At 54.9% G+C, this 70,319-nt stretch overlaps 1 protein-coding gene across 1 annotated transcript; it reads left to right on the plus strand.

Annotated features, from left to right (window-relative positions):
- The first annotated feature begins 24,054 nt into the window (after positions 1–24,054).
- Positions 24,055–29,796, plus strand: INHBB (inhibin subunit beta B). The gene is made up of 2 exons (XM_080668164.1): positions 24,055–24,616; positions 27,060–29,796. Exons 1-2 carry the CDS (start codon positions 24,169–24,171, stop codon positions 27,833–27,835), a joined length of 1,224 nt encoding a protein of 407 aa, XP_080524290.1. The 5' UTR covers positions 24,055–24,168; the 3' UTR covers positions 27,836–29,796.
- Positions 29,797–70,319: the final 40,523 nt, after the last annotated feature.

Here is a 70,319-nt window from a genome sequence, read left to right on the forward strand (position 1 = left end):
TGGGACCTTTCAGTCCGCAGGCCGACGCTCTATCCACTGAGCCAAATCGGCCAGGGCAATAGTGCCCATCTCTAATGAAAAGTGCCTCTCCATCTTCTCACTCAGGCATCTCTTTCTGTCAGTCTCAGAACTGATAAAAAATCCACTCCCTCTGCTTCCTTCCCTCCTCCTCCTCCCCTCCCTCCTGGCTGAGCTGTGGCCTCCTCACATCCCCTGCCAGTGCCTCAGTGACCAGCTTAGAGGCCCCGCGCTGCTACATTTGTCAGCATCTCCTCAGTTCCCACCCTCATCCTTTCTGTGGCCTGACACCTGCCCAGGCCTCTCTCTGCCACGTGCTGGCCCTCTCAGAGCGCCTCCCTCCCACCACTGCTGGTCTCCAGGCTGCGAGGAAAGCTCCTTGGTGCTTGTGCTTCGCCCTGTTGTCTTTGCCTAATGAGACTTATTTCTCTCAGGGCCCACCCACCGCCTCCCTGTTCCTCACCTCCCTCCCTCCCACCCCACCTCTCTCCTGCCAGCCTGGCAGTGCAGTCAATTGGCTGGCGGTGAGCGTGCAGGCACGTGGGCTCCTGGACGTGGCTCCAGAGTGGGAAGAGCGTGGGCTGTGGGCTTGGGCAGACCTGGATTCCTGTCTTGGCCCTGCCACCTAGGAGCTGTTGACCTTGGCAATGACTTAATCTTTCTGAGGCTCAGTTTTTACATGTAAAATGGTATAACACCTGCCTTAATAGGGTTGTTGTGAAGATTAAATAAAGAAGGTACTCGAAGCCCCCAGGGCACACAGCAGGTGTCCAGTGGCCCCTCCCTTCTCCCTCGGAGCTCCTGGGGCTGCGGAGGGGCGAGCCTGCCTGGGTGCGCTGTGCTGAGCCAGGCTTCTGGAAGCTGCTGGCCTTCAGCAGTCCCAGGTGGGCTGTGGCTTCTGCTCCAGGGCCTTGCTGACGTGGCAGAGAACCTCAAGGTGCCAGCTGCTTTTTCATGCTCCCCTTATAAGCTCCTTTATTTCTAGAACATTTACAAATAGTCAAGCCTCCCTCCAGACCTTACTCGTACTCCTTGGGAGAAAACCAGGCCACTGGAAACTCATTTTATCTGCTATAGAGGTGGAGGCGTGCGGGAGCTTTGATGAGCAAGATGCGCCTCTCCAGGGATGCTGTTGGCATTGGGGGCACTGCCAGGGGTCAAACGGGGGACATGGTACCTTAGGATGGCTGTCTGCCCAGAGCTGTGTCAGACCCGTGACGGGAGAGGGAAGTCCCACAGCTTTGAGATCTGCCGGCCTGAGGTCTGGGAGTCAAACCCCTAGGGGCTCTGGGAGGCAGCGCCAGCCCCATCCTCACTCTGCCACTAGTGTGGACGCAGTTAGGAGTTCAGTGGGCCATGTGCTTCCAGGGCTGAGTGAAGGCCTTAAACTCTGGCTCCAGATCCAATTAAAATACAAAAATAGCAAATAGGAGCGATCATGGAAACACCTCCTGAGGGAGACAGCAGCTTTTGCAGAAAGCCCCCCACCTGTCCTAGGGCCCTGGCCCGCGACACCATGCGCCCCGTCTAGCCAGGCCACGCCTCCTCTGCCCAGCTGTTGGGCGGTCTGGCTGGGGCAGCACACGCTGAAGTGCTGCTCTGGGCTCCACCATAGCTGCTGGGCCCAGCCCACGGAGCCCAGGGAGGCTCCGGCTTCTGTGTGCTCCATCGGAACTCATGCTGGTGGGGGTGTGGCCGCTTCGCCATCTGAGGGTAGTGCAGGCAGAAAGGCTAATGCCACCCTTGATGTGCGGGTGGGCAAACTGAGGCCCAGCAGGGCCTGGAGGGTCCAGTAGTGCTGACTGGGGCAGGCCCTGGGGCCGCATCCTCAGCTCCCCACCCCTCCCATCTCTCTGAGGTGGGGTGAGGCTTCACGATGTAGCTGATTTAATCCCGGCCGAGAGGACGCAGCCCTGCCTGCCACACACACTCCGTTCTTCCCAGCTTTGGATTCCTATGGAGAACTTCTAAAAATCCCAAACACCCCAACTCACCGACAGAAGGTCAGACAATGTCTGCTCCTCCTTTAGTTTTATCCTCCCCTCCCGGGACCGAGGTTCTTTTACCCTCATCCCACTTCCCTTGCACTTTGGGTCAGGGAGACCTGCCACCTGGCGGGCGCATCCTGCACTCAGAACCTGCCGCAGGTGCAGGTAGCAGAGGCATGCATCTCCGTGACCGAGGACAAGAGCTGCGAGGAAGGCTCTTGGGAAGTGGGGCCAGGAGGAGGCTCTGCACAGGCAGGAGCGCCTGTCTACACCTCCTTTAACAACTGGCTTTCAAACTCTTTAAGGCTGGTGCCGCCTGTGGCTGAGCTCCTGCTACTCCACTGTCAGCCACCACCTCTGCTGAGGCAGGCGCGTGGGGACAGGCGGGCGCCGTGGAGCCTTCCCGTGGCCTCTGCAGCCCTGGAATGCTCATCAGCAGCACGAAGCAGAAGCTACACCTTCGTACTTTCTCCATGTGCGCTTGTTTGAAAAGCGTTTTGCGAACAGGTACATTAAAGTAGTGGGTGTGGTCATGTTCCATCAGGGACAAGTCTGAACACAGGCCTCCGTCATGGGTTTGGGTCTCGCTTCTCATTTTGATGTCAGGACGGAGTGAAATCAGGGCCTCCTGGTAAATCGCCTGGAAAGGAGGTGGGTCAGGTGGGTGTCGTCATGGGAACTCCTGGCAGCCACTTCCCCTGTGGGTTTCCTGGGGAGCAGCCACAGGGCTGCAGGTGGGGCATGCTGGCCTGGGGACCCGTGAGGAATAGGGTCCCCCACATGAAGGTCTCCTGAGGCCGAGGTGCACCCCACACTCTGTCACTGTCACGGGAGCCTCTGGGCTTCGGGTCTCAGCTGCCAGCCGATCTTTGCTTGTTGGAGAAGGGCAGGACAAGAGGTGGGAACACGTGGGATTGGGGGCAGCTAACACAAGCCGGGCGCTTGTTCAGCAGGCAGGGCCCATGCAGCCTGCACGCCCGGCCCCAGGCAGGGCGCCCCCCGAGGGGCTGCCACGCGGAGCAGCGTGCAGGCGGAGAAGTGTGGGCTCTGCAGATGGCGAGGGGAGCCTCGCAGCTTTGGCACTGAGCAGTGCATTGGGCAGGGTGCTGGCCACGCTAGCCAGCTCCCCTGCGTCTCCTTGTCCTGAGGCACTCACAGGGACTCAGTGTTCCCGGGAGGGAAGTCCTTGTGTGGTTCCTGGCATGAAGCAGTGAACATTTGCTCTACTGTGATGATGGCAGCCCCATCCTCACCCCAGAGGCACCCCTAAACTGGGGGGAAGGTGGCAAGGCAGACAGGTCCGGAGGAGATGGAGAAAGGAAGGAGGTATTTCTGAGCACGGACACAGCCTGAGTTTGGCAATCAAATGGAAATATATCGAGAGGGAAGGGCATGCAGGTAGAGAGACCACAGCAGCTTGAGGGTCTGCACGTGTTTGGGACCAGCAGGGCTTTCGTGTGGCTGGATGCCAGGTGAGTCCACCGGGAGCGAGGTGGGCCCTCGGGCAGGTGGTCTCCCAGACTTAGGCTGAGAAGTAGAGGGGCTGGGGAGGCAAACATGCAGACTGGCTGGCTGTCACCATGCTCACAGGCAGGGTTTCCTCGGCTGAGTTCCTAATACTTATCCCCTATGTGCAAAGTCCAGAAATTCCCTTCCTTGAGGACGAGACCCTCTGGGTCGGAGGAGGGCTTTATGGTTTTGGTTTTGTCGGTGTTGTGAGAGAAAGTCTCAAGTGCATAGTAAAATAGCTGCCAACGTGGCCCCGAGTTTTCAGGCAGAGAGTGCAGTAAGAGGTGTGCTTCAGGGGCCCCGTGTGAGGAGTGGGGCTGGAGATGAGAGATGGCCGGGCTCACAGCCAGGTTTGAGGCGTGATAGTGAGGACCCAAACCAAGGCAGAAAGAAGAGGAGAGAGCAGGGAGTTGGGAGAGAGTATGAAGTAGAACCAATGGATTTGATGGACAACAGAATATTCTGATAATTCCATTACCCATTGGTGAGTATAGAGGAAGGAAAGGTTTGGGACAGGGCGTAAGTCCAACCACAGTCCTTGAAGCCCTGTGTGGCCTCACTTGGGGGCCATGATCACTACACTCCACCCCCTTGGCTGTCTTCTGGTTCCGTGACTGCAGCAAGCACTTTTACCCCAGGGCCTTTGCACGTGCCACTCCCCACCTCTGGGCTCCTCTGTCCTCACAGGTCACCCCCACAGCTCCCTCTCATCCTTTCAGTCTCAGCTCGAGTGGCACCACCACCGGGAGAGAAACTTATTCTTTTTAAAAACTTATCTTTATTGTTGAAAGTATTACAGATGTCCCCTTTGTTTTTGTTTTTCCCCTCATTGATCCCCTCCACCCTGCACCTTCCCCTCTGAGGCCTCCACCACCCTATTGTCTGTGTCCTTGGGTTATGCATATATGTATACAAGTTCTTCGGTTTATCTCTCCTCACCCACCCCCTTCTTCCCCCTGAGATTCGTCAGTCTGTTCCATGCTTCTATGTCTCTGGATCTATTTAGTTCATCAGTTTATTTTGTTCACTAGATTCCACATATGAGTGAGATCATGGGATACTTGTCTTTCTCTGACTGGCTTATTTCGCTTAGCGTAATGCTCTCCAGGTCCCTCCTTGCTGTCTCAAGGGTAAGAGATGCTTCTTTGAGAGTAGCTTATTCTCTCTTGTTTCTTTCCTTACTAACTGACCACAACACGCAATGCTTTGCTTATTTGATTACTTTTGTGTTCACTTTCCCTAGTGAGACTCCACAGCCGCCTGCATAGGGATGGATGAGTGGCTCTGGGTGGAGACTTCGGCAGAGCGGCTGGGCGAGGGCTGCAGTGAGCAGGGAGCCAGGGATGTTTCTGAGCAGAGGACGGACATGACGGAAGGCATGCAACGTAGGTCAGAGGCCAGAGTTAGTCATAGGGAACTCCCAATGTATTGTGGGAAGAGGTTTGAAAGAATCCGCTCGTTCAACAATTAATCATGGATACGGAGGCCTTTCTGAGAGGCTTAGAAGCATAGATTTTAAACACATGCTTTAAACTGAGCTAAAGTCGATAGATACATTCTTGTGTCTGCCATTCAACATGTGTATGTGCCACTGTATGTGCTGAGAACATGCTGAGAAATTCCTAGCAGCTAAGTACCCTGAGAGCTGCGAGGTTCTGAGGGCTCCACTTGGGGACCCCCACGCTGAGGAGCCTGGGAAACTGTGTGCAGAGGCTGGCAGCATCAGGGGAGCCTGTCAGCTTCCCTCTGGGCACTGCCAGGCAAGTCAGTGTGGGCACACCGCCTGCAAGCCTGCTCTGTGCTCGGGCAGTGGCACTTTTTTGGGTGGACACTTGGGTGGACACACACCCGCCTGCTCTGCTGTTGGTCTGCGTGCAGCAGTCATTTCAGAAACGCTTTCAGGAGTTTCTCGTCTGAGCAGAACCTTCCACAGCTCCCCACTCACTGGACATCTGGCCCTGGCTCCTCTCTACAGCCTTGGAGGACCCTCCCGACCTGTGTCCCACGGGGACCCTCAGCACTTGGCCTGCGTGGTATCTCCCTGCCCGTGGCTCTGCCACACCCTTGTTTGTGCTTCCCTTGGCTGAATGTTTCCTGCCTCCAGCACTTCAAATCCAAGCCTCCTGCAGGGGATCCCACACGCCCCTCATCCACAGAGCTGCCCTGACTGCCCAGCCTGCAAGGCATCTACCTCCTCTGAGGCCCAGTGCGGCTCCCCTCATCTATGGCTGTTTCTCTTGTGTTCATCTTTGTTCCCCACACCAAGCTCTTTGAAGAAAGGAATTTTTTCTTCCACATTGATTCTCCCATAGCTCAAGTGTCTACCCTTGAACAATGCATCGGGTTGATTGGTTGGCTGATTGATCAATAAGATGAGTGGGTGATTGGTAAAGTGCACTTTAAGAAGCCATCTGATTTCAGAAGTGGCTACAACAAAAAAGTTGCTTAGATTGATGCTCATCCACTGGGTTTAGGGAACTTGGCTGTGATCTTGTCTATTGTAGTGTTTCTTGTTGTTCTCTGTGAGACCCCGAGGGTCCCCCCAGCCCTTTGTTCCTTAGAGCTAAAGCTAAAGACATACAACTCATGATTGGCGCTATGATTCTTACCAGGTTTTTTGTGACCTGAGGGGAGAAACCTCCCAAGAACCTTCCCACCACGAATGCATACCCTGTGTGTGTGTGTCTGCGACACTTGGGTGGACACACACCCACCTTGTGCTACTGTTTCCTCTCAGGTTGAGCAGTCCCATCCACCTCTCTCTCTGTCAGTGGGTAATCCTGGCAGCTGCCAGACTTGTTGCTATTTGCAATTCTACCAGTTGGTTAGCTCCAGGTGGATTGCCCAGACCGGGCCACCCTGTTACTGCTGGCTCCGGGCCATTGGGATCTCTCAGCTACTGTCATTCCCTAGATGTTAACATCTGCCTGAAATTCCAGGGCAGGAAGGGACCCAAAAGGTCATCTGGTTCTCCCTCCGGCCTTCAGGCAAGACCACACCTGAATGGATCCAGGTCATTGAGGATGAGGCCTGTCGGTAAAACCTGCAGGGAGGTCTCCCCCAGTAGCTCCTTTTGGTATTTAACAAGCCCTCCCATCAGGAAGCACCTGGCATTTCTTTCTCCCAGTCCTGTACAGCTGGTCCCCAGCGGACTTTGGATGCCCACCTCATGAGCATCAGCTTGTGTGCTTGAAGCCCCATGTCTGCTGTTCTGGCTGCAAGGCAGAGAGAGTCAGCAACTCAGAGTGTTCCTGGGGATTGGCGGTTTTGCTGCTGAGATGTCTGACCCTCTGGGGCAGCCCAGCTCCATAGCGTCCTGTCCATGCTGGTAGATGGCTACAGAATTCTAGTCAAGTTTCAGCAGGAAAGAAATGAGGGCAGCCCAGGAGGACCCAATCAGTCAGAACTTGCATTTCATTCACTCATTCAGGACATTCTTGCTGAACCCACACTATGTGCTCTGCAGTGTGCGGGGGGGAGACATTAGAAGCAGAGGCCCCGGGTTCCTTTGGCCGCTGAAAGTGGCGCCAGCCCAAGGTTGCAGGGCCCCGGGAGGGCCTGGGAAGTCTGTGCTCTCTGGGATGGTTCAGTGGATGCTCCTTCTGTCTCTGTTCTCTCCCACCACGTGCTGCACACTTGGGCGCATTCAGGGCCATCTCACACCTACTGCAGCCTGACATGCAGCGGACACGCAGCAAAGCCCTGGGATGGTTCTGAGAGCTGCCCCACCATCCCACCACTGCCCCCGAGTGAGCCTAGCATGGGCCACTCGCTGCCCCGGGCACTTTACCCAGGCCACCACCTCTGTTATGGGCTCAGTTGTGTCCTCCCCAAATTCATGCTGAAGTTCTAACCCAGCACCTCCGAATGTGACTGCATTTGGAGATAGGGTCTTTCTTTAAAGAGAAAAATTAAGGTCACACGAGGTCATATGGGTGGGCCCTAATCCAATATCCTATAAGAAGAGGAGAGTAGGACACAGACACACACAGAAGAATAAACATGTGAAGACACAGGGAGGAGCCATCTACAAGCCAAAGAGACAGGCCTCAGAAGGTGTCAATCCGGTCGACACCTTGATCTCGGCTTTCCAGCCTCTGGAACTATGAAACAATGCATTTCTGTTGCGGAGGCCACCTGGTCGCTGATACTCTGTAATGGCAGCCCTCGCAAACAATACACCTCTGTGGAGTGGCTGTTATTCCCATCTGTAGAGGAGGCCCATGGCTCCATCAACTCCACACCTGCAACACCGGGCCAATTCCTGAACCTCCAAACCTCTGTTTCCTCATTTGTAAGACAGGAATGATAATAGATTTGCAGTGAGGATTCAATGAGATATGACAGAATGAATGTTTGTCCCCAGCATGCCTCCACCTGATTTGATTGAGGAGCCCATGGGCCTGGGGCAGAGGCTGGCTCTGAGTTCTACATGCTGATAACAGATATGTCAAGAAATACTCCCCATCTCCCGTCAAACAAAAACTTGGAGTGGGAAGGGCTCAGACTCCACTGGTGGGCAGAGTTCTCTGACTTGGGAACTTGAACGAACCACTTTGCACTGGCTTCTCCCACGGGTGTGGACAGTGCCTGCACAGGAAGGCGGGCCCTTCAGAGCTGCTGCTCTGTGGACTGGGAGTTGGGATGCAAGATCACAAGTCACATGACCAAGGAAACACAGAGACTGACTGTTGGCATTAGGACCTGTGATTTTTTTAAATTTATTTTTTAATTATAGTTGACATACAATATTACATTAGTTTCAGTTGTACAACATAGTGATTAGACATTTATATTCCCTAGACCTGTGGCTCTTGTCAACATTCTTCTACATCAGCCTCTGACCTGGTTGGGAGGCAGGGGGCATTCTCCCAGGTACTGCCAGCCTGGCATGAGCCTGTTGAAGGTGTAAGGGAGCCAGAGCCTGGGCACCACCATCTGCAAGCTAGGGGGCAGAGCCAGCATGAGCCTGGGAGCTGTGGGCCTAAGCCATGGGTGCAGAGTGTCAACCAGGTGGGCTGTCCTTTTACAGCCAGTATCTTGCTCAGCTCAGCTTGGTGTGGGTCCAGTCTGTCATCTGTCTGTGGATGCCAAGGGTGTCCTGTGGTCTGTCGTCTGTGGATGCCAACGGTGTCGAGGGCCATGTGCAGATAGCTACCTGCACAACTTCCCTTTTATTTGGAAGTTGTCTTTCAAGTGAAGTAGCCTTTGAACCTTCTTGACCTTCCTCCATTCTTTGAACAGTGACCTCCTGGAGGGCCATTGGAATCCTAAATGTCATTCTGTGGGAAGCTGGGTCTGTGGGAGGGGCTCCTAGGGTGTGGCAGGCAGGGGATGATCATTCTGGAACCTTCTTTGTGTTGGTCCAGGGACCTGCTCTGCATCCCTCAATTATATTTTAATATCTATCTATACTCTTTCACACCACAATTACTAAAACATTGTTAAGTAGGTCACACACACATACACACACACCCAGCTTAACAATGATAGAAAATGCCAAATTCCAGCTGTCAAGCAGCCAGCAGCCCAGCCTTTACTCTGGCTGAACAGAGGGCCCCATTATGCCGGAATATTATTTTCTCATGGTTTGGAACCATTACATCAGCCTTGATGTAATAACATTGTTTAACTTCAGAGCTGTGTTTATTTTGGTTTAGAGTTCAGATAGTTGAGCCGTTAGCCCGGGATTGAGCAAACCCTGGACAAAGCCACTCAAGTTTGAAATGAATCATTTTGCCAACTGCTCCCCCACCCCGCCTCCCCCCGCCCGAAAGCCCACCAGACTTCAGAGGTATTTTCATCTCATGGCACAGGTGCCATGGATTTGGGGGTGATTTTATTTTTCCTAAGGTGAACGGCTGGTGCAGTATCAACCTGGGGGCAATGAGTGGTGAATGTGTCTCAAACTAGTAAGAATCTGGAAATTCCCCCAGCAACTTGTCTAAAGACAGACCAGGACCTCTTACACTCCCTACCAGCCCGATCTGCGGAGATCAGTGGGCTGGAGCTGAGTGCCTCCATCGCTGCAGGCTCACAGGGTGGCTCCACACGTCACTCGTGTTAGTGTCTGAGCCCAGTGCTTGGGGATGCACACAGGTGGAGAGGGTCTGACATGGGGTGGCAATGCAAGCAGACAGGGACCCCTGGAGCCGGGCGATGGGTGCAGGGGCTCACTGTGCTAGTCTCTCTTCTTGTCTGTGCTTCAAAAGTCCTATAAGTGAGTTAAAGAACTGAAAATCCTGGTCCCAGGGACCTTTGCTTAGGCACTTTCTTCCTCTCCTAGTCATACTTGGGGGTGGGTGGGGACAGGCACTCGAAGGAGGGGGTAGGGACAGGATAGGGTGGGAGGAGCCGAGTCCTGAAGAACACACACCACTTGCCGCCAGGAAGATGCTTCCGTGGGTAAGTGTGTCCAGTGTTGGAGGGTGTTCAGGGCACAGCGGGAAGTGAACGCTCTTGCAGCCCCTTGTGGAGCTGGATGTGTTCGCTGGCTGCCTCCCCCCAGAAGCATGCTTTCGGGTTTCTGGGCACGAGGCGGAGCGAACTGAACAATTGGCCCCAGTGTGACCTCTTTGAGGGCGGGCTGGGAGCGGGCAGGCCTGGTGCCCCGTCCTGTTGCACGCAGGCATCGGCGGCTTTGGACATAAGCCTCCCAGCACAGCTGTCCTGCTGCTGAAGGAACGTGGGTGGCTTCTGGCATCTCAGCTGCTGAGCCGAGCTCAGGGGCCAGGGGTTCTCAGGCCGGCCCTGCATTGGAGTCAACGGTAAAGCCCCACGTGCCCAGCACCCGACCCTAATTTCATCAGGACTGTTGGGAGTGGGGCGCCCTGAGCACTCCTAGTGTGGAGCCCGGCTGTGGACCACTGGTCTGTTCCCCTGTTGCTGGGCTAGCTTTGGCTTCGGTGTCGCTGTGAGCCACTCGGCGGGATGAAGGAATGGGAGCAGCACCTTCTCGTTTGCTTGTGTTCAACTCTACTCGATGTCACCCCAAATCAATGCAGAGCAGGTGCCCACAACCGGGTGTACCGTTTGCCCAAACGTCCGTCATGACACAGGTTCCCGCCAGAGCAGAAACAACTCTCCAGGCAGAGCGGTGCCTGCCAGCCGGGCTGCTGTGCTGAGGCCGCCACCTGCGGGGGCGTGAGACCAGGGAGGCGCTAGAGGCCGTGCTTTCACCTCTTTGGACCTCAAACTCAGTGTAACGAATCCACTTGACACTGCAATCTAGAACACACACGTGCACGAGTATATAAACAGAGATGTCCCTGAAACGAGGGTCTTGAAATAGTATTCACCGTCTTATGTGTGATTGACTGATTGCCTGTTATTTTCTAATCTATTCCTTTTTATTGCATTAAAAAGTGAAGGTCCTAATGCACCAAATTTGGACTCATGATTCACCCATGGTTGACAACCTGCAGTTTGAAAAACACTACCATAGGCAGTTGGCAGAATGAATTCCAGGGCCAGGGTATCCCCTTCCTACACACCTACTGCTGCTTGTGGGGGGACACTTTTCTCTCTATTCTGGCCTGTACTAGTGTTTAAGAGTTTCTATAAGTGAGTGAAGATAAAATAAAACTCTGGCCCCTCATCTCAGCATAGCCCTCTCTCTACTCTAAAACCCAGGGAGAGGGAAACAGGCAGGCACCAGAGGAGAGTTTAGACAGAGGCCCAAGGAAATCCAGGTGACTATGAGGTATTGACTCTCACCTTCATCTCCCAGATTCAGGCGTACCCAGTTTAAAGCCAGAAAGAGACAAGAGGGATCAAAGTTCTTTGTGCCTCAGAGAGTGAGCAGCTCCAGAAAACTGAGCCGCTGCAGGCGATGGTGCCAGTACAGGGACTGGTGGACTGGAAATGACTCCTACAGCCATAAGGAGGTCCTCTGATTGGGTCTGACCGTTAGGCCCATGCCTGACCTCTTGCCTGTTTGGGGCCACCTTCTGCGGAGATCCTGCAGAGCAGGGGTGGAGCCCACTTGCTGTCTGGGATGATGCTGGCCATTGGATTGGAAGGTGGGGGCGCCCTCCGGGGACCTCCTGTCCCTCTCTCCACCCCAGCTCTACTTCCCCCACAGGGACGTGACACCATTGGGAAGTTTCCCAGATAATCCCTTTGTTCATCAACTATTCTTTTCAAGTCCCTCCTCCCCTCCACACCACCGACATGGCGCTTGGATCTTCATAGGTTGGCTGATGACCACCCGTTGTCAAAGTCGGGGTGAGTTCTCTGCTCTCACTGTAACAGGCACTCGCAGCACTTGGCCTTACCTCTGCTCCGTCCATTGCACTGGCCTATTCTCTCCTTCACTGGTATTGGTTCCAGCCTCCTTTGCTGACTCCTTCACCTCTCAAGACCAAAGTCGCCCAGGGCTCATCTTTGGCCCCCCTTTCCTCCCTTCGACACCCTCTCATTGCTGAATGCATTTCACCCTGGCTTCCAATACCATCTATATGCTGGAGGCTCCCATATTTGTTTGACCTCTGCCCTGGACCCCAAACTTACTCTGACTACCTATGTAGCAGCTCTTATTGGTGCCCAAGGGATCCCTCAAAATCAATATGCTCAAGCAGAACTTTTTATTGCTTCTGCTCCTCTTCTCTCCCATCTCCATAGATGGCACCATATCTTCTCTGTTGCTCAGTGCCAAACCTGGGATCTGTTTTCTTTTTTGGGGGGGTGAGGGGGGTGGGGACCCATTCTCTTAATTCTTTCTTTTCTTCATGCAACATCCACCAGCAAGTCTTGTCAGCACCAGCTCCCAAACAGAGGCCCATCCGGCCACTTGCCACCGCCTTTGCTACTGAAATGCTACCCAGCCACCACCACCTCTCCCTGGGATTATTGCAACACGCCTAACTCATCTCCCTGCTCCCCCTTGTCCATCTCCACTTCATTCTGCACCCACAGCTGGGCTGCTCTTCTCACCCAGTAAGCCAGATCAGAGCAACCCTTGATACCCCTACAGCTTCCCATTGCACTTAGAACAGCCCGGTTCCTTGCCGTGCCCCATGGCCCACACAGCATTTATTCTGTATTGCTAACTCGCGGACTGAACCCTTGTTAATTTGGAGCAGTGTGGTGCTCAGCTAAGTGTTTCTATTGTCCCAGCCTCCTTTACTTCAAGGGGTGGCCAATGAGATGAGCGCAGGGTTGTTGAGTGGGGCTTTTGGGATTATCCTTTCAACAAGCTGGCTCAGCTAAGAGGATGCAGGCTTTTGCTCTCCCACTTCCTCCCCCCTCTGCCCCCTGCTTGAAATGGAGGTGCGGTGGATGTGTGTTAGCAGCTGTTTTGTGGTTATGAAGCAATCTGGAAGATGGAAACTTCACGTTAAGGAAGATAGAAGGGGCAGGAGTCCCTGATAACCATGCAGCCGTGGTCCCAGCTTAGAATCCCTAAGTTTGAGCTTTCCTATGTAAGCAATACCTCACGTGAGCCGCCGAGGCCACGTCTAATCCTGAGTAGAACTCACAGAGCTCAGTGTGATCTGGCCTGGATGTCTCCCACCCTCTTCAGCCCCTCCCTCCTGCTTTCCCATGTTCCCATCACATTGGCTGTCTCTGTGCCTGGAACATTCTGCGCGTGGTCCCCGCGTGGAGCCTCCCCCAGATCCAGGCTCCTCCATCTTGCCTTTTGCTCACCTCCTGGGAGAGGCTTTCCTCACTTACGTAGCCACTGCCCAGTCAGCTTCTGTCAACGTCCTTTTAAAAAATTCACTTTCCACTCCTTGAAATTATTTACTTTTAAAGACATATTTATTGTCTGCTTTGCCCTTAGATTATAGTCCTGAGAGGACAGAGCTTTTGACTGTCTGGTTCACTGCCATATCTCCCGGGCCTGAAGTATGATAGGTACTTAGGAGGGATTTGCTAAATGCACGAGTGGAATGAGATGGCTTTTCAGAGATTGTGTAGGAATTTATCCTGGGTATTGCCACACATCACCGAGTCCCTCCCCACCCGCCACATTTGAAACTAGTCCAGCAAACACCATGGCTGCTGGGCTTCGTGACGGCCACGGGGACCCCAGCTCCTTCAGTGCAGCTGGAAGGGCAGACGGCTGGGCTCGCCAGGCAGGAAAGTGCTGGCCCGCAGTGCTGGGCTCTGTGTGGGCCACCAGGACGGCACCGGGACACGTGGCAGGTGCTCTGGTTTTGCTGGGGGCAGGACTGGTTAGGAGAAGGTTCCGGGGGCAGTAGGCTTGAGCGCAGTGTGGGCAGAGTGGAGCGTTTTCCTGGTAGACAAGGTTGAGGGGAAGGGAGGGCTAACTGCATAAATCAAGATGTGAAGGGGCCAGGCGTGCAGCGTGACACACCTCCTGGTTAGTCGGGATGGTCCCAGTTTTGTCATGGAAAGTTCCACGTCCTGGGGAACCCTTCTTTCCCAGGAAAGCCAGGACGATTGTTACCGCTTAGATGCACAGCCTGCCAGGGCCACTGAAGCGGTTCTCAGTGTCTGGCAGGAGAGAGGGGCTGGGCGCAGGCAGGGGGCCCTGTGGGAAGCTGGAGCACCAGTGCTGAGAGGCCGGAGGATCGAGGGCTCTGAACTACTTTCCAGACCGGACAGTGGAGAAGCGCTGAGAAAGGTCAGAGCAGAGGAGCGAGGTCGTACAACAGGGTTGACTGTTGACTAATGGAAGAGCAATTCTTCCTGCTGAACCTGCAAGGAGCCACAGTGCAGCAGCTTGCATGTCCCATGGGGTGTGCCTGGTTACCGCGGCCCGTGGCCAAAAGCAGCGCATCTCCCCCCACCCCCGCACCCCAGCCAGGCACAGCCACCTGGCCAAAGCCGCCTGGAGCAGTCAGGCAAGGGTGCTGCCCACACAGTGCCCCCATCTCCTCCCCCTCTGAGGACAGAGGGGCCTGGGCAGTTCTGGGAGAGCCCCTGGCTTCTCGCGGCTCCGTGGGAACCTCTGGTGGAGGAGAGGCTGCAGACCACCTTTTCCTGATGTTTCTGGGGCATCATCCCAGGGCGACGGGGGCACATGTTCTTTTCCTGGCGCTGGAGAGGCAGGAGAAGCAAGTGTGCTGGGCAAGTCTGCAGCTTCCAGACCAGTGGGGCCACCAACTCAAAGGACCTGTCTCTCATGTCCAGCATCCAGGGGGAAACTCGGACCCAATGCCCGACACCTGCCACTCTTGACATTCTTTCTTTTTCTCTTCCTCAACCAACCACAAACTCCTGTGAATTCTGCCCGTCTCTCCTGGAGTCAGCAGTACATTTTTATAGGGAAGCAAAGGGCTTTAATATTCTTCCCCTTGCTCCTAATCTTATTGGGAAAAGCATGCTGAGACAGGTCACTGTGTTCCTGTATTTAGGTGCCTTTGCCATAGATCCACACGCCGCCACCACCACCCATACGAACACTGGCCAGGGACCATTCTGCAGCACTCCCCCAACACACACATCTGAACATACATGTACACATACCCAAGCACATACATCCCAACACACATACGCCCAAACACATAACACATATGCCTCAACTTATACATATTCTAACATACACACCAATACAAACCCTAACATGTACCCCAAAACACACCCTCCCAACACACACATTAACACACACATAGACCCATACCCAACACACATATACCTCAAAGCATAAGTACACACACACACACACACACACACACACACGCCCAGTCCCTTGAATTAAGTTCTTTCATGGACTGTCTCAGACCCACCACCATCCATGTGCCCCGACTCATCGGCCGGCTTTAGTTTGGGTCCCCATTCCACCTTTCAGTCTAAGGAACCCGGGGCCTGGGGCCCTGTTCCTGCACTGGCTTCAGGGCTGGCCTGCAGAGCTCCCATGCAGTTTGCTTGCCTCCACTTGGGGATGTCAGCCATCCCTGGCTCCCACTCTTGCAGGCTGCCCTGTGAAGAGACCTTCCCCACCCCTTGAGGCTCTGCACCCCATCGGGCTGGGTGCCCTGTACCTCCTCCTCCCGTCTTCCTTTTCCCTGGGCAGTTTGTTCCTTCAGAGGCCTCTCGCCTCCCCCCAGGCTGCGCCTCAGCGGCCTTTCCAGCCTCCTGCTGGGACCATTCTGCAGCACTGGGCGCCCTTGCCCACCCTGCTCTGTAGCCCCTCTGGCTGTGTGACAAAACCCCATCCTGGATTTTCTTCCACCTTCCTGACTGTCTTCTTTTTCCTCCTGCTCCCTAACGAGGTGGTCACCCTCTCAGGAGCAAGTCTCCTCCATGAGTTCACATTAGGGTTCACTGCATGTAAAGAATCCCCCGGATGACGGCCACTTAGACTCCCCTGGGTTTCTTCTGTCGTGTAAGAGCAGAGCAGAGCAGAGCAGGGGAAGTAGCTCAGGACTGGTGGCCCTGGGAAGTCACTGACCCGCTCCACAGTCTCTGCTCTGCCATCCTGAATGCTCTCGCTGGCTCGTTGGGAGTCTGCTGTCTGGAAGGCCCCTGACAGATGCCACTCCTGACCCTGACTGGCTCTGCCCTACCCGCTCCAAGGCTGCTCCAGCCCTAGCCCTGCCCCAGCAGGCTCTCCTCCAATCTCCTCTTTTCCTGCCACCCTGTGCAAATCCCACAGATCTGGGGGCTCCTAACATCACACCACCTTCTGTGTGTCTGAGTGCTTGCTGCCTGGGGCCTGGCCTTCTCTGCTAGCTGAGCTGAAGGCAGGACAGTGCCACAGCCCGCAACCCTCTCATTGCTCACAACCCAGTCCTGCCCTCCCAGGTCCTCCTTGCACTGCACAATGAATACAAGAGCACTTCTTGAACAACAGATGGAGGCATCAGGAAGGGTTGCAGGTGATGATGAGGGGCCCTGAATCCAGAATCTGCCCTGTGGTTGCAGAGGGTTCGTCATCCCCAGCATGTACAAGAGAAGTGAGTGTGTCAGTGTGCACGCTCAATTAAGAGAGGAGTCATGTTAGTTGAGCTCAGGGAAACAACAGTTTGATCCCAGGTACACATTGTCATAAACAGATGCTATGATATTGCAGAGCCTTAGCTTCTTCTGACTAGTAAATGTCAGCCGATAAGGCTTTTAGTACCTGCGTCCTTGATAAAAGCCATGTCATTGGCAAATTCTTTTATTTTTAATTAAATTTCTTTGCTTTGTGCTGCTATTTCTGAATCAGTAAGAGCTTGTGGGGGTATGGAAAGCATCAGCCATTCTAAGGGAGATAAAGGTCAGATGAAAGTTGAATGTTTGTAGTTCTTCCTCCTTAAGATGCTTATTCCTTATGGATCTATCCTCATATCTTTCTTTTCCTTGTTCTTCTTTTGGAAAGGGTTTTCCACCTTTTAAGAGCAAATCCTTAAATCCCTGGTGTGAGACCAGCTTGCATGAAAAAAAGTCTGGGCAGACAGCACCGCTGGGAGTGGGGCCCCAGGGTTCTGCCTGTAGCCTGGCCTCTGCTCACGGTTCTATTGTGGGGGCTCTCACAGACTGACTGGGAATCTTTACCAACTTAAAGAGTGAGTGCACACTCCTTCTCCTCTCTCTCTGAAATCAATAACAATAAGAGAGTGAGTGCACAGTTGGTATTTGTCCTCCGATAGGCCAGAGCTAAAGCACTGTACCCCTTCGCAGTGGGGTCTCCTATTAGCTACAAATGCATTTATCCATTAAGCAAAAATCTGACCCTTCTCTTTCCTTCTTTTTTCCCTCCAGCATTTCAACCCATAATCTAATGTATGGGAGAAGAGGGCATGACGGAACTCAGTGCTGGGGCCCAGCAGGTGTGTGACAAATGCCTCCTTTCTGGGATTAGCACTTGACTCACAGGGCCTGGGTGTGGGGACAACAGAGGGACCACAGGCAAGCGAGAGCAGTGGGAACAAGTGTGCCTGCCCATGCCCGAGGGCAGGGCCAGAGAGACAGGGCACAACAATGACAGGCCCTGAAATCAACGCAGCCAGCGTAGGAGCCAGTCCATAGGCCTGGACTGTGGGGGAGATTAAGCTGGTAATGACTCTGTTTTTTTTTTCTTCTATAACCACAGTGTTCCCTTGCAGAGTTCCCTTCAATGGCAAGACAGAGACTGGTTTACTGAATTTGAAAATTAGAGTTTTATGTAAGGACAGGGGAACTTTAGTAGAGCATGTTATGCTGGCCCTCTTTCTGAGCTACGTTACTGTGGGAGTCTCCCAGGTACTGATCCGCAGGGACATGGGGTACACAGGTACGTGGGGGACACATGGGAGATACAAGTCCTCAGCTTTCATATACATAAGTGTACTGACACGTTCACTAATTTTGTTTACACAGCATAAAGGATATCTTGTCTATCCCTGTATACAACAATATCCTGGACTTTTCCATGCTGTCGTTATCACACAGTGGAACCTAAGAAATGCGACCTTAGGTCAGCTGGGAGTTCTTCTTTGCTGGTGGCTCACTGGATAGCCAAGCCATGTCTCATCCTCTAAGCCTTAGATGCGAAGGTCAGCTCTGAAGTTCAAGAGTGGCTGAAGAGTGAGGAATGCAACTTAAGGGGAGTTTGGTGCTTGGACCCAGGTGTCCCAAAGCAGACACAGTTGTATTGGAGACTCAAAGCAAAGAAACCTTCAAAATGCTCCACTTTTCCCTTGTTGGATGCAAAATAACCAGCTCAGCAGGCTCGTGCCACACGTGGGCATCTCGGAGCTGCACACAGGACCACTCATCACAGAAATGGGGTAGGGTACTAAACTCTTACTGCTCAGCCCCCCACCTCCTATTAGCTGCCCAAGGGGAGGCGTGCATCCTTCCCCGCCTTCCTGGGTCCTCACTGCTACCACCTCATCTCCTCCCCGATGGGCTGGGTCTCTTAGCTGTTGCCATGCTGCCAATGGCCTTGTAAAACCCTCTTTCAAGGGGTCACCTGCTCTCCTGGCCTTCACACCCCTACTGGTCTGACAAGGTCCCTCCGGGCCTAGCTGCACTCGACTTGCCCTATTTCTCACCAAGGCCATGTTCTCACACGTGGGCTCCTCTCCTGGGTGACCTCCCTCTCTCATGTCCATCTGCAAAATGCCTCCTCCAGCCTCACGGCTGATTCTAATCCACTGCCTCCTCTGAGGCTCCTGGCAGGTACAGAGGTTCCTTGCTCCCAATGGATGGCATGGTCCCAGTTACCCTGAACCAAACCTGTTTTTGTGTTGGTCTCCCCAGGAGACTATGGGGGAAGTGGCGGTACTAAGGGTCAGGGACTTTTTAACACATGACTGATATATCCCCAGTCAGCAACTAGTTCAGCGTGGCTATTGCATAAATGGGAAGGAATTCTGTGCGAGGAATAGTTTGTGATTAGCAATCTGAAGTGAGACAATAACCACTTACCAAAAGCTGTGTTTAGTGTCTTTATTTGTCTAGAAAATATATAAGCTTGGACAGGTGTCCCTATAGGGCCTGCTGTTGAAATATTGCCTGAGTCTTCAAAACATGTTCAGTCCTCCTCCTGCACAGCCTCCAATACTCCTGGCCTAGTCCTTCCTCAGTTTTGGGAGGAGGATTCCCCAGGGCCCCTCGGCTAGTTTCTACCCAGCACCTTGGTCTGACTGAGAATGGAGCCAGGATGACAATGATTTGTATGGTCCCTGCTAACAAACAATAGGTTTTAGGGGTTCTGGAGAGGAGGGAGCCAGGTCAAAAAGAATGACTTGATGAGAAGCCCTACAGGAGAGTTTGTGATGAAGCCTGGTTTAGTAGCAGCATGGGAGCACGAGGCGGGACGTGCTGTGTCAGCATGCGTGTACCTGGTGGGGCTGATCGTGGAACTCAGGAGTCTGCATTCGAATCCCAGGCCACTGACCCTGTTGCATACGGGTGCCTCAGCTCCCTCCTCGGTATGTGTGATGATTGACTTTAGGCCAGAGGCATTCCCTGAGCAGGCACCGTGCTGGGGCTGGGCGGCTACAGATGAGTAGCATAGAGGGTCCCAGGAGCTCAGGAGATTCAGGGATGACAGGCATCCTCGCTGAGGCCTCAGCGGGCCTTAAGGATGTGGGGGCCCTCAAAAGATGGGCACCATCCCGCTGCCCTGGCGAGAAATACGCTGTCTTATCAAAATAACACTCTCATGCCCACTTTCTCAAGGACTTGCCTCTGTGACCTCAACTGCTGTAACTAGGCAGCACTAGAGGCATTGGTGTCTAGACTTTTACAAGGTCAGATTGGCCCCTTGCCCTTCAGAGCCCCCTCCGCTGGATCCTATTTCACACCTGGCTCCTGGCCTGTCCCTCTCTGTGCCTTGGGCTGCCCTTGGGTAGGACATCTCACCTGGTCTGGTAAGAAGCTCCTTCCATTCAGTGAGCTGTTCTGGAGGGGCGTGATGGGTGGTGGTGATTGGCAGCAGCAGCTTCTGGGACAGTGGTGCAAAAGGGAACAGCAGGTCCCTGAGCCAATCAACTCTGCCAAACAGGCCGTGGGCGCCCACTGATGTGAGAAGGACTCCTCTTCATCCCACACTCTGCAGACGCCATGTCTCCAGGAACAGTACCTGAGTTCTCAACTCTGAGCAAACGAGGCTCATTCTTACGGTTTGCTTTGTCACTTTGGACATTTCCATCCTCCTCAAACTGACACTTATCTACGGGTTATGCCAAAAAACTTGTAAGAGCAAGTGCTCTGAGCTCCCCAAGGAAGCCTTCTCCATGCTCCATGTGCCCATATCCACAATGTCGTGTTTCTTCCTGCCTTCCCCACTGGGCCTGTGCTCCTTGAAGGCGGCGGGGAGCTGGCATTGTGGGTGTGGTGGCCCGGCCCTGTAGCCCATGTCCAGGGCGTCAGCTGCAGCATTGATGTGCATTACTATATTCAAAACTGACAGGTGCAGTCACATCCCTGACTGAGATTGAAGGCTGAGGTCACCAGTACAAGGAGAACTGAGCCCAGTGCTAAATGAAGCTTCGAAGCAACAGGAACAGGTCCTTGCCCCTCCATAGGGGATGGGGGCTCCCCCCACCAAAGCACAAGGTGATCTGGAAGAACTCAATTTACACCCTTAGCTCCCACAGGCTGGGGGATCAGCAGAGGGCGGGATAATCTCAGCTTCTTGAGCAGATGGTTTCTGACTACCGCTTGACCCAGTTCCCTCCCAGCAGATGACCGGCAGCAGGGCTGACGGCTCCTCCACCAGGGAGCAACATGTAGACCCTCCTCTCAGCCTCCTCTTCCCTCCTCCTACCAGCAAGGATGCGGTGGATTTTGCCTCTCCCCAGCACCAGGCCAATGGACAGGATGTCCCCAAAGGCGAGGAGCCCTTCTCCCTTCTTCTAGCCCTGTCTGGCCCAGGTGGGACTCGCAGGAGGAAGTGCTGTCACTAGGCAGGCAAGGAAAGTGCGAGGGCTGTGCTGGGGAGTGAAGGGTGTTAAATCCTTCACTGGCTTAATGACTTCTCTTGTTCATTTATTTAATCAACCAACCAATGGAGCATTCGTTCAAGAGCTCCCCAGAACTTCTGCCAGGTCTGGCATCGGACAGGCCCACAAGGCCTAGTTGAGGCCCCAGGTAGGAGACAGGCAGGTGTGGAGATAAAAGTCAGGCCCTGGGGTGAGGGCCTGATCTGACAAATAACCATTCAGTGCACAAAGCCATGGCAGGTTTCACCAAGTAGGAGATATTGGGCTGAGCCTCTAAGACTGAGAATTTGGCAAGTAGCTGAAGGCTGTGGTGATGGAAAAAGACAGAGGACCAGAACCTGTGTGCCTGGTGGAAGATACAAGCAAAACCACAGAGGTGGGTCCAGCCTGGCTCAGGGCCACTGGGCAGAAGGGGCTGGCCCAGGCTTCCCAGGAGGCAGAGCACTTCCTTCCTGCCCAGGGATCACAGGCTCTGGGACAGGGCAAGGGGTGGAAACCTGAGGACACAGAGGCTGTGTTTGGGAGCATCAGGGAACTGGGCTCTGGACAAAGCCATAAGCAGGCAGAAGGTCTGTCATCCCAAGGGCCCTTCTGGCACCTTGCTTCTTTCTGCCTTCTGGTTGGTAAACCAGACCGGGCTAGCCTCATTTTTGCCTCTGGGGAGCAGCTGGGCATCTTTGGTCCATTCCTCTGATTGGGAGGGAGGGGGCGCTCAGCCTCCAGATTTGCAGGCCTCGGCGGGGCTGCAGTCCAGCTGAGCTCCAAGGCAGCCAGGGTGGCCTGAGATGCTCGTGATGGCACGATGGCACGCTCCGCCTCGGTGGTCATAGGTTTTCCAACATCATAGAAAAGCCCAAATGACCTCCCACCCCGCCTGGGGCCTCCAAGTCCTATGTGCTACGGGGTGTGGCCATGGTGGGTGGGGGGTTTGGAGGAGGGAGGGGAGAGGGCAGGGAGTGTTCCTGGCCAGGGCACTGCGCCCTGTGAGCACTGAGGTGCTGCTCCACTCCCAGGTGGGGGTGTAAGAAAACGCAGAGGAACGGATTGCACTCGGGGGTCTGGACGTGGCTGGGAGTTCAGTTTCCAATGACAGCGCCTCTTGTCTGGTGGCCGAGAACGGTGGCCTTGGAATTAGAGTTGATTGGGTTCTGCGAGGAACTTGGCCCAGTTGCCTCCTTTGGGGTTCCCAACCAGCCGGTGTGATATAGGTGTAATTGTCCCCCCTTTACAGATGAGGAGTTAAGAGACTAGAGAGAGTGAAGGCTGTACCCAAGGTCACTCTTACAAAGCTGGCAGTGGCTGCGCCTGGACTGGAACCCGGGTTTGTCTGAGGCCAAGGTTTGCCAGTTGGGTGGTGGGTGGATGGTGGGTGGTAGTGGTGTTGGATCCCTGTACAATCGCAGAGTTCCTCGGGGCTCGAAGCCAGCGAAAGCAGCAGCTAGCCAGGCCTCCAGCGGCCGCCTCCTGCCCCAAGCCTGCAGGTCCCTCACCTCACACAGTGCGCCAGCGGCCAGGGCGCCCGGCTAGGGCTCTGCAATGCAGCCCTGGAGCGAAACCATCGACGGAGCCAGCCCCGCGGCCCGAACCCGCCTCACCGCCCCCGCCTCGCCAGATCCCAAGGGAGCACCCCGGGAGGGCCGGGGGCGGCCTCCGCAGGGGAGAGCTGCCTCTTCTGTCTGGGAGGGCGGCGGTAGGGACGAGGGCAGGGCCTGCGCGGCCGCAGGGCGGGGGCAAACGCTGGGATCCTGAGCCTCGAGACCGTCGGTGCCGCCCGCTGCCCAGCTGGGCGAGGGTCCGGGGTGCCCACGTGGTGGGAAAGTTTCGAGACAGCAAAAGTGGCTGGGCATTGCAGGGGTAGGGGGAAGGGAGGACCGGCTGGCCCCTCCTTCTCGCTCAGGCAGAAAGGAAAAAATAGGAGGGAAACAAGGGCGGGGGGGGGGGGGGGGGGTTGGGGGAGCCGGCAGCACCGACCTGAACAGATTCCGCCTCTTCCCACCCCCCTCACCTCCCCCGTCACCCTACCCCCACGTCGGGAAGCCGAGCGGGGAGGCACCGACGGTCTCCTCCCGCATGGCCAGGGCGAGACTCCCTCACCCCACCCCCCCTTTTTTTGCCAACGTCTATCTCAACGCGCGCGCACTTACGGAGATTGTGCGGCTCCCCCCCGCCCCCCCCCCCCACCGGGAGAAAAAACGAGGAGAGTAAAAGAAGAGCGGGCAAAGAGAAGAACTCCTCTTCGGAGGGCTCTACACTCCGTGTCGGCCTGGCGCGGGGACGCGGCCGCCCCCCGCCCGCTCTCTCCGGCCTGCGGCGAGTGTCAGCGGGAGAAACTAGAGCACCCGCACCCGGCAACGCTGCGAGACTTTTCGGCGCTCGAGCCGACATCGTCACCGCCGCGGCAGGCAGCGGAGCCAAGGGCGATAAGGGCCCGGTCTCTGCCTCTTCTTCCTCGCCAGGCGTCCCGCGCCCCGCCGGCCCGCGCAGGCAGGCAGAGAGAGGGAGGGAGACGCGAGGAGGCGGGCAGAGCAGAGGCCCGAGCGAAGCGCGCAGCGGTCGGCCCGCCCGCCGGTAGATGGATGCGGCGCCCCGGGAGCCTAGAAACAACTTTGCCGTGTGACGCGCCGGGAGGACTGCAGGGCCCGCGGCCGGGGATTCCGCGTCGCCTTTGAGCGGACCGCGCTCCCCGGTGCCACCCGCACTGCGCTCGCTCCGCTCCGCCGCCCGCCGGCCCGCGGCGAGGACGACCCGCCCGTTGCCGCCACCGGCGGCTCTTCCTCCGTGGGAGGCGGCGAGAGCGAGGCGCTCAGGTGCGAGCGTGGGGCCCCGCCGCAGAGCCCGCCGCAGCGCCGCGCCCGGCTCCGCTCCGGGGGCTCCGGCGTCTTCGCTTCCGTCTCGGCCAAGTTGCGTCCACCGGCCCTTTGGTCACCTTCCCTGCCCCGCAGCCAAGCCTCCGCTTTCGCTTCATCTGAGCGGGGACTGCGGGGCCCCGACGCGGAGAGGATGGGGAGAAGGCTGCAGATACCGAGGCGCCCCGAGACGCCCGGGCGGCAGTGACCCACCCCCCCCCCCCCCCCCCGGCTCTCGCCTCGCCTCACTCGCCTCTCCGGTCTCCGCGGCCCTCGGCGCCCCTTCCCCACCGCGCGGAAACCCCGCGGCCCGGCCGGCCCCCTCCCCCTGTGAGCCGGCGGCGCTCCCGGCAGGCGGGCGGAGGCCCGGGAGGGCGCGGGCGGGGGCGGGGCGGGGCGGCGCGCCCGGAGCCCGGAGCCCGGCCTTGCGCTCGGCTCGGCTCGCCTCGCGGCGGGCGCCCTCGTCGCCAGCGGCGCACCATGGACGGGCTGCCCTGTTGGGCGCTGAGGGCCGCCTGCCTTTTGCTGTTGGCGGCCGGCTGGCTGGGGCCGGAGGCCTGGGGCTCGCCCACGCCCCCACCTTCGCCCGCCGCTCCGCCGCCGCCCCCGCCGCCCGGAGCTTCGGGAGGCTCACAGGACACCTGCACGTCGTGCGGCGGCTTCCGGAGGCCTGAGGAGCTGGGCCGGGTGGAAGGCGACTTCCTGGAGGCGGTGAAACGACACATCTTGAGCCGCCTGCAGATGCGGGGCCGGCCCAACATCACGCACGCTGTGCCTAAGGCCGCCATGGTCACGGCTCTGCGAAAGCTGCACGCGGGCAAGGTGCGCGAGGACGGCCGTGTGGAGATCCCGCACCTCGACGGCCATGCCAGCCCGGGCGCCGACGGCCAGGAACGCGTCTCTGAGATCATCAGCTTCGCTGAGACAGGTGGGTTGGTTCTGCTGGCGGCTAGGAGTGGCCCTCGATCCCTCCCCCATCCCCTTCTCCTCGCCCACTCTGGCCGCAGCAGCCAGCGAGCCCTCCTGTACTCGACTCCCGGCCCGGCCGCTCGCCCATGGCCCTATGCACTCAGTCCTGGTTGCCCTCTTCTTAACCCAGGGAGCAGATTCCTTCCTATGCCCTCTACCCCCACCTCTAACACCTTGCCTTCCACCCCTGCTCTTCGGAATCCGACCCCCGCGCCTCTGGGCGCGCGTCCCCCTCCTGGCAGATGCGTGCGGCCCTGGCTCCGCGGCACTTGCTTAGTGATTGCTTAATGTTTTTGTTTCCCACGATCGGAGTGTAGGCTTAGCAGTGTGGCTGGAGATGTGTGTTCTTGTTGATATCAGTGGGCCGGAGGAGTGTGTGTGTGTGTGTGTGTGTGTGTGTGTGTGTGTGTGCCTGCGTGAGAGGCCCCAGGGCTGCTTCCATCCCCAGCGGCGTGGGCTTGCCAGGATTGCTGAAGCCTCACTAGGGAGAGCTAGGCAACCTCTCTTCCGATTGTGTGGGCACCGGAATCGAGCGGAAGGCGAGCTTCTCAACAGGTCCCATCATTTACGCAGAGAAAGCCGCGCAGGGGACAGCCCCATGCCTTTGGGCTCGCCTGGCAGCAGCAGCAGCAGCCCCCTCGCCCCAGAGCCATAGAGTTTGTAGTTAACAAAGGGTAGGAGTCCTTTCTGGAATTTTCTTATGGTCCTGGAGTGCCAATTTCTACCACTGTCTAAATATGAAAATCAAGAGTGAGAGAAAAAAATATTTCCAAACTTTAAAAGAAGAAAATTGTGTTCACGTTAAACTGCTGCAAGTGTTTTCAACTTCGCTGTCCTTTTCAGGACTTCAATGAGCCAGGCTGCCTTTTGTGCCTGGGGCTCAGCCCCACTTGCACGGTGGGGACTGCGGAATAGGTCCAAGAGGGGGAAGCCCTGGTATGGTCAGGGTGGGGGTGGGGAGGGAGCCTAGCATGGGGGACCGATTGTGTCCCAGGCTGCAAATGCCTCCCCCGGCAGTCGCCACCCTCCCAGGCAACAGGCAGACTGGGCTGGTGCTGCCCAGGGATGAAAAGTTTTGCATGGCCGGGTGTAGAGAAAAGCAGAGACAGTCGGGGCTGGTCTGGGCTTAGAAAGAGACGCATTGCTGTTTTAGCTGTCCAGCCGAGTGGGGAAACTCTACATGCAATTAGAGAGCTTGGATTAAAAGGTGCTTTGGGGCCCAGAGTAGAAATGTGATTCTGGAAGGTCGAGGAGGCCTTTTGGTCCCTGTGGCACAAAATGACAGCGGGGGCTGTTATATTTCTGGTCCGTTTCGTGGAGCCAGCTCTTTGACTTATAAATAACAGATTCAGGTCACAGGCAGCTCGTCCAAGACCAGCTTCTAAGGCTGCACTTTCCCCCATTTCAAAGTCAGATGTCAGTGTTATTAGAGGAGCCGGGCGAGGCCTGAGGAGGGGCTGTGGAGGGGGAGACACTGGTAGGAGGTTTGATAAAACCAGCCGTGGCCATACAGTTGCTTTATTTGTTCTTCCTGAAAAAAAAAGAAAGAAAGAAAGAAGTAGAGATTGTCAGAGAGGAGTTGCTGAAATGTGGGGTGAGAGAGGAGTCACCTCTGGGGTGGCATTGGGACTCTTCTTGTTGAGCTGAGTTATTGAGAAAACCAATAAACCAGTTCCCCTTTTCCTTGGAGATTTTGAATGTGCTATTAATGGGGAGCCCGGGTCTCGTCAAAGGAATGGACCTCAAGTTTCAAGGCTGAATGTCCCGTCCCTTGGTGCTAACGAATCGGAAACGAGGGCTGCACTTTGCAGTCTGCAAGCACTTTCCTGTGTCAGAAATATGAGCAGGACTCACTTGTTTGCTGTGGAGGTCCCGGTGGGTTGGATCAGATCCTGCTTAGGTAAACACTGGAAAGAGGCAGTAGGTGGCTCGGCTAGATTTTGCAATGCCCTAAGTTAACAAAAACAAAACAAAACAAAACAAAACCCCCACTTTACTAAAACAACCTACCCCCCAATTTTCAGTGTGATCCTGGTTTTGTTTTTTAGATTTCACAGATACCCGTAACAACTGGTTAAGATCTTGGCTTCTTGACAAGTTCCTCTGTGGAGCTTTGAGGCCTGACGGCCTGTCTCCAGGGAGCCCTGGCCTGGGAGAGGTGAGGTAGGATTTTATAGGCCTGGACTATTCAGCTCCAACCTGGTCCATGTTTCTCAATGGGAAACGATTTTCCTTGCCTCTCCCAGGTTCTGGCCAGAGGCTTTGGCCTGAGGAATGGTATTTCTGGTCAATAACGTCTTCCAGCTGCGAGTTAGCATTCCAGCACCATGCAGCAGCCCATTTCCCCCATTGCCTCGTGTTCTCCTTGAATTAACTTGGCCTGCTCTCCCGCTTCTCTGCAGATGGCCTCGCCTCCTCCCGTGTCCGCCTCTACTTCTTTATCTCCAATGAAGGCAACCAGAACCTGTTTGTGGTTCAGGCCAGCCTGTGGCTTTACCTGAAGCTGCTGCCCTATGTCCTGGAGAAGGGCAATCGGAGAAAGGTGCGGGTCAAGGTGTACTACCAGGAGCAGGGCCATGGCGACCGGTGGAATGTGGTAGAGAAGAAGGTAGACCTCAAACGCAGTGGCTGGCACACCTTCCCACTCACAGAGGCCATCCAGGCTCTGTTTGAGCGGGGTGAGCGGCGACTCAACCTGGACGTGCAGTGCGATGGCTGCCAGGAGCTGGCTGTGGTGCCCGTGTTTGTGGACCCCAGCGAGGAGTCTCACCGGCCCTTCGTGGTTGTGCAGGCTCGGCTGGGTGATAGCAGGCACCGCATTCGCAAGCGGGGCCTGGAGTGCGATGGCCGGACCAACCTCTGTTGCAGGCAACAGTTCTTCATTGACTTCCGCCTCATCGGCTGGAATGACTGGATCATCGCGCCCACTGGCTATTATGGGAACTACTGTGAGGGCAGCTGCCCTGCCTACCTGGCCGGGGTCCCGGGTTCAGCCTCCTCCTTCCACACGGCCGTGGTGAACCAGTACCGCATGCGGGGCCTGAATCCTGGCACGGTGAACTCCTGCTGCATCCCCACCAAGCTGAGCACCATGTCCATGCTCTACTTCGATGACGAGTACAACATTGTCAAGCGAGACGTGCCCAACATGATTGTGGAGGAGTGTGGCTGTGCCTGACGCAGCGGGGCTGTGGCAGTGGGGCGCCAGGACAGCCCTGGATGGGCTTCTTGCAGCCCCCTACGGGAAGGGGGTGCGTGGTAGGCTGAGTGCTGTTGTTTAGTGGGCTGCCCAGAAGGTGCCAGGGTGAAGCCTGAAATATTTTTCTTCTACTTCATCCAGCAATCAGTCAAAAGCAGAGTAAGAACCCTCAACTGACATGAAATACTTTAAAATGCACACGTAGACACGCACAGCCAGACGCATCCTGCCACCCACACAGCAGCCTCCAGGATACCAGCAAATGGATGCAGTGACAAATGGCAGCTTAGCTACAAATGCCTGTCAGTTGGAGAGAATGGGGTGAGCAGCCACCATTCCCACCAGCTGGCCTGACCACTCTGAATTGCGCCTTCGGAGCACACATAAAAGCACAAAGACAGACACACACACACACACACACACACACACACACACACGCACACATGGTGGGGGAGCACCGGCGCACAGGAGCACCGAAGCCACTGGGAGCAAAGCAGATGCGGGGGTGGGGAGTGTGTGGGTAGGCAGAGGGGCTACATAGCTCCTTTGCTCGTGCAAAACCTGCTGTGCCTCAGCCTCTCCTGTTGCTTCCTCCCTGCATGGATCCTTCATGCTGCAGGACCAGGGGAGCCCGTCCTTTCCCTCCCAGAGCGGAAAGGAGCCCCAGAAAGCACTCAACCCTGCCAGAGACCAGAGCAGTGGCAGTGACCCTTTGACTGTTGCTGGGGTCCCTGGCCTGACTTACATGTGTGCTTGTGTTGGGAGTGGGGAGGGAGGGAGAGGAGAAGGGTCTTAATTTGATGCTTTAACTGATTGCTAGCAGTTGACAGGTCATTCATTCCAGTTGTATAATTGAAAAGGGACTTTTCTACCAAGTATGATCTTTTAAGTTAAAATCTAGATTGTTCTAAATGGGAAGAAAACAATTGCAATCTGTTCCTTTCACTGGGGCTATTCCTCTAGGACTGGCTAGGGAGGGGTGGAAACCACCCCTAGGCCAAGGGGTGAGCTCAGAGGAGGAAATGGTGGGGTGGAGGCATTCTGGAAATGCTGAGTGGTGGTGGGGATGCCCCCTCAGTACGGGGCAAGGGACGGGGAACAGTTAAACTGGTCTTGGAGAGATGGGGAAGGCTTTCAGCTGCTTTGCAGAAGTTGCCAGTGTGGGCCCTGGCCACCAGGGCTAGCCATGGACGTGGCCCCGCCCGCTCACCTGCCCACCAGCCCCTCCTAGCACTTGCAGACCTGCCGGAATGCACATGATATAGCACTTGCCCATCTGCGCGTGTCCAGAAGTGGCCCTTGCCAGAGCACTGACTTGCTCACCCCAAGGTGTCCAAGTGCCATGTGAACTATGCAATTTAAAGGGTTGACCCACACTAGACAAACTGGACTCGAAGACTCTTTTTATATTTTTTATACTTGAAATGAAATCCTTTGCTTCTTTTTAAAGCGAATGATTGCTTTTAATGTTTGCACTGATTTAGTTGCATGATTAGTCAGAAACTGCCATTTGAAAAAAGAAGTTATTTTTATAGCAGCAAAAAAAAATACAGTTAAATGTATTATACATAATTTTGGAACCAAAGAGGCCAACAGATCAGTTTTAATTTTTATTAGATGGTGAGGCCATCTTATATGAGGTAGACATTCTGAACAATCCCTTGAGTGGCCTGCCAACGTTTCAGGGTATAAATGAATTTTGTTTATTCAGTTTGATGAGTCTTTTCTATCCTCACACACCCAGAAGGTAGAGTAAAAATGACTATGGTAGAACGCAGGTGTGTATTTTTAAATCCCCATCTTTATGTTTATTTAATAAAGCTCCCCTTAGGTTCTGTTTCATAATAATTTAAAACCAAACAATTTTCCCATAGACTGGCTGTTAAAGTATTTTACATTTGTGTACAGTTCAAGAAAATAAAAGATTGAGTGCCATGGGCTTCCTGCCTTGTGTGATGTCTGGGGGAGGGGCTGGAGGTGGCGGCTGGGAGGCGGGTGAGTCCAGGTGCCTAGCTTTGATGCCAGTTGCCTCTGGCTCGCTCCCGGCACTCTCTCAGTCCCACCACGAGCATGATGTCAGTCAGAGAGTCTAGGAAAAATGGCAGGAGATCAAAATGAAGAACAATTAGCAAATTCATGAATTACACATTTGTTTACTCTTCTAGTCTCAAGATGAATTTGTTTCACCAAGACTGCATCTATCATCATTTGAAAGTGCTGGCTAAACCCCCATCCATGGAAGGACATGTAAAACCTGGGGCTGCAGCCCACCTGACCTCCATGCCCACCTCCACTTACTGACTGGCACCAGAGGAGTCGAATACCTTGGGCCAGAAGGATACACAGACAAGGCTGCGGGGGTTGTACCTGGTGGTGGGGGTTTGGTAGTCCAATTGCAACTGCAGGTGTGACTTGAGGTGCCCACGAGGTGTTGTTATCATGCAGCCCTTGTGTCATGCTTTCCTGGGAAATGGTTCGCTCTTCATTTTCCAGGGTTTGGAATCTGAATCTCAGAAAGGTTCAGAGATTGCCTGAGGTCCCACAGTCCGGACAGGCACCCTGGGCACTTGAGTCCAGGTTCCATGGCTGGTCCACCTGTTCCCCTGGGAAGATGGCAGCCCTAAGGCCTTGCCTTCATCTGAGACACTACAGAGCCTGTGGGGCTGCTTGTTTTTTGGGGTCACATGCAATCTTTCCAGAAAACGTTAGGACATTTGAGCAGATGGGGACCTTAGGGATTATCTAACCCCCTTCAGTTAACAGTGGGGAAACTGAGGGGCCCAAGCAGCTGGAGGGGCATATCTTCACAGCCGGCTGGCATTAGGAGGCAGCTCTGGCCTCGGTCTTTTTCCCTTCTTGGCCTCACCAAGAGAGCTGCTGCTCTGCCCGGCCCTCATCCGGAAGGGTGCGTTTATTAATCCACACAATCTTGAGACAGTCTGAAAACTAATAGGGCAAGCAAGAACATTTCCCTTAGACAGGCCTGCCCCACTGCTCTGCAGTGGGCTAGGCCCAGCAGCTGGTTGTTCCAGGCCCTCAACCCAGCTGCTGCCCAGGCCTGCTGGAAGTTCTGCAGGCAGCCTCCAGGAGGGGCAGTGCCAGCGTCACCAGGGTTGCCTCTGCTGTTTGGACATTGAGCACCTCTGGGAGCCTCCTGGGCTGAGCTTCACAGGGTGTCCACGGGTCTGCAGCAGCCCCTGGGAGGTTCTGGGACTCCGGGATCTCGTGTCAGTGGCCCGGCTGCTGCCCTGTGCTGACGTGTCCCTGCGGGGCTGGGCCCCTTGGGACAATGGTGGATGGCAGTCATTCTTCCTGAGAGGTGCAGTGGGGACAGGCATGCATCCCCTGTCCCAGGGCTTGGTGCTTCCCAGGAGGCTCAGAGCTGCCTTCCCGCTTGTCTGTGGTCACTGGCTCCCCTGTGCCTTCTTTCTCACTCAGTCCTCAATGCCTTTTTCCCCAGGACTCTTTCCCATCCTCTTCTCTCATCTAACCAGTGGGCCTGGCCTGAGGGCCCCACCTCTCCCCAAAATGCCTCTGGAGCCCCACTGCAGGCTTCGAGAGTAAGCCTCCCCACTGCCCCCAGGTCCGGGCCTCTGACCCAGAGCCCTCCTGCTCTGCCTTAGGGTTCCCTCCCCTCCTTCCTCAGGCCACCAGGCCATAAGCCTCTCGTAGGACCAATGGGACTGGCAGGGCCAGCCAGCCAGAGGCTGCTGCCCCACCTGCCTCAATGTCTCCACACCCACCCACTGTGACTCCTGAGATCCCACCATGCCAGCTTCATCTGTGGCTGACCTCCAGACATGCCCTGGGTCTTCAGTGACTCAGAGGGTCCAGGGTTTGGTGGGGAAGGAGAGTGCTGGGGTAAGGGAGCCCCAGCCAGGCTGACTGAGGCTTTCTACTGCAGCTCCAGCCAGGGCCTGGGGAGGGGCGCTGGCAACTCTTGCATGTGGCTGGGCCCCTGACCCAAGTGGAACTCAGGCTGGCCTAGCACATGCCTAGCCACCCTCTGCAAGGCCCCGTGGGAACTCTGGCTGGAGACCCCAAAGTGCCTGGTAAGCCTCCCACCATGCAGAGCTCTGCAGCTGCCTAGTCCCCTTCCAGGCAGGAACAGGAGACTAGGGCGAGGAATGTGTAGGCTGCTGTGGAGCCACAAACACTGCCGTGGGCTGAAGAACGTGCACTTGTAGGCAAATAAGCAGAAATGAAACATTATTCTTGTGGGCAGAGGCCCTGGGAGCAACCCCAAGTCCAGCCCAGTCACTAGGCTTTCAATGGGATGGGCTTTGTTTGTTCATCCTCGCCTGAGGATGACGATATTTTTCCATTGATTTTAAAAATATATATATTTTATTGATTTTTTACAGAGAAGAAAGGAGAGGTATAGAGAGTTAGAAACATCGATGAGAGAGAAACATCGATTCAGCTGCCTCTTGCACACTCCCCAGTGGGGATGTGCCCACAACCAAGGTGCATGCCCTTGACCGGAATCAAATCTGGGACCCTTCAGTCCACAGGCCGATGCTCTATCGACTGAGCCAAACCGGTTAGGGCTCCATTGATTTTTAGTGGAAAGAAGAGAGGAGGGAGGGAGGGGGGAAAGAGAGAGAGAGAGAGAGAGAGAGAGAGAGAGAGAGAAACATTGATGTGAGAGATACATATTGACTGGCAGGGGATCGAGCCTGCAACTGAGGTACATGCCCTTGACTGGGAATGGAACCCATGACCCCCTGGTCCAAGGACCGATGCTCTAACCACTGAGCAACCCATCCAGGGCTCGTTGGGATGTTTTCAGCAAAAGACAAATTACCTGTGAGCTTTGTGAGAGGAGCTGGGCCTGCTGTATGTGTGACACGGTGCGTGCGTGGGGTGGGCCTGGCAGCTCTAGGTGTACTCGGCTGCAGGCAGTGCGGATGGCTGTGAGTGGGAGTGGGGGAAGGTGGATGAGGTTGAGTGATGTGCCATTTTGTGACTGTAGGTAATGACTGTATGCTGAGCCTTGGTGGGGGTGGGAGGCTGTGGCTGTAGCTGTGTTTGGGTGTGCGGTTGGCTGTCTCAGGGGTTGTGTGGGTAAGTGTGAGACCGTGTGGGTTTTGAGGCTGTGGGATTGTGAGATGTGGCTATATGGTTGCCTGTGTGTATTTCTTCTCATTTTCATTTTCTTTCTCATCGAGAAGTGATGCACCTGGCCAGTTATGGACTTTGTGGTTGGGGTAGTTACATTTTTAAATTTGGGCTGGTGATCCCCCTGCAGTTAGAATCTATGATCACCCTTATGCTGGGAGGTGCTGGGTGAGCTGGGCAGGGGTGGGGGCAGGCACCATTTCTGTGGCCTGTGTGGTTGCCCTCAGTGCCCTACCCTGGCTACTCAATGCCAGGAGTCGCTATAGTGTCCCTGCAGCCTCAAAGCCAAAGCCCTTTGAAAGTGGAATGGAATCCTCCTGTTAGCCATTCAGTCACTCAACAAACATTTCCTATGTGCCAGGAGATCATGTGTCATCTCAGTTTAGTCCTCACCACAGCCGGGGGTCAGGGGAATAGGTATCATCATCCCCATTTATAGATGAGGAAATTAAGGCTGAGGTGGCACAGCTCATACGTAGCAGAGCTGGGATTTGCCCCCAAGAGCTGTTCCCAAGTCACTGACAGCCCCCGTCTGCCCAGGAGGGAGGGGCAAGGGCAGAGGTGGCTGTTCGGGGCCTTCCTGAAAGAGGGGAGACTGGGCCTCAGGGTTTTCTTGGCTTTCAGTTGGGCGGGGGCTGCTCCTCCTACCCCACCCATGACTCCAGCTTGGCACACCAATGGCATTTGTGCATCGAGCTGCTCCTCTCACAGGGCTGTCTGCAGTGAGCATCCAGGCACCATCCCCACTCCCTCGTGGCCACGCGGATGAGATAGCTGTTGGGCCAATTCTGGGGAAACAGACTGGATTGAGCAAAGCAGAGTGGGGGCAGGGAGCCGGTGGCCTTGCTCTGGGCCCTGCAGTGGGGAGGTGGCAGCCTGGCAATCGCATTGAGAATAGGCGCTGGTGTGACGCCAGCCTCGCCTACCATCTTACCCATAAAATAGGGACAAATGGCGTGGTGCAGGGGCGCAGAGGCTCGGGGCTGTCGTGAGCATGGCGATGTTTAGAACAGGACCAGGGTCCATGTGGTTTTGCTGTTGCTCTTTTCCAGCACACGTCTCTGTTCAGAATGGTGCTGGGGCCAGGCAGGGAGCCACAGGCCTCTGACGCAAGCTCTGGGACCCTCCTTTGTTCTTATTCATTCAGTGGCCACTCACAGAGGCCACGATGATGACCATGCAGGCTAGCTTTGTTGAGAACTTATTGCCATCAGATAGAGTGTGTCACAACACCATCTGGCTAATCTTTACCACCTCCCTGCTAGGTAGGTGAGGTGTGCCTATTTTACTGACGAGGAAATTGAGGTTCAGGGAAGTAGAGCGTCTTGCCAGAGGCCTCATAGCTATTCAAGGGGAGTAGTCAAGCTTGTGGCCTTCCAGATGCTGCCTCCACTCCCTTTAATGTTCTCAACAGAATCTCAGGATCGTGAGCCCAGGGGGCTGGGGTAATGGAGGAGGGAGAGCTGTTAACAGTTAGTGGGCCTCAGAGATCCTTCAGAACTCCCTCAGCTGCCATCCCATCCCCATAGGGGAACCTGAGGGTGCCTACCTGCAGGTTGGTGCCCCCTGGTGAGAATGCCCCTTCCCCCCACTAGCAGGAATGGGAACCTGCCTGAGGTTATTGCAGACTCCGGGAGAATCTGACATCTTGTGGGCAAGGACCCACTGAGGTGCCGAGGAAATGCATGCTGACCACATCTGCATGTGGGGTTGCAAGGCTGGGTTCTCAGGCCCTTCACAGAGGCAGAGGGTGGGGGCGGGGAGACAGAGAAGATTGCGGGAGCCTTTGCCACCCGCCCAATTACAGCAGCTTCTGGTGCCCCTTTGGTCCTCTAGGGGACAGGGCAGCATCGGTCTTGTGTTTTCTCTCCGGAGGAGGTGGTACGCTCACTAGGTCCTGGTGGTGGGGTGCAGAAGCAGATGGGGGTGCTGGCGGGAGGGGCCCTGTCAGCTCACAGGGCTGTCTGCATTGAACATTCTGGGCTGCTATTCTTCACACTCTTCGCAGGCTCCTGTTCTGTCCTCTCTCCTTTTCCACTGCCCCTTCCAGCCAACTTTGTCTCTCAGTGGCCCCCCAGCACAACCTCTCTCAGACCTGTGTCTTTCTCTTCAGCCCCAGGAATGGGGGTGAAGGTGCAGTGGTTCCTGGGCGCTCACTCCAGCTCTTGTCTGGACTGAGGGCGCGGGGCTGGGTTTGCTGTGCTCACTCCCTCCTCACTGCTGTGGGGCCTTTGGATAGAGCTCAGATCAGGCTCTAGGGTCCCAGCTGGGAGGGAAGGCTTTTGGGCTCAAAGGCACGTGTGTGTGTGTGTGTGTGTGTGTGTGTGTGTGTGTGTGTGTGTTGGAGCCCTGGGGATTCCTGGAGCCCACAGCCTTGTTTGCAGGCCCTGGGGAACTCTCTCATTTATCAGGTAGAGGACCGCCCAGGTCTCAGAGGACTGAGGGTTGTTAGGCTCTGTGCTGAGGTTTAGGGTGTCATCTCATTTCTGGGAGGAACCCTGTTAGGGAGGCATGTCACAGCCATTCTCCCCATCCACAGATGGGGCTCCCAGGAGGCTGCCTGGCATTCCCAGGGCCACAGAGCTGCTAGGCGGGTGGCTCCGTACGCTGGCTCTGAGATGGCTTCCTAGCTGCCCTGCATGGGAGGGCCTCTGAGGGCCCCCTGGGCCCCTTGGAGGCCTGGTCCTTCCCTAGAGGGGCTTTGGTGACCCTCTCGACACAAACAACACAGTGGCTTGCTGGAGCCAGCCCTGGAGTTGTTCCCTGCTGGCCTGAAGCTGTGGGAACTGTGCACGCAGACACTTCACCGGGGAGGGGCAGGGCTTGTGCCCATCCCTGCTTAGGAAGTCCTGCCTGAGGCTGGGGCTGCTGGGCCCGCCAGAGAGCTGAAGGCTGTCCACTCCCCTGTGCGGTGGGGGCCACTGCCAGCCAGCACTGCAGTTGGAGGCCACAGAGGATCTTTTCCCCAAACTTGCCCATGGCATTGTCCTGCCCCTCCTGGATGATGTTTTAAGTAAAACTTGGTGGACCCTGTCTCTCCCCTGTATAAATTCCTTCTAGGGCCCCACGGCCCCAGAAACAAGTCTGATGGCGAATGGGCTCATCAAGGCTCCAGGCCCGCTGCTCGCCTCCCCCCTGGAGCCCGCAGGCCCCTCCTGCTTTCCAGGCTCGGCCTTCAGCTCCCACCCACAGCTCCTGCCTTCAGCTCTGCCTCCCAAATGCCCTTCCTTCCCCTGAATGCCTTCTCTCCTCTTCACTGTGAACTGCGACTCCCTCTCAGGGCCCCGGAGTCAGGCTCTTGGAACTCCTCAGCTGGTCACCTGGGCTCTGGGGGCACTGGGCCCGCTGTCCTGTCCTGCGGCTGGGACAGAATTAGTGCTCAACACCCACTTGTTAAATGAGTGAAGGGACACCAGTCTCAGGAGGAGAAGTCTGAACCCACACACCCACTTCCCTGCGGGAGCACTTGAGGCCAAGGGGCCAGCAGGACCTAAGGGGAAGCCCAGGCCAGCCGCGAGTGCTCGGGCCGGGCTGGCACTCCTGGCCACACCTTTGTTATTTTTCTCCCCTTGAAGAGCATCTCCTGCCCCATGGGTGATTCATGCAACAGCATTTTTAAAAGGCTGTAATTTGCCCCGAGTATTCAGATTTCATGGTGAAGCGGAGCCTCGCACACAACGGGCTGCTATTGCCGCAGGCCAAGGCAGTGTGAACCCAGCTGGGTGGCACCAGTGCCCAGGCTGCACTAAAGTGCCGTGCACTTTCCCGGTCCTCCCTGGGACTCTCGGCGCTGCGAAGAAGGCATCCTTCCTGCCCTGTCCTCCACGCCAGCGGAGTGTGGTTTGCCACCCGAGGGCGTTTTATAAAAGCTCAGCTTTAATGGATCAGTCACTGAGAGATGAATTGGTTAATGCTGGGCCCCACGTGGATGACTGGCACGTTAATGAGTGTCAATTATTTCATCATTAATAGTTAAGGCTGCAACCGAGCCGGGGAAGGAGGAGACAGTACACAGGCCTTGCAGGCCAGCCTGCTGCCCACTGCAGCTCCCTGTGTTACCTGGAGGGTCTGTACAAGGCCCTGGCAGTGGGGGCCTCTTGGCTATTTTGGTGCAAGAAAGTGCCCGGGGTTAGGAGTCAGGGAACTGGGCGCAGGAGGCAGACTGGTAGCTCCATGGGGGCTGGAGCCCTGCCTGCTTGTGCACTGCTGTGTCTCCAGCACTGGGAATGGTCCCTGGCACATAGCAGGCGCTCAATAAATATTGATTGATTGCCTTATACGGCCCTGCAACTCAATTGTTTTGTTCTCTCAGGCAAGTTTTTTCACCCACTAGATTTATATTGTTTGAAATTAGATTGGAGTAGATGGTTCATTCATTCATTTATTTCTACAGTAATTAATTAATTTCTCTCATTCACTTCATAAGTGCCTACTCTGTGCCAGGCACGGAGTCAGTTCCCTACACAGGGACCAGAATGTCTGTCTCCTTGAGGGCAGTTGCCTGCAGCTGCCACGGGTCCCTGCGATGACCAGCAGCCATTTCCATCAGAGACAGGGCCCCTGGAGGTTCGGAGTGGCATCAGACGGCCGGTTGTCCTAAGCCAGTTTCGTTGGACTTCAGCTCCTAGGCACAGACCCCAGGTTGCCCACTGGCCTCCACTTGTAGGATTATTCTGTGTCTCTTGGTGCCATGACACTTGCCATAGTGGTAGGACAGAATGTTGGCTTTGACCAGCATTTTGCCTTTTCTGAGCTGAAGGCTGGATTGGCCCTCACCTGCTGCCCGTCGGGGGTGGGTGGGGGTGGCTGGAATGGCCAGTGGAAGGTGTGCTGGTGCGGTGTTGGAAAGGCTAGTGGTCTCCCCACCAGAAGGATCTATGGAAAAGCTCTGACACAATCTGATTTATGTTTTCAAAAGATTCCTGTAGCTGCTGGGGGAGAGTGGGCCTTAGCAGGTCAGGAGAGGTGAAGCCAGGCCAGCCAGAGGCTCCTGCAATGTCCAGGGCAGGCCCACAGGGTGGCACCAGGTGGAGGCTTGAAGAGGCGTAGAACAGCTGCCCTCAGGTGGGGCTGAAGGCAGGACGGGCAGAGCATGAGGATGACCGGGGAGGGGTTTAGGACCAGAAGCGTGGGCTTTGGTGTGGAGAGTGGAGAGGGAGCTGAGAAGGCCACGTAGGCCGCCTGCTCTTCTGGTTGCTGACCAGGGTCTATGGGAAGGCCCCGGACGGAGCCCCAGGGCTGGGTGTGGGAGGCTGCCGATGGCTGCCCTGCCGGATGGGACTGCTCTCACCGGCTCTCAGGGTCCTGACTTCTTTCCCTGCTGAGCCACCCCAGCCTCCCTGCCCAATGAGCGGAGGCTGTTTATCTTTGTGGCTGCAGGCCTCTGACCTGGGGGCTGGGCGCTGAGAGATCGGGACATTCCTGTCGGGTCACCAGGGAGGTGCACGGGCTCCATCCCCATCTTCCTCTCATGGCCTCCTTTCTGTGCAGGAGGCCAGAGCTTCCTGCTGTCCGGGATTCCAGGGCACCTGGGGCTGGTCCAGGGAGAGAGGGAGTGCCTGTGGCTCTGGGGGCACTGCATGGGAAGGGGCAGACCATATGCTGCAAGTGTCTGAGGAGGAGCAGTGAGCTTCAGGCCTCAGGACAGTTTCCGAACTCACAAGATGATGAGAGCCACGGAGTTTCCTGTGCCCAGGCCGTGGCCCGGGGGCACAGTGTGCCTGCCGGCAGCCTGGGGCTCGCTGGGGATGCAGTGGTGGGGGAGCCGCGAGTCAGCCAGGTGGGGAATGTGTGGACATGGGGTGGGGAGAAGGGGTCCTGGGCACAAACTGGCTGGGAAACAGGAAGTTCCGGCCAAGTTCCCTGGCTGGTTCAGTGCCTCAAGGGTGCACGTTCTCCAGCACTCTCCCGGGGACCCAGACCTGCCTCTGCGGCGCTGCCATGTTGGACCTGGATGATTCACGCTACATGTGCATTCCATGCAGCCCAACTGCGAGGCCAGGACCCTGGTGGGTGCTGGGGTGGGGGAGGGAGATGGCAGATCCGCTCAAGGCGGCCCCAAGCACAGCAAAGGCCGCTGCCTGGACTCACCTCACAGCAGTGTCAGGAGGTATGCCTCAGCCTAATCCCATTACACCTCTTCCCAACTGCCGGAGGAAGGAGGCCCAGAGATGCTGCTCAACTTCCCCAAGTCACACAGCCCCTGGAAGATCAGCAAGAGCAAACCCAGATGGCAAATTCAAGGCCACTCCATGACCCAGAGGCCCCTAGAATCACTTCTCCTTCTCTCCCTCCCTTCCTCTCTCTTCCCTTCCTGTCACTCAAGAAAATAGTTATTTAAATATCACTGTAGGCCAACTGTGCCTTCCGACATTCTTAACCCATGAGAGTCTCCTCCTGGGGTGGGGGCCCTCCTGCCTGAGAAGGGCTTGTGGGTAAACTTGTGAGGAGCTGTTTCTAAGGTAGGAAAAGAGAACTAGATCAGGGAGCCCTGGGGAAGGGCTGGGCTGGCACAGAAAAGCAGGCAGGCAGGCTGGGGCTCCCCTAGCTGGGATTCAGGGCTGATCCCAGGGGTATTTCTGGGGCCCCAGGAGCAGGAGCAGGGCTTGCCCTTGGTACCTGATTCCTGAGTGTGTGAGCTCAGGCAGGTCCAACAGAGGGCCCCGGCATCTGCGCCTGGAGGCATCCCACTGCCACGCACACCAAATGCAATGCTCCGCGGTCTGTCTGTCTTGCTGTCAGGCTGAATATCTGCTTTACTCATCTGGACCCTGAGTCACTGAATTTCAAAATGCTCCCCTGTTCCTGGAACAGAGCTGGGCATCAGCGGGTGGGCCTGAGTCATTCTGCCCTTGGGACCTCCCTGTCCCTGAGCCCAGAGAGCACGGAGGGCCTGCATGGGCCAGCCTCGCAACATCCGCAGCCTGGGGGCATGCAGGGACTGTTTCAGCCTCAGGTCAGGCCTGGGCATTGCTGCACTGCAGGGGTGAGGGGAGACAGAGGAGGCAGGTGGACCTCTAGGTTGGGTTCTGCAGGACGAGGTGTGGAGGGGGGACGGAGGGAGGAGGTGAGTGAGGTGGGTGAAGGGGATGAGTTGAGGTGAGTAACGTTGAGTCTGAGGACCCAGCATAGTGCTTAAAGATGTGGGCTCTAACGCTGGGCTGCCTGAGTTTGAATCCCTGATCTTCCCTTCCCCATAGCTGTGTGTCTTTGGGCAAGTGACTTCCCTCTTCAAGCCTCAGTTTCCTCACCTGTGGTATGGGGATAATGTTGGCCTCCTTAGGTTGTGGTGAGAATTAAATAAGATATGGTATATAAGGTGCTTGGCACATAATAAATGCCCGATAAGTGATATGCCAGTAGCTATCATCACCATCATTACATTATCATTGTTGTCATATAACCAGGAAAGAAGGATGTGGGCCTGGTACCCAGGAGCCCAGGCAAGAGCTCCTGGACAAAGGGAAGGAATTGTGAGTGCTCCCATCTTGGGGGCCTCTAGATGGGAGTGGAGGGAAGGGTAGGTGAGGTTATCTTGGGTGATTGCGTGGGAAGAAGGAGAGGGGGGCTGAGGACGGAATTCTGTGAAAGACAGATGTTTAAGGGTCAGGTAGATTGAAAGGAGCCAGAAAGGAGATGTACAACTGAGGACATTTTGTACCCATTCCTTCAGCTCTGTGCCAGGCCTTTGTGAGTCCATAGTTACTTTCTTTCTTTTTTTCTTTTTTAAATTATAAGAGTGTTATTGAGATAACATTCACATAATCATCATTTACTTAAAGTAGTGATTCAGTAATTTTTAGTATAGTCATAGGCTTGTGCAAACATCAGCACAATCAACTTTAGAACAATTTATCACCTCTAAACAACATCCCATACCCATTAGCAGTTATTGCCCCTTTTTTCTCTAGCCCCACTCCCAACCCTAAACTAACCTACTTCCTATCTCTGTGGACTTACCAATTATGGAGATTTCACACAAATGAAATCATACAATGCAATCACAAAGCCTTTGTAACTGGATTCTTTCACTTAGCAGTGTGTTCAAGGTTCACCGAAGTTGGAGCATGAGTCAGTACTCCATACCTTTTAATGGCTGAGTAACATTCCATTGCACGGATGTACCACATTTTCTTTATCCATTCATCAGTTCACACACATTGGGCTGCTTTCACTTAATGGCTACAGCGAAGAATGCTGCTGTGAACATTTGTGTGTAAGTTTTTATGTGGACACGTGTTTTCAGTTCTCTTCAGTATATAAAAATAGTAGAATTGTTGCATCATATGGTAATTCTATGTTTAACTTTTTGAGGACCTGCCAAACTGTTTTCCAAAGTGGCCAGATCATTTTATACTTCCACCAGCAATATATGAGGGTTCTGGTTTCTCCACATCTTAGACAATAGTTACAGTCTCTCTCTTTTTAAAAAATAAATATGTTTTTATTGATTTGAGAGAGAGAAAGAGAGAGGGAGGGATAGAAACATCAATGAAAGAGAAACATGAACATCGACTGGCTGCCTCCTGCATGCCTCCTTCTTGAGATCGAGCCTGCAACCTGGGCATGAGCCCTGACTGGGAATCAAACCAGTGACCTCTTGGTGCATGCTCAACAACTGAGCCACATCAGCCGGGCAATAGTCTCTCTTTTTGATTATAGCATCCTAATGGGTGTGAAGCTGTATCTCATTGTGGTTTGAATTTGAATTCTCCTGATGGCTCGTGAGGTTAAGCATCTTTTTATGGGCTTATTGGCCATTTGTATATCTTTGGAGAAATGTGTATTCAGATCCTTTGCTCATTTTTAAATTGATTATTTATCTTTTTATTATCAAGGTGTAAGAGTTTTTTATATTTTCTGAATACAAGTTCCTTATAAGATATATTATTTACAAGTATTTTCTCCCATTCTGTGTTTTTTCCTACCTTTCTAATGGTGTTCTTTGAAGCATGAAACATTTAAATTTTGATGAAGTCTAATTTATCTATGCTTTTTTCTGTTGCTTGTGCTTTTGGTATCATATCTAAAAATCCATTGCCTAATCCAAGGTCATGAAAATTTATACCTATGTTTTCCTTAGAAGTGTTTTATGGTTTTAGCTACTACATACAGGTCTTTGAGTTGAGTTTTGTATATGGTGTGAGGTAGGAGTCCAAATTCATCCTTTTGCACATAAATAGCTCGTTGTTCCAGAACCATTTGTTGAAAGATGATTCTTTCCCCCATTAAGTTATGTTTGCACTTTTTTGAAAATCAGTTGACCACAAGTGTGAGAATTTATTTCTGGACTACTGAATTCCATAGCTCTACATGTTCACTCCGTGCCAGTAACAAACTGTCTTGTTTACTGTAGCTTTGTAGTAAGTTTTGAAATCAGAAAATGTGAGTTCTCTAAATCTGTTTTGGTTTGCCTGGGCTCCTTGAATATACATATAAATACTAGGATCAGCCTGCCATTTTCTGTAAAGAAGCCAGCAAGAGTTTTGATGAGGATTGTGTGGAATCTGTAGATCAACCTGGAAATATTGTCATCTTACCAATAACAAGTCTTCTGGTCCATGAGCATGCAACGTCTTTCTATTTGTTAAGATTTTCTTTTATTTCTTTCAACACATTTCTGTAGTTTTCAGAGTATTAGTGTTACACTGCCTTTGTTAAAGTGATTTATTTTTTGGTACTATTGTAAATGGAATTGTTTTTTAATTTCATTTTTGTATTGCTCATTGCAAGTGTATAGAACTAGAATTGATTTTTGGATATTAAAGTTGTACCTTGAAACCATGCTGAACTCAATTTATTAGTTCTAAGAGTTTTTCAGTGGATCCCTTAGGATTTTCTATATACTAGTAAAGATCATGTCATCTATAAATGGAGATATTTCACTTTTCCTTTTCAATCTGGGTGCCTTTATATTCTCTGGCCTAAGTGCCCTGGCTAGAAATGTCAGTGTATCTGTTTTTGTACAGAAAGAGGGTCTATCTGGGTTCATACTCCATCTGTCCCCAGAGTCCTGGGCTGACCTGCCAGTCCCTCGTACACCTAGCCTCCACCCCAACCTGGCCTTTGACCTCACCCTTTACCTGCCCTCACCCCATTCCCTTGTCTTTCATGACTGACTGTACTGATGCCTTCCCAGCTCCTTTGACTCCATTGCTGTCGCTGGTCTTCTAGACCCTCTTTTCTCCCACCCTCAGATTGCTGCCCTTGGTTCTACCCGTTCCTGTGCCTCCCACACTGACCATGCCCTTCCTCCCACTTCCCCCTGGTGTCCCTGGGCAGAGCTGCTGTACACAAGGATGTGCCCCGAGGTCAGGGAGGAGATAGTTTGAGGAACAGAGGGCTTCAGGGTCAAGGCCACCATGCAGTTCAATGAGAGGTGGTCTCTATGTGGGTCTGAGGCTAGCAGGGCTAAGCGTTCGGAGGCCCCGATGAGTGGAGCAGAGGACATCTGTGAGATCAGCAGGGCAAGGCAGGTGTCACGCCCCACACCAGCAAGTCGCCTCCTCCCAGGATGGTGCAGCCTGGCCCAGGAGGCTGCAGAACCACTGCCAGGAGCTCCAAGGACTTCTCAAGATCAGGCATGTTGCCAGGCAAGTGGAGATAGGCAAGAATTCCCAGCTAGAAGGAGGGAAATAATCCCAGACACTACGACATAAATGTCATGTTGAACTCTGGCAAATCCCAGTACTCAGTGGTCTGAGAGAAGTCAGGAGAGCATGTAGTGACCAAGGGGAACCAGCATGGGGTGGCTGAGGCTAACTTTTATTTGCTTTTTTTGTGAGTTAGCTTGGGAAGCTGCTATGGTGTAGATGCTGCAAGGAGCTTTCACCGGGCATGTGATAAATTCTGTCAAGGCACTCTGTGAATTTCAGGTAGAAATGTGGAGTAAGGGAGGTTGATTTAGAGATGGTGGCTTCCTTCTTCTTCTTTCTCTCCCCCCTCCCCTTCCCCTCCCCTTCTCCTCCCCCTCCCTCCCCTTTCCCCTCCCCCTCCCCCTTTTCTTCTCCTTTCTCCTTTCTCCTTCTTCTTCTCCTCCTCCTCCTGCTCCTCCTCCTCCTCCTCCTCCTCCTCCTCCTCCTCCTCCTTCTTCTTCACAGAGACCTGGAAAGAACTTGCCATGGCCACAGAGCCTCCCCTCAGTATATCACCTGGCATGGTGTGAACACCCTGAAGGGCCTCATGGTCGCCCAGGCCTGGGTCACCCTGGGCTAGGGAGAGTCGCCAAGCCCCTCCCTGCAGGACGTCTCTGAGGCTTTATGATGTTATGTTCTCTGGGAGCTTCAAGAGCGGGCTAGCACACTGTGTCCCCTCAGCTTGACCAGGAGATTGTGTTTTCCTGGTGGGACCTCCTTGGCCCGTGATCCCCATGTCTCACCTTGGGAAATGCGGGCCCCTGGCAGGCCCTGTGCTCCTCTCTTATCTCCCAGCCTGAACGCGGTCTGCAGTTAGAAGAGCTAATGACTGGGGAGAGGGTACGAAGTCAAAAAGATCTCCTATCAGATGTCAACACGGGGTGGGGGGGGGGGCAAAACCAGATCGCGGGGGAAGAGCCAGGGGTGCAATGACATCATACACACACTTCTGTATGTCTCCTGTGGACACATATTCATGAACACAAATGAAAAATAAAGTCCGATGGCTCCACCTCAATGCCTATTGCTGCACTTGGAGAGGGAGAGCGGAGGGCCTCGGAGGGGCTTGATTTCCAAGGGGATTTTAGTCATATATATGCTTAGTTGTTTTTTTTAATAAGGATAATGTATTCATGAATTTACTCACTGAAAAAGTTAATTTCAATGCATAAAACAATTTCTTTTTTTAAAAAGGGAGACATCCAGGGCTTGTCAGGCAGAACCATTAAAATGACACGTAAACATCCACATGAAGGTGCAGAGCGGGCGAATGTTCCTGGGCACCCCCAAGCCCGTGCTAGAGAGGGGTGGCGAGCAGCAACCGCCGGGGGCGCTTCCCAGAAGCGGCAGCCTGCATGGACTTCCCTTTGATGTGGGCAGAACTCTGGCTGCCCAGAGGGCGGGCCTGGAGAATGCCAAGCCAGAGGGCGGCCTCGTAAGACATGGCTTTAAAGGAAAGGCTTCTCTGGGCTAGTCCTGATGGATGGCAGCAGGAATTATCCAGGTGAAGGAAGGTCCCAGGTAAAGAGAACAGCAGAGGCAGAGGCCCAGAGGTGTTCATGATAATAAGGCAGGTGCACGTAGTCCTCCCCAAGTGCCAGGCTCTGCTCCCTGCTTTTTAGTGGACATCACAGCCATATAATGTGGCAGTGATACCGTTGGAATGGACCTAATTAGGAATAACAGGAACGGGGCAACGGGAAGCCACATCTTATAGGCATATCGTTTGCGCAGCTTTGCCTGGAAGCTGCAATTTAGACCCCTGCCCCGTGAAGTCTGGGAGACGCAGAAGGGATGTCTCTAGATTACTCCCTCCCGGGCTGAGCCACCCCAAGGAGAAATGTGCCCCCCAGTCCCTGGGCCCCTTGGGGAGCTGGTGAGGTGGGTGCCTGGAGCCCGAGGAGGCTGCCTGTTGGCTGCCTTCCCGTGCCCAGCGGCCACTGCAGATAGCCTTTATCTCTGTTGTGTCTTGCTGCCGGTGGGGACTGGCCAGGGCGGGCTCGAGCTTCCCCATGCCCCAGCTCTTCACTTTGGCTCCTCTGCCCTCCTCACCACCTTGCCAGCCCCAAGGGGCTGGAGAACTAGCTCATGAACCTGCCCCAACCAGCAGAACCTTGGACGTCGCCAGAGGCTTAACGCTGCATGGACCTGCACCCCAGACTGCCCTGCTAGCTCCTGGCTGAGACTGGGGCAGGCAGGGTGCCCCCAAACTGTACTTTCTCATCTAAAATGTGGGCACTCAAGTTCCAGGCAGGGCTGCTCAAATGGCAGGAGAAAGCACAGTGTTTGCCTTCCACCAGGGTCCCTGGGCCCTGCTGCGTCCCTGTTGCTGTGTGGCGTTCCCACCCCTGCCCACCAGCGAATGGGGCACCCAGATCTTTCCTGCACCCCACCAGCTCAGCAAGGCCACATGATAGGGTCAGCAGGCCAGGTTCCCGGAGGCCCTATCTCCTCTCTGCGCCGGCCCTGGTGGGGCAGCTCAGCTGCTGCCCTGCTGTGTGGCCTCCGGCAGGATCCCCTCAGCCTGGCCCCACCTTGGATGGCTTCAGTGTGTAATGTCTGTGAAGTGAGTGAGCAGGTTGGCCTGCGTGCATTTGGGAGCCTTTTCTGTGACCCTTCTATCCCCAGCAGTGACCGCGGTGACCAGGACCCTCCTGGAGAACACCTCTAGCTGCACCTCCCTCCACACCCCCGTCTCCCCCGCACTCCATCTTGGCCCCAGGAGAAAGGTCTGAGCTGCCGGCTTCCACCAGGAGTGACAAAGTCGCTGAGCCAGGCAGTTCTCCAGGTGGGCACTGAAAGCAGGAGGCTGCGGCTCGTTGTGAGTGCGGAGCTGCGGCTGAGCCTGGGCATTGGGCGCCTTGGCTGGCTCAAGCACTAAGGGTGGAAACTCAGGCAGCATGACAGCTGGTGGAGCCACAGAGGAGAAACTCTCCTGAGTGTCTCTGCTCTCGGCTGTACCACGTAGGTGACGGCCCAGAGGCCAGGTCATGCTGGGGTCTCAGTGGTGCCAGCCAGCCTAGTCCTGCGACCTTGGCGTTCCTTCCTCCTCTGGTCTCAATCTCTCCTCCCACCCCAGGTCGTCCCCTTCCTGCTCTGTGTCCTGGTGGAGCTCCTGCCCTCCCTCCACCTTCACTGACTTAAAAATAAACCCACACAAGGAAATGGTCTCTCCCTTTCAGCCCAGAATGGGGACACAATCTGGGCTTCTGGCTTGAGGGGTTTGGGGTGCCCTCTGTAAGTCCTCACCGGTGCCTGGCACCTGCTGCGAGCTCAGTTTCCAGGTGTGGCAACCTGAGCCAGGAGGAGATGCTGCTGTTTTCACTTTACAGGTGAGGCAACTCAGGCACAGCTGGTTAAGTAACTTGTCCCAAACCGCAGCTAGTTAGAACCAGGATTGATGCCCAAGTCCATGGGCCCCAGCACCCGAGCTTTGAACCACAGGGCTCAGGCATCCTTGAGCCTCTTCGAGTTCCTTCATCCAAAATGTGGGGCGTAGCTTGTCCCTTAAAGGGCTATTTTAGAGATTTGATGATGTCCCAACTTGAAAGGGTCTGGCATAGTACCTGGTATGTGTTCCTTTCCTTTCCTGTTCTCTCTCCTATGGAGTTGAACTCCTCAGTGCACCTGCATTTGGCCCAGCAAAGTCTGTCTCTACCACCAATTGGACCAGAGGTTCGGGGGGCGGGGGGCAGGTCCAAGGATGCACCACTCCACTCCCTGCCCCCGCATGAGGGCCTGGCAGTGGCTGTCCTACCCACACCCCTGCAGTGGCCCCTGAGGGGGGATGCTGCCCTCTTTACACCCAGCCTGCGGAGCCATCCATGGCCCCAGCCCTGCTCCTGGAGGGCAGGACCCCCCGTGGGAGCCCAGGAGTTGGTTTTTCATTCCGGCTACTCCTGAGGCTGTGTAGGAGGAATTGAGAGCAGTGGGGAGCGGGACACCGGGCCCTTTGAGCCCCTTTGCCCCGAATCGCCTACTCCTCACATGCCCTCTGCCTTTATCACTACACCTCACCCCGAGGAAACAGGAGCCATTGGACAGGGGTCCCTCACTCTCCCCCCACAAACCCTGACTCACACACAGCCATCTGCCCCATCTCCTGATACAAGTGGAGAAGGGCCTCCCCTCCAAGGCCAATCCCTGTCTCAGGCCCTGGGCCCTCCCCCTCCTGCCTGCTCCAGGCCTGGGTGCTATCTGGCTCCTCTCTCCTGACCCCCCTTCCCAAGTCAAATCTCAAAGCCTCTAACATGTCCCTCCTCTGCCCAGCCATGGCTGGACTCCCAATAGATCCATGTCCTCTCAAAGCTGACCTTTGCCCCACTTTTCACGTCAGACACCTCATGTTAAGGCGCCCAGGTCCAGTGGCGACATCTTTGTCCCCATCTTGCTTCCTCTTACTTCTTCATTGCCCCCGCCCCCTGTCTTCTCAATATAGCCCCACCCCGTCCATCAGTCATGTGTGTCAGAAATCCGGGCCTCATCCTGACCCTCGTTGCCGCCTGCCCCCTCCCAGTCCACCAGCCGGGCCCATGAATTCTCCCTCCCAAAGCCATCTTGTCTGTGCCTATCTGCTTCCTCCTGTCTCCAGCCCAGTCCCTCAGGACCGGCCTTCCTCACTGTGCTCCCTCCTCCTGGTCCTCTCCAGCCTGTCCTCCCAGTGAAGACATGAGTGACGTCATAGCGCAGCCGCCAGAGCTCCTATCCGGCACCGCACCAGGACCCAAGCAGATGCACCGTCAGGCCTGCCTGCCCCGTTCCACACCCTGGCTGCTCCGGCTGCTGCGGCCACACGCAGACTTCCTTTGAGGCCCCAGCATGTGCCTGGCTCCTTCCAGCCTCAGCACCTTCCTACTTTCTGTTCCCTTTGCCTAAATGCTGTTCCCTTTGCTCTACACATAGCATCCAGGGCACCTTTGAGTCTCTCTTGCTTTATTTTCCTCAGCCTGTGGACTGCCTCCATCTTAGTGGGTCTGGGCTCACCCCACTCACAGACAGAACAACAAAGACTCATGGCAAGAGGCCCGAGACCCGGAGAGCCTCGGGCCAGACGAGAGCCCATTCTTTGTCCCCCTTGGGGCGCACTGTCTGGGGCACTGGATTATCCTGCAGAGAGAGCTGTAGTGTCCGTTCTGTTCTGTGTGCCGGCTGCTTCCTTTGACCGGCTCTCCTTCCTTACTACCGTGGCTGCTCAGTGAAGACATCAAAACCAGGCTGACCTGCTTCGCTTCTGACCTTGCTTGTCCTAGCTGGGGACTCTCAGCCACTGACAAGTTCTCTGAGCCTTAGTTCTCTTGTCTGTAAAATAGGCTAATGAGTACTTACATGCAGGGCTATTAGGATGAAGTGTTTGTAAAATGCCTGACTCATGGTAGGCAAGCAACAGACGACCATTTTCATTATGATTGTGGAGCCCTTGGTCAGGGAGGGTGCTCAGGCAGGTGGCGGCTGGGGTCAGGATGTCAGGCCAGTGAATGTGCCTGCTGGGTGTATAGTCAGGGCTTCTGTGGGACCAGCAGAACATGCTTGCCTGCCTTCTAGCAGCCAATGCTGAGAGCGTCAGGAGAAAACACTGCAGACCCCCTGTGTTGCTCTGCATGACGGCTAGAGCGCAGTGTGACCGTCTGGCAGTGGGGGTCCGAGGGGACATGGATGGCCTGCATGAGGATGTGCAGGGATGGCTCCTGGGGCCAAGCTGGGACCAGCGTAGGAGCCTGGCAGGACGGGCGGGCTGTGGGTAACTGGAGGAGCAGGAGGAGGGCTCCACATGGGCTGAGGCCTGGGGTGAGCCAGGGCTCCATGCTGGGGAGAGGCAGGAGGTAAGACTGAAAGGTAATGTTGGCCTTCATCCTGGGCCAAGGGGAAAGGAAGGGAAGGTCAGAAGGAACAGCGGCCCTTTAACACACATGGTCTCATAGCGCTGAGTAGGAGAGATCTTTGCCACCGCTTACACTTGAGGAAACCAAGGCTCTGAGAGGTTAAGTGACTTGTCCAAGGTCACACAGCCGCTCTCAGCTGTAGACTCCATATGTAATCTAGAAGCAACAGAGAACCATGGTGGGCAACCTTTCAGGTTGGGGAGGGCCTGGAGAATGCAGCCTCAGGTGGCAGAGGTGAGGGTAGGTGGGCTACAGAAGGCAGGCCTCAGAGAGCCTATGTGGGCTGGGGAGAGGGATGGGAGGAGAGGGTGTAAACCTGGGAGAGGACTGGATCTGTAACCCCAAAGGGGCAGGTGACCCAGACTTCTTGACTTCGGGGACCCCAAGCTCCAACTCTGTGGCCCGCGGTTCTGATGCTCTCCTTCCCACCCCCAGTTTCCTGGAGTGGCTGCCCTGAGGATAAAGTGACGTGCAGTGCCTGGCCCAGGGCCAGGCACCAGAAGGCTGTGCAGGGACGATGAGCAGGTGAAGAAACAGGCTCAGAGTCTCAGCTGCTTTCCAGGAACACTGACTGTTAAGTGGAGAGCCTGGGTTTGAACCCAGGCCTGAGGAATGCCAGAGCTCGTAGGAACTGGGCCCTCTCAGCCACCTCTTCATCTGGCCCCTGGTCTGTTTGGCCCAGCTGCCTGCATTGGCTTTTGGGGGACCATGCCCTGCAGTATCCATGGGCTGACTCATCTGGGGACTCTACAGGGTGCCCAGGGGGCACTGATCCTCAGCTAGGTGTGGGTCCTTCCTATCTGTGTGCCAGGCACCTCCCCCAGTTTTAGCACTGAAAGTCCTGTGCCTTGAGAAACCCCTCAGTCCTGGGCCAATCGGGACCGTTGGCTACCCTCCAAGCCTCGTGTGCACTATCTCTGAGGGCCTCGGTCCCCATAAGGCAGATTAAGTCATGGGCCATCATCCCATTCCACATGGAAGCCAGGCCGGCAGATCTGCAGTTTTAGATGCTCAGACATCCTGCTAGCCTTGTTGTAAGACAAAGCGCTTTGAAAAGCAGAGGTCCTCCCCAGAGGACAGGCAGGCACCGCATTCCCAGGGGCCGCCTGAGGGGGAAGCGGGGACCCAGGAATGAGAGTTGGTCCTGAGCAGCCCGCAGGGTCTGGGCTCTGGGGGTAAGCCCTGAGAATGAGAGCCAGCTGCCCCGGGCTCCTGGGCCCTGTCAGAAAAGGTGGTCATTGGGGTCAGAGAGTGGGGGGAGGCAGGAGCCCAGAATCCCCACCTATAAGGGCTGGCTGCCCTGGGCAGCTCTGTGGCACCACCGGGTTCGGTAATACAGTCATGAAACAAATACTTAGGGAGAGCCCACTGGTGCCAGGGACTGTGCCAGGCTCTGGGGACCTTGTGGGAACAAGAGACACAGCCCCTGCCTCCTTGAGCTGGCACTCTGGGGAGAGGCAGACACAAGCCAGCAGATAGTGCAGGTGATGTAGCTGCAGCTGTGGCCAGTGCCGTGAAGAAAGGAGGCTTGTGCAGGGGCCTCAGATCTGGTCTGGGGCCCCAAGGTGTATTTGAGCTGGCATCCAGAGGATAACCAGGGAAGCGCCACTGAGTTGTATCTGGACTGGTCCCTTTTTAGCTGTGTGACCTCAGGCAGGTTGCTTGGCCTCTCTGAGCCTTGGTGCCTCTGTACTATGAAGATGGTATGCATCTATTCGCAGCTGATGGGGCTCGGGTGGTACTGGGGGAAGCAGCTGGTAGAGGCAGGCTCTTCGTTAGAGGAACAGCTACACTGGATTGGCTGCCGGTGTGCCTGGCTATACCTGCAGAAGGGGATGGGAGAGACGTGGCTGGGAAATCCTACCCAAGGTCCTGGTCCCACCTCTACCCAGAACAGGTACCTGGCTGCACTCCAGCTGACAACCGGGGACAGAGGACAATCACAGCCGGAGAGATAAGGCTAGTAAACGCTCAGTAATTAGAGTCCAATCATGGACTTAATTGTGCCCTCCTGCGCCTGCAGCCATCTAGCCGCAGCCGTCTCCCCACAGCCAATTTCCTGCTGATGGGGCTTGCTGTGAGTTTTTAAAATTTCAAGCTCTACATTATGTCCTCAAAGTGTGGACCCCAGACCAACAGTTTCAGCTGCATCTGGGAAGGTTTACAATGCAGACCCCTGGGCCCCACCCGAGACCTGCCGAATCGGGGTGGGGGCTGGAGGCAGGCCTCACGTGGTGCTGATGTTCTGAAGTTGGAGCTATCTGGGCTCCTTTTCAGTCCCATTCATTCACTGTCACCAGTCATAGGAATAGCCATGGCAGCCACCAGCGTGTATTGAGTATTTTCTGTGTGCTCCTCCGTCCTGAGCGCTTGACACACCTTGTCTTATAACAGCCTTTGAGGCAGCCATGGTCATTACCCCATTTCACAGATGCGCAAGCTGGGACTTGACCAGGTCACACAGCTGATGGTGGCAGAGCTAGTGTTTGTGCCCAGGCATTGGACTCCCAGCTCCCAGGCTGAGCTGCCAGGCCACCCTGGCTCAGCAGGCAGTGATGACATGGCCAAAGTCACACAGCCTGTGAATGAGCTGGGCCTGCCTGTCTGCTCTGCCCTCTCCTAGCATTGTGACCAAGGGAAGGCAGAGCACTGCAGGGCCTCAGTTTCCCATCTGCAGGTCGGGGACGGCAGCGCTGCCCACATGGACTGGTCATGAGGATTCCATGAAGCGATGAAGAAAACAGCTGGTAGTCAGAGGCTTGACAGATGCGGAGGGCTCCCTTTTTTCTTGGAACGGGCAAAGAGAGGTAATTTCTTTGCCTCAGTTTACCCATTAGCACCAAGGGAAGGAAGGCCTCTGGACCAGGGTCTACCTCGCCACAGGTTGGGCGACACGAGTGTTTCTGATCTGGTGTGGCCATGGGTGTGGTGGAGGCCTTGGGCCCTGGGCCTGAGGCTGGATTTGACCTTCTGTGTAGCCCTCGGCCAGTTGCTAAGCCACACTGGGCTCTGTGTTCTCATTTGTATATAAGGGCTGAGGCCATTCTCCCTCAGGGCTCTGCTATGGTGACTGAGTGGAGCTGGCACCTGGGCTTCAGGCCCACCTGTGTGACTGGCTGGTCCCTACCCCCCACCCCCAGCTCTAACCACCGAGAACTGGCACACCCTGAGGCATGAAACTTAATCTCTCTATTTCCGTTTCTCTACTTGACACATAAGCACAACTGGGTGTTGACTGCAGAGGAGTCTGGTACCTCACGTGCTTGGCCTGGGACCCCTGGGGTCAGAAGCTTTCCCGGACCCCCAGGGCTATCTCTGGGAAGGGTACTGGGTGACCAGGGACACTCAGGTGAGCCTCGGGCACCTTCTCATCTCTGTGCTCTGGGGAAGTCCAGGCAGCGGAAGGCAGAAGCTGGCACCCAGGCTGGGGTGCCTGTGAGTGAGTGCAGGCAGGCCCCCAGCTCTGGCTGAAGATGGCAAGATGGCCAGTTGAGTCTACCAGCCTCTGCAAGACATAACAGAGGGGCCTAGGGGGGCAGGGCTGAGGTGAGGATCGAGGAGCTGCGCCCTGACCTCATCGCGGCTGCTGGCCGATAAGCTCTGAGGCTGGTGAGCTATTTCTTCCCTCCCGCTGTCCCTGCCCAGCCGCCGGGCCTGACAGGGGCACGGCCTTGGCACAGGGCTGGTGGGAGGAATCCCTCCCTTCACTAGGAACGGGAGTGAACCCATTCTTCTCCCTCCTCCTGAGGCCTGAGGGTATGGCAGGAGGCGTGCTTTCCTCTGGCCTGGGTCCGCGTCCAGCGCTGGGGACTTGGGGCTGACTGCATCACCTCCCTGAGCTGGTCTTTTTCATGTGCCAAGTGGGCCTGCTCTGCAGCACGCCTGACACTTATAGATGCCCATTTGGGTGTGATGTTTAAAGACCAGGTGCCTCATCCTCCCCAGGCCACGATGGAGGCGGAGAGATGGTGCTGACAGGACCTCCCCTTCAGAGGCCCTCCTCCCCACCCCCCAGAATGAGGCGGCAGAGTCTGCCTATGTCCGTGCCTCTTTGACTTCCTAAGGGGGCTGCCGAGTCCTGATGTCTGTCTGTCTGGGGGCACCATGGAGGGCCGAGGGACTTGTCCCTGGGGGTGCCAGGCCGCCTGGGCGAAGGACACTGGCCTTGCAGGCCTCTGTGTCGGGCTTGTCTGGGTCTCCACCGGGCAGTCCTGTGGTGTCCACTTCCCCTTCCCCCCTTGGGAAAGGCCAGGGTCAGGAGGGTAGGCCAGTGGAGGAGGCCTCAGCGCCAGGCCTCACTCCCCAGGCCTCAGCCAGATCATCTGCAGAAGTTCCGGAGTCCAGGTCTGGCCACAGAGGGCACTGGAGTGAGCTCCGTGGCACCTGGCTTCACATCTGAGGACCAGCCAGCCAGGGACCCTGGGGTTTAGGTTAAAATGGAGTGTGGGTGCACCTTCTGAGGGGAGATGACAGAATCACCCTCCCCCCACGGCTTCCTTTTAAAAAACATATATATATTTTATTGTTGATAGTATGATGCCTCCCATTTCCCCCCTTCCTGCCCTCCCAACCCCTACCCCCACCCCCACGTCTTCATACCCTATTGCTCGTGTCCATGGACTATGCATATACTGTAAGTATATACGTTCTTTGGTTTATCTCTTCTGACCCCCCATCCCCACATGGATGGGCATCGAGTACCAGAACACAGAGGTTCCAGAAGGAGGCCTAACTCACGGTCCCCAAGGACAAGCCCCGAATGTCTTTCCCACAGGGAAGGACCTGCCTTGAGATTGAAAAAGCATTTCCAACCCTGGGCCAGTGCTTCCAGAACCATTGCTGCTAGAAAAATGTCACTGGGAACGCAGATGCTCGATCTGGGAGGAGCGGCTGGGCTGGGCTGGGGGCGGTGGGGGAGGAGGCTGGAGGCCTGGCAGAGGGAATGCAAATCAGCATCATGAATTATGCATCAGCCTGAGCTTCTCACACGTTTGGGGCTGAATGAAATCACGTTTGCCTGAAGAAGGGGGAGGGGAAACATAGGACAAAGATGAGCAGGGCCTGGCTCTGGGCAATTGGCAAGAGTGTCTTGCTCAGTTTCGGAAGAGGCACTGGGAAGGTACCTGGGCAGGGAACTGGAGGCATCTTGATGGCAGCTTTTTCGCTGTGTGACTTCAGGCCAGTTTCTTACCCTTTCTGATCAGTCCATTTTCTTATGGACATAATCCAGATGCCACCCTCTGCCCCATCTCATTGTGATAGAGAGGGCCAATTCCTTTGTATAATTTTGACTGATCTAACTGGGAGGAATTGTTATTTTAGGAAAGTAAAAATGACTATCACTATCTTTCTATTTATTGAGTGCTCACTGTATGCAGAGCTAAATGCTTTAGACTTATTTTTTATGGGATCCTCACAACCATCCCTGCACCCTGGGGCTATTATTGTCCCCACTTTAAAGATGAGAGGAGTGGGGCTCAGAGAGGTTAAGTCACTGGCCTAAGGTCACACAGCTGGGTTAGGGGCAGAGAGGGCATTTGATGCAGTCCTTCTGGCTGGAGGGTTGCTGTGCCGCAGGCTCTCCTGGCCTGGCGCAGGTCAGTGCGGCTTCTGAAGAGGAGTGGCCTCTTTTTTCCTGAGTGTGAGAATCTGGGCCTGGCTGGGCGCCTGGGTGACACAGATGCTGTCATGGGTTGGTCCCAGAATTCCTGTCAAAATGCTAGCCCTAGAGAAACCACTTGGTTAAGGCTCCCTGAAATGTGTGATGATTTCAACTAAAAAGAAAAATAAGAACCCAACCTTACTGAACAAGGACTGTATTCTGGCCCCTGTCCCCACATGCTTGGGTAGCTATTGTCACACCCATCTTACAGATGCAAAGTTACTTCTTCACACCACTCATTCTAAATCAGACCAACGCTGCTCAGAGCTTAGTGTAAGCCACAACTTCACTCTGTTATTTTAAGTCAAGGACCCAGAAGTAATAAATTAAAATGGTAGGGGGTGGGGTCGGGGTAGGGAGACATACTGTCTCATTCCCAGATTGCAATGAGAAGAAACACTTGAATTTTGTAACCAAAATAATGATGGTCAAAAGAGAGGAATAAAACGGAATGATTTTAAGTGCCTTTCTTATTAATAGGAAAACAATGTATTTCTGACTTGTTTGAAAATATTCTCTAATCTGAGTGATCACTTACCCACTGCATCCAAACCATATATCCCAATAGTGCCTCATCCATCCACTCACTCATCCACCTATTCATCCACCTATCCATCCATCCATCTACCCACCCATCTACCATCCATTCATCTATCCATCCATCCATCCATCCATCCATCCATCCATCCATCCATCCGGATGCACCCCCCCCCATTTACCTTCCCAAGTGTCCATAGTAATTTATAATATCAAAATTAGAGCCCCCAGATCATGGAAGACCAGGCTGAGAGATGATTCCCTAGTGTCTTGAAAGGCAAAACCTGTGTGTCCTTGGCAATGCCCACCCTGCCTTAGCAGGCTCGAGCTGTTCTCATGGGTTGGGGGTAGGGCTGGCCACCCACGCCAGGCCTGCGTGCCTGAGAACTCTATGGCCCACACCTCCTGCTGCCTTATCACCGCTGTTTAGTGTTACTAGTTATCTCCTACTGTGGGAGGCCTTTTCTACTTGCCAACTTCCACTGCCTCTGCGCCTACCTCCTGCTCTCCCACTGCCCCATGGCCACTGCCAAGGTCACTGATGACCTCCTAATTGCCAGATCACAGGCACTTGGAGGCTCTTATCATGGTTGCCCTCTCTGTGGCATTTTACCGGGCGACCCTCCTGCCGCCTCCTTGGCTAGAGCTGGTTCCTGGTGTCTGCGGCCCCTGACCTGCTGGGCTCCCCCCACCCCCATGTCTTGTGCCTCTGCAGGCTCTGTTTCCTCAGCCTTGGGTGGCATTCCCAGGGTGCTAGCTGCATGCTTTGCTGCGATGCCTGCTCCCATGGCTTCCTCTCCCCCTCTTCTGAAAGCCCTGGGACAGAACTGTGTTCCCAACACCCAGATCCTTCCCAGTTTGTAGCTGCTCAGACCACGGAACTGCCCGGGAGTCAGACACCTGGCCAGTTATCTGGAGAGGCAAGTATTACAGTTACAATTTACAGGAGAGTCAACTGAAGTCTTGCCAATTCAAGTACTTGCCCAAAGCCTACTTAGGAAGAAAGTGGTCCTGGGGGATGCAGACTCAGGCTTGTGAACACTGGTACCCATTTTCCAAGATGGCCTCCTTCAGGGAGAAAGGACTGGGGCCCCCAATTAAACATGAATGAGAGGGATGAAGTTCCCTGCTCTACCTCTGGTCTGTCATTGGGATTTTATACCTTCATTTCACAGTTGAGAAGGCAGAGGCAGGTGAGGAAAGTGACCTGCCCTTGGTGACACAAAGTCAGGATTTAGAGCAGAACGTTTGAATCTGGACTTTGAGGCTAGGGTCTTGCCTGGATCTCCCAGCTCTGACACTTACCAGCTGTGTGACCTTGAGTACATTACTTAACCCTCTCTGTGCCCCAGTCTCCTCATGGGGATGAAGCTGATTATTATACTCAAGTGGGAATCAAGTTTGTATATCCTCCAAAGACACTATAAAAAAAGAAAATTATAGGGCAATTTCCCTGATGAGTATAGATGTAAACTTCCTCAACAAAGTATTAATAAGCCAAATTTCAGCAATACATTAGAAAATCATACACCATGATCAAGTGGGATTTATTCCTGGGATGCAAGTTTGGTTCAATATTTGCAAACCAATTAATGTGATATACCATATATACAAAATGAAGGATAAAATCAGATGATCAAATCAATCCTATCGAATAAAGAGGGAATATGCTAATTGACCCTCATGCCATCACAAAGATGGCAGCACCCACAGCCAATAAGGAGGGAATATGCTAATTGACTGTCCTGCCCTCAAAGATGGTGGCGCCCACAGCCACAAGATGGCGGTGTCCAGTCCCTTCAGCCCTGCCGGGGCGGCAGGCATGCTGCAAGCCTCAGATGTTGGCTGCCCAGCCACCCAGGGCCAGCCTGAGGTGCAGGCAAGCCTTGGGTGGCAGCTGCCCAGCCGCCCAGGGCCACCTGAGGCTCAGGTAACCAGGGCCGGCTGAGGCTTGTGCTGCTGGCAGTGGCAGCAGCAGAGGTGTGATGGGGCGTCGCCTTCCCCTGATAGCTGGGTTGCCTCCTGCCCCTGAGGGCTCCTGGACTGTGAGAGGGGCAGGCCGAGCTGAGGGACCCCTCCCTCCAGTGCATGAATTGTCATGCACTGGGCCTCTAGTAAAAATATAAAGACCTTATACAACACTAGAGGCCCAGTAGGATCGGGCCTAAATGGGCAGTTGGACATCCCTCTGACAATCCAGGACTGCTGTCTCCCAACTGCTCGCCTGCCTGACTTCCTGATTGCCCCTAACCGCTTCTGCCTGCCAGCCTGATCACCCCCTAACCACTCCCCTGCCAGCCTGATTGCCCCTAACTGCCCTCCCCTGCAGGCCTGGTCACCCCTAACTGCCCTCCCCTGAAGGCCTGGTCCCCCCCTCCCCAACTGCCCTCCCCTGCAGGCCTCATCCCCCCCACTGCTCTCCCCTGCAGGCCTGGGTACCCCCAACTGCCCTTTCCTGCAGGCCTGGTCACCCCCAACTTCCCTCCTCTGCCAGCCTGGTCACCCCTAACTTCCCTCCCCTGCAGGATTGATCGCCCCCAACTGCCCTCCCTTGCAGGCCTGGTCTCTTCCAACTGTCCTCCCCTGCTGGCCATCTTGTGGTGGCCATCTTGTGTCCACATGGGGGCAGCCATATTGACCACATGGGGGCAGCCATCTTGTGTGTTAGAGTGATGGTCAATTTGCATATTACTCTTTTATTAGATAACACCAAAAAGACAATGGGCAAGGACCTGAACAGACACCTCTCCAAAGAGGACATATGAAAAGATGTTTAATGTCACTAATCATCAGGGAAGTGCAAATTAATACCACAATGAGATGTCACCTCACACCTGTCAGAATGGCTATCATCAACAAATCAACAAACAAGTGTTGATAAGAATGTGGAGAGAAGGGAACCCTCATGCAGTGTTGGTGGGAATTCAGATTGGTGCAGCCTCTGTGGAACGCAGTATGGAGATTCCTCAAAAATTTAAAAATAGAACCACCATATGACTCAGGTATTACACTTCTGGATATTTATCTGAAAAAATCCAAAGCAGTAATTTGAAAAGATATATGCACTTATGCTCATTGCGGCATTATTTACTAGTTAAGATGTGGAAGCAACCTAAGTGTCCCTTGATAGAGGAGTGGATAAAGAGGATGTGGTACATATATGCGATGGAATATTACTCAGTCATAAAAAAGAATAAGCTCTTACCATTTACAACAATATGTAAGGACCTAGAGGGTATTATGCTAAGTGACAGAAGCCAGACAGAGAAAGACAAATACCATATGATTTCACTTATATGTGGAGTCTAAAAAAACAAAGTAAATGCACAAGCAAAACAAACAAACTCATAGATACAGAGCAAACTGATGATTGTTGGGTGGGAGGGGATGGGGGAAGGGTAAGTGATAAAGGTGAAGGGATTAAGCAGTACAAATTACCAGTTATACAAACAGGCATGGGTATGTAAAGTACAGCATAGGGAATAGAGTCAATAATATTGTAATAATTATAATGGTGCCAGGTGGGTGCTGGACTTACTGGGGGAGTCACTTCATAAGGTCTAATCACTATGTTTTATACCTGAAACAAATATAATATTTTTTGACAACTGCAATTGGAAAATAAATTTATTTTTAAAATATATTAAATAAATACATGTGTGACACAGTTTGTGTGTCCTCATAGAGTCACTGTGAGGATGAAAGGAGCTTACTCACACAGAAGTGGCGATGCTCAGCGCCAGTGTGACTTCTCTGTTGCTGCAAAGCCATGCCCTTCCCACCCCCCTGAAGGAGTTACATTCCTATAAATTGCCACGTTCTTCTGCATGCTGCTCCCTTTGCCCAGAATGTTATTCCTCCCTCATCCTCTGCCAAAGTCATGGTCATCTCTTAAAACTGTGTGGAAACACCTCCTCCTCCAGGCGGGAAGGTGCCTTCATTGAAGCCCCACCGGCCACTTCACGAGGAGGCCTTCAGCTGAAACACACAAACTTAATGGGCTTAGCGGTGGGTGCTTTGGACCTCACGGAACTGCAGGCCCAGGGGCAGGGGTTTGGAGGACTCAGCACATGTTCTCCATAGTTCTGGTTCTGCTCCTCTGTGGGCTGCAGCCCCTCTGAGCACAGGCGGAGACCCCTGCAGTAGCTGTGGGCTCAACAGCTCCATAGGGCAGTGGCCGGAAGAGGAGAGAGAGGGTTTCTTCTGATTCTGGATGCTCTCTGGAAGAGAGAGGAACCATGGTCCAGAAGCCCTCAGACCTCCATTGCCAGCCTCATTGGCCCACACCTGGATCAGTCACCAGCGAGGAGTGGGGTGTCATCGCTGCTGGGGCCTGCTTGCAAGGGGAAGGAACAGGGGAGCTTGTAGGGTTGTGGAATGTGGGCACAAAATCAGGATGTTCGTAGGATGAAGGATGAGACAGGCCTGGCAGACAAGCAAGGGCCCGTTATTATATTACTAATTTTTAATGGACCTTTTTGTCCATTCGAACTCTCTTGCCAGGGTTGGGGGGCGCGGCTGGGTCTTTTCCTTCTGTGCCCCTGTCCCTGCACAGGTGACCACTCACAAAGGCACTACCCACTCGGTAAGTGCTTGTGGAACAGATCAACGATGCTCTCCTAGCACATGGCTGTCAGCCACTCATTCATCCATTCACTCATTCATTCATAACTGGGAGCCCTTCTTCAAATGAAACACTTCGCAGGAGCCAAACATGAGGAACAAACTTGAAGGCACAGCTTTGAGGCCCCACTTGACACGCTTTTCCGTCTCCAGGGCCCTGGGGACCTGACACAGAGTGGCATTCCTCATGGCAGGGTTTGTGTCCTAGGATTCTGGGTGGTCCTTCCTGGCTCATATCCCTCCTGCCTGATGTCAGCCAAGAGCACTGTGCCCAGAGGCAGCAGGGGAAGTGGGCTCCAGTGGGTGCCCGGACAATATCCGTTGACTGCAAAGTGGAACCAGCTTTGCTCTTCGTTGGGCGGGAAGAATGCCCTTGGCGAGCCGCAGTGGGGCTCTGACTCTGGTCTGCTTTCCCAAATGCCAATTCCAGGCTGTGGTGCTCAGGCCATTTGGTCCCCCGACCTGGGTCCAGCCCCTTGTCTGAGATGCCATGGCTACATGGGGATCAAGGGAAATCAATCTTGGGTGGGAAGTCACAATGGGGCCTGTGTGTCTGGACCAGACCTGAGCGGCTTCATCTGCATCTTATGTTTTATTGCCTCCTCCTGACTCAGTCTTTCTTGACATTTGCTGTCCTCTTTAGGGCCTTTGGTAGCGGGGGGGGGGGGGGGGGACGGTATCTGAAGGTTTGTGAGAGAGACGGGGATGAAGTTAAACCTGGCTCAGACCTGGGGGCTGGTGGTGGAGAGGAGTCATGCCCCCACCCCTCAAGGCCAGGTAGTGCTGCTGGCATTTTCCCACAGGTGCTGTCTAGATATGAGCCAGGTCCTGCTTGGGGCTGGGGTCCCTGCCCAGGCTTCTCAGCTGGAAGGTGGGGGACTGTGGAGAGACTTACTATGTTGGGGTATCCTCTCTTCAGGGGGGCCAATGAGAGGACAGGTCCTGGGTCCATAAGCTCTACTAATGGGGTGGTGACTGATCATTCTTTCCTATCCTTTGGATACATGAGTGTTTATTTCCTTTCATAAATGCTCATATACATTTAATGCACACTTTCATATCTATATATATAAAAAGCCTGTGGCCCTAACGCCATAATGACCAAAGACTGGCACAGGTGGGTGGGGCTGCGAGCATGGCAAGGCCACGTGGGTGGGTGGGGCCACGTGATTTTGCACGCTGGGCTTCTAGTGTGTAATATATTCCTAACATATAAAAAGCCAGGGGCCATCACGACCGAAACAACCAGATGGACGACCGAACAGCAGGCTGTGTGGGGCAACAAGGCTGGCAGGGGGGTTAGTGAGGGACAACCAAATGACTGAACAGCAGGCTGCGTGGGGTGACCAGGCTGGTGGCGGGGCAGTTGGGGGCGACCATGCCAGCAGCAGGGCAGTTGGAGGCAACCAGGATGGCGGGGGGGCAGTTGGGGGTGACCAGGCTGTAAGGGGGGCAATTGGGGGCAACTAGGCCAGTAGAGGGAGCAATAAGGGGCAACCAGGATGGTGGGGGGGAGTTGGGGGTGACCAGGCCAGTGGGGAGGGGAGCAGTTGGGGGTGACCAGGCCAGCAGGGGAAGGGGAAGTAAGGGGAGACCAGGCCAGCAGGCAGAGGCAGTTAGAGGTGATTAGGCTGGCAGGCGGGGCAGTTAGGGGTGATCAGGAAGGCAGGCAGGTGAGCAGTTAGGAGCCAGCAGTCCCAGATTGTGAGAGGGATGTCTGACTCCCCCCCACCAGCCTGGTTGCCCCTTATTGCTCCCCCCCTGCTGACCTAGTTGCCCCCAACTGCCCCCCTGCCATCCTGGTTGCCCCCAACTGCCCTGCTGCTGGCATGGTCGCCCCCAACTGCCCCACCACTAGCCTGGTCACCCCATGCAGCCTGCTGTTCAGTCATTTGGTTGTCCTTCACTAACCCCCCTGCCAGCCTTGTTGCCCCTAAACCGGCAGTAGGACATCCCCCAAGGGGTCCCAGATTGGAGAGGGTGCAGGCTGGGCTGAGGGGAATCCCTGCCCCCCCCCCCGCCCCCGTGCATGAATTTTGTGCACCGGGCCTCTAGTTTTACAAATAAAAAAATTGCTAAAGAACACTTTACTGCTCTCTATATAGTCTTCAGGCCTTTAAAATGCCAAGAAGTTTGTGGCCCTAACTCCTTTAAGAAATTCTCACCTTCCTTGTCCCCTCTGCCCCTTGTCCCTTTAGCAGACACTGCTGGTCTTATACCCAATACTTGTTTTCCATATCTCCTTTAGCAGAAACCTGATTTTATCCCCAGTGGCCAAGTTCCCAACTCAAGGACCACTTCCCCTGCCCCCCATCCAGATGGTGTTGACCAAGGAGACATGAACAACACTCTCTGAGTGGGCTGACTCAGCTGGAAGGTACATGGTCTCTTCTTCATCCAATTCTTTCTGCTTCCTGCCTGGGACAAAGTCATGATGGCTGGAGCTCAAACGGCCATTTTGGAACACAAGGCAACCTTAAGGGCAGACGCTGCACTAATGTGGCAGAGCAGAACAATGGAAGAAGTGCGAGTCTCTGAGGACTTTGAGAAGCTGCCTTATCACTTCTGGATAGCCACCTTAGGACTTCATTATATGAGAGAAAAATAAAAATCTATCTTGTTTAAGCCACTTGTATGCTTTCTGTTTGTGGTAGATTGGTTGCACCTATGGTTGTATCATCCAACCTTCCTATACAATGCGGTGTGACACTACAGCTCCCCCACCAGAGGTGGAGTTGGTTTCCTCACTTCTTGGATCTGGGCTGGACTTGTGACTTGCTTTGGCCAATAGACTGTGGCAGAAGTGACTGTGAAATAGCTTCAAGCTGAGGTCTCAAAATGGCCTGCATGCTTCAGCTTGTTCTCTTGGAATCCTGCCCAGATGGTCTGCTGATGGGCAAAGGACATGGCCCAGTTCCCATCATTGCTCCAGCTGACCCCCAGCCAACCCCAGACTCGCGGAAGACACCACCCTAGACCAGCCATCTCTCAGCTGACTCATCACTGATGCATGGACAGCCCAGCCAAGATCAGCCTACAGCCCACCGAGACCAGAGAGCCTTGCAACTAAGCCCAGCCTAGGTTACTGGCCTGCATAATCTTGAGCTAAATACGTGGTGATTGTTTTAACTCTCTAAGTTTTGGGGTGGTTTGTTGCATATAATTAGCTCAATGATACACTTATGGCCACCACACTTAACCATCACAGATACAGTAAAATATAAAAAGGCAGTGCCAGCTTACTCCCACCACCAAGCCCTCAGGTTCCATCTTCCCTCCATCCCTGTCTTCCTTCTTTTCCTCCTTCTTCCCTTCTTCTTTCCCACCTCCCATCTCTTCATAGAATCCCAGAGTCTCAGTGCTGGGATGGACCTTCTCAATTAGTTTGATTTTCTCAGTTTGCTCATGAGAGTGGAAGTCACTTGCACACATGGTCACACCACTTCATAGGTGTCCTATGCCTGGGGGCCTGCTACAGGGCCAGGCACACTGGGCAAGTGTGGGGAAAAGGTCTGATTCCTGAGAACCTGAGGGGAGAGGCACCTTAGGCTGGAAGGCACATCATCCAGTCAATGTCTGGCGAAATCAAAGACCCACAGAGACTGGCAGGATGCGCCAGAAGCCAGGCGTGGACAGCAGGGAGGGGTGGGGCTATGTGAGCGGGGTGATCCTCTGTAATGGACAGTTGCTACGTACCTACAACAAATGGGTGCCTTGTAGGACTGTTAGGTTTTTCAACCATTTTCAGATTTTTACATGTTGGCAACTAATTTGATTTTTTAAATGTTATTCATGGAACAGCATTGTGTTGGCCAAAGAAAACATACCTCAGGGTCAAATTCAGCTTTTAGGTTCCTGGTGTGTAACCTCTGGGTGGTAAGCAGTGAATTAGTGCTCATCTTGCAGGGTTGTTGGAGGAGACAATGGAAGGTGTATGCAAATCTCTTAACACAGTGTCTGGCGCGGAGGGGCCACTGTGAGGTCCCCTCCCGTCCTGGATCTCAGCCCGTGGCAGGCAGGCAGGGGTGGGGGATGTTCATGAGGGGTAGGCTGCTTCTGCGAGCCTTCAAATCATTCCTCAGAGGCAGCTGCCTGTACATAAGGCTTCGCCTGACATGGAGCCAAGAGTGGGAGGGGGCGACGGGATGGGGGGGGGCGAGGCTCCAAGCGGGTTCCAGAGACTCAGGCACCCACCCACTCGCTCTCTCACTCACATGCACTGGGCACTTGCGGGGTGCTGATGGAGGGCGGGGCTGTGTGAGCATGTGTGTGCTTAAGTGCAGACGAAACGTTACATGACTTGTACAGGTTCATTCTGTTGGTTGGCACCCATGTCGACACTCAAACCCGACTCCAAGGGTCTCCTTAGAGTAGAGCAGCCCTTTCCTGGCTGCATTCCACATCCTCTGGGAGGCTCTGACCCCCGGCACCACAAGCAGGGCTCCCTGCCTCGTGAGGCCATGGACCATCCGCTCCAGCGTCTACTTCTGCCTTTTCCCCAGGGAGTCGGTGAGGGTGGGGATGGTTGTCAAGGGACCAGGAGCTCCGAGTGCTGCTCTCGGCTCTGACACTGACCTTGTGATGACCTCAGCTTCAGTTTCCCGACTGTCAAATGGGAACAATGGTCCAGGCTGTGGACCTGCAGGGCTGCTGTGAAAACTGGATAGGTCGTGCACGAAGAATTTACCTGCAGCAGATGTCCCTGCCTCTGCCCTGCTGGGCCTGGGGAGCTGTAGGTGAGCCTCTCTCCTTGTGCTACGGATGGTGGGGTGCCGGGACCTGCCGCCGCAGGTGGAGACCCCGGCCACATGGAGGATTGGGCTGACCCTTGCTGGGCAGATGCCAGGCTGGAAGCTGTCCTGGAGCTTGAAACGGTTCACTGAGGACAGGTGACCTTCGGGGAGGCCTGGGACTGTAGGGTGGGGGGGTAGGGGGTGGGGGCTGGGCAAACACAGCCTCCGCTGCCCAGGTCCAGAAGGGTCGTCTGAGCCTCAGAGTAGTTAGGTGGCTTCCTGTGGCCTCCTGGGGGCTGTGCTGAAGGTGGGAGTGCCGACCCTGCGGCATCACTCACAGGGCCAAACCCGGGCTCACTTTCACTGACTTAACCTTTACCCCTGCCTTGGCCCAAAGAAGGATCCGGGAAGGTTATCTGAGCCTAGGACTCACCAATGCCAGACAACTTACTATGTCCGCAGCGAGCACTCTCTCCACAGTGTCCCAGCCTGGAGGGCACGCCATTTACTCAGTTGGCTGCTGAGTCATCACCGTCCACACGCTCCTTTATTCCACAAACGCGGCTCTGTCCCCACCCCTGGTGAGGTGGCTGCACTCCTCGGGGCCCCTTGCCTCTCTCCTGCATGCACCCTGCTCTCCATGGCAGGTCTGTGCCCCTCTGCTGGCCCAGCTCCTAGCTGGTGCTCCCCTGGGAGGGGCAGGGAGATCTTGGTCCATGCACCAGGCATGGGGCTGCAGAGGGGACCACCCCAGACTCATTAAAGCTGACCACTAGGCGTGAGAGCTGCTCAGGACTAATTCGAGCTCAGGTGTGAGGGGCTTACTATTTCCATCAGCCCAGTGGGGTTAAAGCACAAAGAGCAAAACAATTCCACAAGAGGAGTCTGGGTAGGGGATGCCAGGTGTCCTAAGTCTGGTGTTTGAGCATCTCAGGCTGCAGGGCGTCTCAGAGCCCTCAGTGCGAGGAAGCTCACCCGAGCCTTTGCAGTGGGAAGGACAGGAGGGAAGAACTCCGGGGGTAAGATCAAGGTTAGCTCTGGCCCCTGCTGCCTGAGCACCCTTGGGCAAGCCATTTAACCTCGCCAAGTCTTGGTCTCCCATCTGTAAAACGGGCACCATAGCAGTGCCTACCACTTAGGTGGCTGTGAAGATTAAATGAGATAATACAGGAAAAGCAACCAGAACAGTGCCCAGTGTGCAGTAAGCGAAAATTAGCAATTTCTCTCACTCATTCCTGCATTCCTATACAAAGTATTTACCAAGCACACACAACCTGGGAGGCCCTGGTTATAGTTGACAAGGGCTTCAATCCTCTGGAGGTACCGGCTCCAGTACAAGGTACTTCCTGCAGCAGCTGCTCTGAGGGTGATGAGTTCTGGGGCAGGAACCTGATTTTTAAATTGCCAAGTATATTGCCCTGGCTGGTGTGGCTCAGTTGGCTGGACATTGTCCCATGCACCAAGGGTTGCCGGTTCGATTCCCAGTCAGGGCACATGCCCAGGTTGCAGGTCAGAAATCAATAAAAAATAAATAAAATGAATTGCCAAGTATTAATGATGAGATTCACAAAACCAAGTCACCCTTCTTCCCTAATGCCTCTCAGCAGCGGGAAGGGAGAAAGACTCCCTGTGGGAGGTGGGAGGTGGGAGGGGAGAGCCCCATCTGTTGGGGCCACAGGTCCTGAGTGCTGAGTAAATCCATACGCCAGGGGTGGAGTGGGTGCACACGGGCAGGGCATTCTGGTTGCTGGAAGAAAGGCTTGGGGGAGGGTGGCCTATGGTGCGGACATGCAGACTGGACTGGGAGCTGCAGCCCCCAGGCTGTGGAGGTGCTGTGCTTACCTTACCCCACATCCCCACACTCTCCCTCCTGGGCTGCGGCCACTGTCTGTCCGTGTCTCTGTCTCACTTTCTTTGCATGGCACCTGCCCCCTCCCTCTACATACAGAACACCTGATGCCACCTCGTGGCCTTATTCACCCTCATCCCCAGAGCAACCAGCCCAGCCCTTGGATCAGCTTGGTCCAGCCTTTCTCCCACAAGCTCCAGACCCCACCTGAAGGCCACCTGCCATCCCCACCTGATTGTGTCCAGGCCATCTCCAGCCCAGCAGGACCCCCAGCACTTCCTCATGCCCATCCCCAGCCTAGCTGGCAGGGTGGTCAGGAGGGGAGTCCGGAGAGGACCCACCATTGTCTAAGCTCAGCACTCACTCAGTCCTCCCCACCTGGGGCCAGGTACCTGTGGAACCTCCTCCCTCTCCCTCTCTCAGTGGCGGTGGGATGCTGTGGGCACATGGAGCCCACGGCCATGCCCCAGCCCTGCCTCAGGAGCTCGGGATTTCCCAGGAGACGCAACAAGAGGTCTGGCAGGGCTGGGAGGTGAGGCCAGCCTGGGCCCTGGCAAGGCGGTCCATCGGGCCTCTGTCCTGACTGGCCCCACGGTGGGAACAGCAGACCAGCGCGGAGTCCCTCTCCCCACTGCTTCGGGTCAGCAGGCCCAGGGGGAGGATCTGGAAGCACTGTTTGGCCTAGTGTTTTTAAAAGGAAACAATGGACTGCCTTACTGCGTTCTCACCCTGCCCGCCCGGGGAATCCCAGCAGCTCTTGGCTTTCATCTTAACTTTTATGTCCCGACTGAGCAGCCTTTCACCCCGCCCTTCGGTGAGGTCACCTCTCCCCGGGGGCCTCGCCAGCGCCTGGCTGGTCCCCACCGCCACACCCTGCATCAGAGCTTCCTCCAGGTGGTGCAAAGCTGGACCAGGCTCAGAATACCCTGCTTCCCTTCCGGGCTGGCAGTGGCCCTCAGAGCGGAGCTGTGGGTCCCCACTTGTAGGATGGGCACGCGGTTTCCGTCCTAATTGAGGAGCTGCTGTGTGTTAGAGAGCCTTACAGGAAGGCACTTCATTGGTGCATGGCACCACACTTAAAGCCCAGCATATTTGGGGGCCGCTATTATGATTATTATGAACGTTATTGTTATTACCTGGTAGTCAAAGCTTTTTTTTCCAAGCTTCTCTAGATGATAGCGAAAACAAGGCAGTCAGAGTGACATCATTCATTCATTCAAGAATACTTGTTGCCCACCTACCATGTGTCAGGCACAGTCCTGGGCTCGGGAGACCACGGACCCAAGGCTAAGGACGAGCCCTCCTTCTCCGGCCCTGCCATGTGGTCAGACAGTAGTGTTCAGAGGGAAATGAGTAGGTCTGTGGGTCTATGGGCACCTTTGAAGGCTGGCCACCCTGGGAGAAAACAGGACAGCCAGAGGGCAGAGGTCAGGACTCTCCCTGGTCTCCCCGTCTGTCCAGAGGGAGGTGAAGGGTGTCATCCCAGCCGCCTCTCCTCCCTCCCATGAAGGGGCCTAACTTCATGCCTCTTGCCTTCTCGCCCACCATGTCTGCTGCCTCTTGAGAATTCAAAGGTGTGCATGCTGCATACCTGGCCCTTCCAGGTCTGGCTGGAGAGCAAGGAGCCGCAGAGGAGGGGAAAGAATCTCGAACTGCTTGGCTAGTTTAAATTCCCGCTGAGTGGCCTAGATCACCAGCGGGGTGTCTGCCGCTGTCTGAGAGCGGGGCCTAACCATTCCCTAATGGAGCTGTTTTTCTTTCTCTACAAACCGCTTTCCTTTTCTATTTTCCCAAATACAAATATGCAAATTCATTGAATCATTCATTCACTCCTCAGGCACTGCGCCAGGCACCGGGGATGCAGCAGGGCCCACAACAGACAGTCCCGCTCAGGGACTTTGTGAGTGGAAGGGTCTAGGAAAGGTGAAACCCACCTCAGTCTGTGCGATGTGTCAGCTGTATGGCAGGGTAAGAAGAAGCAGCCAGAGCACCAGGCCCTCGCTGCTCAAGACTGATGCCTCCGAGCACCCCAACTTCCTCCGAGCACTCTGACTTCCTCCGAGCACTCTGACTTCCTCCGAGCATCCTGACTTCCTCCGAGCATCCTGACTTCCTCTGAGCACCCTGACTTACTCCGTGGGCCTTAAAACTGCCAGTCTGGCTGCCACCAGCAAGAGAATGCCCTCCCACTGCGCTCTGCCCTGGTGTGGCCTTTGCCTCTCCACTCCATCCAGGCTCCCGAAGTCCCTCTCTCACGCCCTGCTTGGTGCAAAGCCCTGCAGTGGGCTGCTCCCCAGGAGTCAGGCCAGCTCCTCGTGCCTCCACCCTGGCCTCCCCCTGGCTGGGCCGGGACCCTGGGTTCCAGTCACAGCCAACCTTTCCCCACCCCTCAAAACACTCTCCTGGCCTGTGTCATTTTGTACAAGATTCTCTCCACGTGGACTCCTGCCTCCAGGATCTCCTTCAGGAACTGATGTAGCCTGTCTGAGCCTCGGTTTACTCGTCTGTACAATGGGGGTAACTGTGAAGACTGAGTCATGACTGTGTGGAATGCCTGTACAGTCTGTGTCTCATGGAAGGGGCTCGATAAATGTTAGTGTCCTCACACTCCTCTCTGTGAGTTACAGGGAGCCATGTTGGGCTGCAGAGAGAGTGGCAACTGGACTGTGTGGAGAAGGGTTTGAGGGCAGAGCTGCTGAAAGGCTAGGGCAACGAAGAGTTCAGGGAGGCAGTGAGCAGAACCCGAGGAGGGTGGTGATGCGGGAGTGAAGCTGTGAGCCACAGGCATGCTGATCCTGACTGGGAGAGGAGGCTAAGTGAGGAGCTGAGGGACCGTGGTGCTGACTGACCACATGGGCCCTGAGGTGGGGCTGAGCAGTGGGCCGTGCAGCCTGGGGAGGAGCAAGGCTGGTATTGGAGCTGGAGGAGTGGAGCTTGGGGGACAGCCTAGCACAGGGTCTGGCAGGCAGCAGGGAGCTTGGTCAGGCCTCAGGAGAGAGGTCAGGGCTGTTCAGGAAGACATAGGGTCAGGTTTGGGTGGCCTCGTGCCTCTGGACCAGGGGCTGATCCACCAGCTGGGGCTCTGTCCTAAGATGGCAGAAACCTCCATCTGCCACGCGAGAATGGGTGGGGTGGCCAGACTGGAAGGGCCCAGGATCGGGGCATAAAGCCTTCACTCTGCAGGACCCAGGCCTGATCTGACAGGGCCAAAGCCCCAGGCATGGGGCAGTTTCAGGGGACACAGACTCGGCTCAGGGAGCTCAGGTCTGCAGGGGAGACAGGCATGTAAACACATGGTTACCATGACAACAAAGAGCCATGGTGGGGTGCCCAAAAGTTGGGGAGGGTCAGGGAGTGTCTTTTGGAGGAGGTAATGCCTGAGTCAAACCTTGTCATCTGTGCTATTTTTGGAACCTTCCAGCCGT

Source organism: Plecotus auritus (genome assembly GCF_963455305.1).
Source record: "Plecotus auritus genome assembly, chromosome: 5".
Taxonomy (NCBI): domain Eukaryota; kingdom Metazoa; phylum Chordata; class Mammalia; order Chiroptera; family Vespertilionidae; genus Plecotus; species Plecotus auritus.

Coding starts and splice junctions, on each gene's coding strand:
- INHBB (XM_080668164.1), top strand. CDS start 24,169: ATGGACGGGCTGCCCTGTTGGGCGCTGAGGGCCGCCTGCCTTTTGCTG. Junction 24,617..27,059: donor CATCAGCTTCGCTGAGACAG/GTGGGTTGGTTC, acceptor GCTTCTCTGCAG/ATGGCCTCGCCTCCTCCCGT.